Genomic DNA, 72,089 nt, shown 5'->3' with positions numbered 1-72,089 from the left:
AGAGTTCAAGGAATATTTTACAAATCTCTGTGACGAAAACTGGGTCATGAGCTTTATATTTCTACCGTTAACAATAAGCAGTAAATATCTGAATAACACAAACACACATGAAAGATAGGCAACAAACAAAAAAACGCTCTTACTCTATGTTAAAAATTAAAGACTTAAGATGCACAGAGAATGTGAATAAAAAGGAATGAAAAATTCAACAAATATTGTGGTTCTGTTAACAGCTTATCTTACTTAGATTCATTCACAAAGAATGATCAGATCAGTTTAAAATAAGTATTGGCATCAGTACTTAAAGTAAAATCTGGCACTGATCATTGAAATTAAGTTTCTTTCTCATCATATTAAATATCAACAGAGAGAAAATGAAAAACTGTGGAGTAGTTCTTAATAATTGGATCTGGTAAACGAAGCAAAGAAAGCAGTTTCAGGACCCTAGCTTCTTGTTGGTTTGCTGTTTTAACTTCTCAAACAACTGAACTGCAAATGTCAATGTTTTCTCATTACACACTCAAGCAAACATCCCAGTCAATCTCTTAAAGTGAACAGTTACCTGCACAAACATTGCATTTCAAAGTATTCTTCTTCTAACTTAACAAACTGGGCCTTATTAATAGTCTTCCATTCATTTTTCAAAGTGTTTGAGCAAGATGTTGTGTTACTGTGATTATTCTGGCACTAATATTCAATGTAACACAACAGCTGTCTGTCATGTTTATATTATTTATTTCAATATATTAGATTACTATACTGATTTAATCCACAGCCAGTTTAAAGGGAAAACTAAATTCAGAACTACAAATGCTAACCCTTAAATTCTGGACACATACAGATGATATGCATTCTGTATATTTCATGACTGTAGTGTTGTATTTTAATTAATACACTGACTAAAATGAACAGTTGCCATTTTGGTGTACTTCTATATTACTATTACGTAGAATTTGTAAAACAATGGCTTTAACAGAGAAAGCCAAATATATTTTTGCCTTGAACAAAATCTGTTGAGATACAGTAAATACCGACACAACAAATCTCTTTGTTACAAAATATAATCATGAACGAGATTATAGAAGAGCAGGTGCAGTTGCACAGTGCCTGAGGTGTCTTAATGCCTTAGCCTTAGCAATGCTATAGATGTGCTATTTGCTATTTAACCTTTTGCCGAGGCTGCTGTAGAAGTGCTTTCCCAGTGCCTTTGTGGTTATATTTACACTTTTTTCTTCCAATGCTGTTGCTTTCATGCTACTATTCCCATGGGCTTTCACCTGCCCAATAGCACTGGTACGATGAGTTCTCATGGGAAGCAGCCATGACTGCCATGACAATTGCTCCTCTTTACACTGCCATTCTCTTTTCTTGCTCTGCAGATTTTAGGTGTGGGATTCATATGAGTTTTCTTGAATATGGAAAAAAACAAACACTCAATAAAATAGGCAAAAGGGCTTTAAACGTTAGACCAACATCATTCAGTAATATATGCACACAAAAACTAAACAGAATATCAGTATAAAATAAAATAAAATAAAATAAAATAAAATAAAATATCAAATAAAATATCAATATGCAGTGCTCTCACCTGTGCCAGCTAGTGCTAACAGTATCACAATCAAGGGCAATTAAAAGGGAGTTCTAGACAGTCATGATTCCTATTGCTTGGAACCAAATGAAAGGCAAAGAAAACATCATCACTGTGGTTGGCACTCTCCCTCTCACCTCTTGTTTTTGGAGAAAGCCCCACTCAGAGGAGGATGCTTGTCTTGGAACAACGTCATAGCTTTTTCATGTCAGCCACCATGGAGAGTCTTTTGCCCTTTCCCTCTCCTTTCTCTCCTCCATTTTTTTTTTCCCCAAAGTGTAACTTTTATTATTAGTGTTCCGTACAATCAGTTGTGGATCCTACTAATAAATCTGTACGTGTCAGTAACACATTCTATTTTTCACGTTGTGCTTAAGAATGTTTAATAAAAAATGTTTGATAAAAGCATATGGCAAAATCCCATTTATGTACAGATTCAACTATAGAAAGCTGATTTGTGGAGAGGGTTAATAATTCTTGCTGCATTCTTCCTTCTTAAATTCTTTTTATCTTTGCACTCCTGCTCTTCAGCCTTTTCTTTGGAAATATTTGATGTTTCTCTGACAGCGTATTTCTGAATAACAATTCGCAAAGGAAGAAACTTCATTAATAAGGAAAAGATAGAAAAAAAAATCTGATCTTTGGCTACTAAAATATTAGGTAGTTGATTTTGAAATCCAACTTAAATAAGATTGTAGATGATATGAGGCTGGAAGAAGTTGTTGACACAACAGAAGGCTGTGCTGCCATTCAATAAGACCAGGACAGGTTGGAGAGTGGGGTGAAGAGGAACCTGATGAAATTCAGCAAGAGCAAGTGTAGAGTCCTGAATCTAGGGAGGAATAACCACATGCATCAGTACAGATTAGGATCTGACTTGCTGGAAAGGAGCTCTTCAGAGAAGGTCATGGGTGTTCTGGTGGAAAATAGGTTGGTCATGAGCCAGAGGTGTCATCTTGTGGACAAGAAAGCCAGTGCACCTGCGGTGCATTACACAGAATGTGGCCAGCAGGTTGAGGGAGGTGTCGCTCCCCCTCTACTCTGTCCTGGTGAGACCACATCTGAAGTACTGTTTCCAGTTCTGGACTCCTCAGATCAAGAGAGACAGGGAACTACTGGAGAGAGTCCAGTGGATGGCCAGAAAGATGATGAGAGTCCTGGAGCATCTCCCTTGTGAGGAAAGGCTGAGAGACCTGGGACTGTTCAGTCTGCAGAAGAGAAGGCTGAGAGGGGATCTCATCACTGTTTATAAATATCTAAAGAGCGAGAATCAAAGGGATAGTGCCAGGGTAAATAATCCTTTCTGTCTATTTAGCAGGATATGGTATATCATAGGAGGTCCTCCCAACTATTTCTAACAGAACAATGATATAGCCTCAGGATTGAAAAGAAAAGAATAAAAGCAGTGCCAGGACACTGAAAATTGTCCTCTTATTTGTTAATTAAATGAAAAAAAAGGTGCACTTCAGTGCTAATAAATAATTAATAAGCATATATAAATACATGAATGATGCAATAGATACATAATAGAGACATGAAGGATGAAAAAATGATCAGGAATAGTCAGCAAGGATTCACCAAGGGGAAGTCACACTTGAGCAACAAAAATAATGAAGGGACTAGAACATCTCTCCTGTGTAGAAAGAGTGAAAGACCTAGGACTGCTCAGCCCAGAGAAAAGGCTTGTGGTGGGAAAGGGTTGGGGAGCACTGACGCTTGTCAGTGTATGCAAACATCTCAAGGGAGAGTACAAAGAGGACAGTCAGGCTCTTTTCAGTGGTGCTTAGTGATAGGATGAGAGGCAATGGGCACAAACTGAAACACAGGAGGTTATCTCCAAACATAAAAAAAATATTTTTATTATGCAGGTGATGAAGCACTGGCAGTTGCCTAGAGAGGTTGTGATGTCTTCCTCCTTGAAGATCTTCACAAATTGTTTGTTCATAATACTGGGCAACCTGTTCTGTGTAGCCCTGCATGAACAATGAAGTTAGACCAGACGATTACCAGAGGTCCTTACCAGCCTCAGTCATTCTGTGATTCTGTGATAAAGCAGCAGAATCCCAAAGATTTCTGAATATAAGTGTGGAATTAATGAGAATCAGAGACTCCTTCAAATAGTTTGTATGCAGCCACAGTTTTCTTGAGGAAAAAAGAATTTAATAACATCGATGTGAACCATTTTAAGCCATATGGCCTCATTGTCCTACTGGCATTTTAGCTCCTTAGTACAGATGTACTCTTTAGTTTGTTTCCTCTTAGATTAGAAAAACTGTGCAGTAGAATAAAATACACAGGGAAAAAAAAGAAGCAAAAAAAAGTAAAAAGACAAACTTCTCTATGGCAGATTTTCATTTTATGAATTAATTTCTACATGGAAAGACAAAATTAGTGCTTACAACACTTGGCAGTTCTTGTCTGCTTCTATGGAAACAATCGCTGAAGATAATTTATATATATGTCAATTTCTGCAGTGAACATACACCATAGAGATTGCTACTCATTTTTTTACCCTTTTACCCTCAGACTGCTGAGTCTGTGAAGCACCTTCTGGCACCAGTACTGGACTTGCACATACAGCAAATGTGTATTGTAATGCAGTGTTGTGAGTGTTCAAGATTCCAGTAAGAAGGATACTCAGATTCTGTCAGATATTGATTAAAATACCATTGACTGGACTTAACAGGAGAAGGAAAAAGGGGATAGAAGAAGTAATTCAATCTTATGTCCTGTCAAATAGTGGGGACCCTGAATTTTACAGTCTTGGATAGCACTCTAGTCAGGGCATAGTATGCTGTGTAGATCCTGTGTGGTGAGGTTTGCCAGCATTGTAGTCCTTAGAGTTTTCATAGGATTTTCTTATTACTTAGCAGCTCAATTCATCATTTCTACTGTGAAACAGAGGAGCATTATATGTAAACATGCTGCTTAACTTCAAGACTCATGCAAGTGGCATAATGGCCAGGTGCAAGCGGAGCTGCATGGAGGTTTCTCTGTGTCCTGGTTTCATCTGAAAAGATATTAACAGCACACTGTTTTTGTTATTGAGGAGTAATGGGAGCACACCTGGGGCCAGGCCACTTGGCAGGGAAGAGGCACCGCCATGATGGCTTGGTGGCAGGTTGGGGAGAGAGCTCCGACAGCTGGCCTGAGTTAGGGCAGGAGTTATTCCAGAACATCTGACATAATGTAGAAGGCTGCAAAGCTGTGACGTGTAGACTGAGGGGCAGGCCACTGGTCAGGAACTGATTGGGTGTTGGTGGTGAGATGTGTTGCCAATCAGTGAGCAGTTGTATTGTTAACAGGGCATTGGTCAGCAAGTGGAGAGTGATTGTATTGTGGATATGTACATATAAATATATATATGCATATGTAGTTATCAACACATTTTTGTTTCCATTTTCCTTTTCTGTTTTCGTAAATAGTTTTAATCTCAACACATCTTGTTTCCAGGTCTCTCCCTCATCCCAGCTGGGGGAGTAGTGAGTAAGGGGCTGGGTGGTGCTGAGCTGCTGCCAGGTTAAAGCATAATACTCTGTTACAATTAGTCATCTAAGTTCATCAGTTAGTGTAATGGAGTAATCATTATGACTACCTAGTGTGGAGCACACCAAAAGAGCAGACAAAGGGGAAGGGTGGGGTCAAAGACTGATGTGACTCAGAGCAAAGTCTGGAAGTGGTGCTTTCCCAGAATTTCTGGTCATCCAAGACAATATGGCTTTCCAGCTGGCATATCTCTGCTTTCTCCTTGTGGAAAGGAAAGTGCAAGGGTATGAAGGAGAGAGACTTTCTGGACCAGATGTTTTGAAATTCACTTGTTCACTATTCAAGGCATATTTAAAGATTGTCTGTCACCTGGGAGAAAGGAAGTTTTGCATGACCAAATCCTATCAACCTTTTTGATCTTCCTACTACTAGAAATTTTAATGTAGGAAGGGAGTATGTATGATTAAGAATTTAAATACAGACAATGTTTAACAGTGCCACAGCACTGATCTGAACATTTATGAACTACCGTAGAGTGCACCTGGTGTGTAAGTGGCACTATTAAACAAGGGAGTGAGTGTAAATTATGCTTCCATATCAGCAAAGGAGGTAAGCACTGAGGTTAATAAGAGGGAAAAATGTATGAAATCTGTCTAAATTAAAGGGATTCTATAATTAGAACTTTTCTGCTGCAGTATTCATCTAACTAATAGGAAAGTAATGCATATTTCTCTTCCTAAAAATATTTTTATGCATTTCAATATCCATGTAATTGATATGACTTCTAAATCAGTTCATAATATGGTACTTATCATAGCAATCATGACATTTCTGCACCGCTAGACCCAAGGGCACCACCAGCCCTGACTACTCCTGCCCAGACCTGCCCTCTTGGGCTCTCCTCACCCTGCCCTCAGCCATGTCTGAATTAAATCCTTAGTTAGAGGAAAGTCTCTCAAATTCAGCTGCTCAGAGTCATGTCCCTTCTTTCTATTTACGTGAAGGACTTCTGTGCTGTTACAGTTGCACCCCAAACAGAATTCTTTAGTGCATCTTTTTAGCTTAACGAAGTCTCTGTTTTTCAGAATTACTCTGTCATCAGCTATATCATAGCATTACTGTGCAGCTGACAGATCACTGTAATGATGTTCTGCAGTGAATTTTACTTTAACATTTGCTCTTCCTTCTCAATTCTGCCATTTCTGCATTTTCGTCCTCTCATTTCAGTAATGCATGATCATGCACAGATGGTCTGCACCACATGAATTAGAGTGCAGAAGTCTACTACCTCTACAGAATGAAAATATGCAGAAGCAGCTGTCGCTTTGATTAACATCTTCTAGGACTACCTTGTCAGGCAAGCTTCAGAATGTGGGAGATTCCTGTTCCCATGTCTGCAAGGCCTCCTGTCTCTAGATCCAAGTCTGACTAAATAGCTGACCCCTCCACTATGAGCACTTAACATGAGCTAACTGAACCAGAAAAAAATATCAATGACATTGTATTTTACAGTTCCACCATCATCATACTTTTCCAAAATTTTCTGAAGTTGCTCAGTGAAGAAACATTATTTCTTTGGAAGCTGCACAAATTTAAATATGGTCCTTTGTGTATTAAATATATATAAATAAATAAAATAAAATGCTTTGGATTGGCAAATCCAATGATTTCTATTGATTTAAATAGGAACTGGAAAAAAAAAAACGTAGGTACAAAATCAGAATTATGGGAAGTTCTTAAAAAAAAGGAAAAAAAAAAAAAAGAAAGAAGTCTTGCAGACTTATGCCAGTACTGAATGAAATATTCCCTATGCTTATTTTCCAAGCATTATATAAATGGAAGTGAATGTTACTTATGCCACAAATGTGGAAACTTCCACTGTATCTCAGTTGCTGCTGATGTGTCCACAAATACTATGTAAATGGCAGTAAATGGCAGTGACTGCTGAAAACAAAAAAAAGTATTCCACAGATGTCTTAAGGAAAGTAACAAGGTTAATCTGAATACATTATGTGAGTATAAACAGTGTAGGTGAATATATATGTGTGTGTGTGTGAATATATCTATATCCAATATTTTTTTGTCTGTTCCAGAGCCTTAAGAGATTTTTGCAATCCACCCCATAGAAACCTTCATTTAATCATCCTCATTAGCTAGAATAATTACTGTATTCAGTACCTGACACTTCTGGACCTCCAAATATAATTACCTTGAAGTGTTATTTGTACTGTGATGTTAGTATTCAGAAGAAGCTGTGTAATTTCTGTCAGACTCCTGAGATTCAATAGCTGTAATGTCTTTTATCTGACTTCCATTTTCTTTCAATAACGAAACTGAAGGATTATTTCATTTGAGATGTATCTGTATGGATAAGATCTGACTGACAGAGCACTAGCACTAATAAAAATCACTGATTGTGTTAATGCCAGACATTAATCTGTCACGTGCATTATTTGAAGCAGAGGTATACCTCAGGGTTAATAACTATTTTTGTTTGTAAGCCTGGGCCATTACACTGCAATGTTATTGAAAGTATTGAATCTAAGTGAGATAACACAGATGCCTTCAATATTAACACTTATGGGAAACAAACAGGCACCTGCATTTCAAATGCTGTCTCTAAAACTATAGTTTAATCATATCTTTTTCACTAATGATAACTTTACTGTCCAGTTACTTCTAGACTGGAATATTAATATACTAAAACTGATGACTCTCCTGTGCTGTGGTTGTCTCCAGGAGGAGTACCATAATGGTAACTTGAGTTGCCATGTCTTAAAGGAATACCTGGAGAGTCAGGTCAGCCACCGCAACTGGAATGGTTAATGTCAAACTACTGGTAGGACAACTGTAGCAATCTTATCTCCTTAAAATATCAATTGCATTAGCTGGAATCAGTAGCATCGCATGCTTTGCAGACTTCCTGTATAGTGACTGAGATTCACACTATTAACATTTGCTTTTAGCTATGCATTCTCTCCATTTTACAGCTCAGTTCCTGTTTTAAGATGTAATTAAACATTCCTCCTCAGCTTTCTTGGAGGCATGTAAAGGTTAACTGTAACATCATTAATGATTGAATAAAGGATGACAAATTGCAAATATAATATTGTAGATGCTATGAGATCCTCTTTTCGGATGTTCAGAAAGTGACTTAGACATGGTTTTTGGTGACATGGCTTTTCCTTATTGGCTAATTTCCAAACTATAGTGCACTTCCATGATAGGTCACATGAGGATTGCAATAGGGGTTGACAGGCTAGGAGGGAATTCTGATCTTCTGTCAAGAAGAAATGCATATTTTCAAACCAGAGATTATGCTTGGATTTAGGCCATCCTTCTTAAATAATAGAGAAAGTTAAGCACATTTAAGAGAAGGTCATAGGTAATTTGCCAGTACTAGTTTGGTATGTTTACAAAAATTTGTATGTACCTTCAACTAGAGATTATATGTACAATTGCTTTCAAATTTGGTAATATTTTCATTGTTACCTTTTCATGGTCAGGTTAATCTGGAGAAGATGTGCCATAGATGAGTAGAAAGCAAACATCATATAAGTTATGGAAATGGAATATGGGCTTGTAGAACATTGAATTTGTATTTATTTATCTAGCTAGCTCTACAAATATCTAGAATCACTGTATTCCAAACTGTGCAAAAAAAAAATTCCTTGAGCAAAGTTTAAATATAAATTTTAAACAAATCACCATCTCATCCTTCATAGTGTTCACCTGACTTCTGCAAGTGAATTCATCGACTAAAATTTGGAACTCTCTAAATGTATAGTACTGCATATCTAAAAGTTGCACCATTTTTCTGCTTTACTTTTTTTTTTTTTAAAAAAAAAAAAGCTCCTAAAATGGGAGAGGGTGTGAAAGAGAAGAATAAATGATTTGTGTTGCCTTTTTTTATTATTATTCTTTGATTCTGTCAGGACCCCAAGCCTGTAACACAAGTACAGTTTGAGACAGTTCAGACAAAAGCTTCATTAACTACAATCATGGTGAGAGAATGCTTGGGCAGCAACCTCTGCCCTCATGTTCTCTCCTGATGAGAGATGAGACAAAGATGAGACTAATATGTTGTTTCAAATGAAAGAATTAAGAATAATTATTCTAATGTTAATAAAGCCAGATATTATTCCTTAGAAACAATGGCCTTAAATCATTATTGTTACTAGGACCAAGTACCCTTACCTGGTGATGAACTCTTAGATAACTTGCTTCAGAGAGTTTTGGGTCCCTAAAAGGGACTCTAACACATAGAGTCATAGAATCATCTAGGTTGGAAAAGATCTCCAAGATCATCAAGTCCAACCATCAACTTGATCTGCTGACTCCCATCACTACACCACGTTCATTTAATAACATGTCCACATGTGTTAAGTACCTCCAGGGACGGGGACTGCATCACTTCTCTGGGCATCATGTTCCAGAGCTTTACCACCCTCTCTATGAAGAATTTCTTCTGTCTGTCCAATCTAAACCTCTCCTGCACAATTTGAGACCAACATGTTCAGTACAAAATTTGCATTTATGCCTCTGGATCTCTTCTTAACAAGCTCATTGGAGTGGGAAAAGGTGAATGTTTGAAAGTGATGCATCTAAGCAATGTCTGAGGATCCTACTGTTTTTGGAAGACAAATCAAAAACAGAACAAAAACCTGAAAGCCTTTGTTTGGGTTTTTAAAAGCATTACTGGGCTCTTAGATCTCTTCAATTAAAAGGATGGAAATTGCATTTTTCATGTATCACATATTCAGACTATGCTGGTATGCATTATTGTTCTGCATGCATGAGAAAATAAAGCATAAATATAGCAAAAAATAAAAATTAATAGAAATAAATAGTAATGTATTATTATCAAATAATATCTGATAATAAATAAATAATTACTACTTCAGTGTAAGAAATATTTTTTCAGAAGCCTCTCAGTCTTACAAACAAACTGTTAATGTGTTTGGACTTAGCAAAGAACAAATTTACAGGTCATGACAAACTACATTAAATTGTTTGTTATGAGTTAAAAGAATGACAGTAAAAGCTTTAGAACCTAAAGCGCTTGAGCAGCTTTTCATGTAATTTCTTTCTCACTTTTCTCTTTGGCAGAATGACAGCCTAGCTCATTACCTTATTCCTCATCACCTTTGCATTGTGATGTGAGAGAACTATTTAATAAAGGTCAAACACATCAAGATCCGTGGACATTATGTGAGAGTGTGGATTTATTTGACATATTCACAAAATAACCCTACAGTTAGATTTCCATGAGAAAAACTGAGAAGCAAGAGAGAAAAAAAGTTTATAAAAGTGTTCATTTACCATCCCTTAGAAATCCTGTAATTTATGTCTTTCTTCAACAATTAGCATTGGAGTAGTTAGGTTTAGAAGAGTCCACATTACCAGCAGTTTATTTAAAATAGTGGAAATTGGACTAGGCAGACTGCACCTTTGGGTCTTGAATTCAGAAATGTACTTTAATTGTATCTTTCATGCATCTTCTTAAACAGATGTGTATGCTTCATATGAAATGTTGAAACAGTGATTTTTAATTAGCCTTTTTACATTCTTCTCTGAAGGTTCAGCCTTATGGAATTGTACACTTCTTGTATTGGAGGCTGTGTGTGTGTGTCACAGCTGGATGCTGACCCCAAAGGCTCTCCATTAAGGCCACTCAAGTTGATGATGAATGTAAGCACAAGCAAAGCTACCTAGGGCCAATGTTCTGCACCATGGTATTGCTGATTTCTTCATCTCTGCAAAGTCCTCTCTTGTTACTGCTGCAGGTGGTGCTGAGTAAAATGGTCTTTCCAGATACTTCATTCTCCATTGCTGCCTCCGCCATTCATTTGAAGTTCAAATGGGTCTCCGTGGTTCTATCATCCCCCTTCCAGCCACAGTGCTTATGCTAGATTCTGCTTTGTTTTGTGTGCAATTGGCAGCCTTTATTATAAGAAGACAACTGTGCTGCTCAGAAGCCTTGAGCTGGATCTTCATGGCTCCCTGCTAAGATGTTTGACTTTTCAGTTTCACAGTTGACTTAAGCCACATTAAAGATTCACTAATTGCCTCTGTGAAAGCAAATATCACGGGCAGTTTGCAGTTTCGACACCAAAAAACTTCCACCTGTCAGATACTTTCAGCATTCTTGCTATCAATTTTTCAGTTAAATTCAAATAATGATTAAGGAATGCACGTAGTAAAACATTGGCAGTACAGGACTGTGTTTAACTAACTGTTCATTACGCTCCCTGATTCCCTGCAAGCATTTTATATTTGCTATTCTTTTTCACTGACATGTGCAAGCCAATGTTTGTTTCATAGTAATGATTAGCTGTGCTGTACTCTCTGAATGAGTTCAAGACCTCAATAAACATCTAGCATATTCTTTAAGAATTTTGTATTTCTTAGTCATTTTAAGATAAATTTCCCTAAGTACTGATTCTTGTCCCAGCGACTGACTATTTATGTGATTATTGTCTTGAAAGATTTTCAGCTGCTTCAGAATATTCACACAGATAAAGAATCCTGGGTATTTGGAAACTTCATCTTATACAAAATCTTACACTGTATTATGTTCATTGATGAGAACTGGATTCATGTCTGTCATTTTCAGAATAAAAAGATATCTACTCTTGACCAGAGAAGTAGTTCTTTGTGGAAACATCTTTGCTTTGTAACTTCCTTGTTGGTGGTTTTTTTTTCCTTTCTTTTTTTTTGCTTTTTTTTCCTGGAAAGTTGTGATGTTAACGTACAGGGTCTTCCATAGCTTACTCTGATTATTGAATAGCATACTCTGATTATTGAATGGTATGGTGGCTGGGGCTTTAAGTTCATTAAATAAGTTGCAGTCACTGGTAACTGATGATTGCCATGTCAAATGAAAAACAAAACAAGCTGCTTATGTTTCTTGTCATCTTCATAAAAGTCTGTAAAGTCACGGAAGAGGTTTTGTCTGTTTTGACAGATGGTGACCTTTCCCATTAATTGTGAGCATACAAGTACAGTTGGATTTTTATTGGCAGGCCTGAAAATCTGTCTGGCTTGGAAGTCGAGAAATAAAATAAATAATGTCTAGATCATCTGTTCCTGCTTTACATAGAGATGAAACCCTTGACAATAGTACATTCTTTTCCAGAAGGATTCTCTTTAAGTATCTGTGTAACATTGTGTATACTTGTCATGAAGGAAAGCATTGAAAAAGGCCAATGTCCACAGACAGAAGAAGATAACAGAAAGCTACAGAGACTGGTGCTAAAAGGAATTGCATCAGCCTGAAGACAGAATCCACATTCAGCTGACTTGAGGGGCTGTACAGACTATTTTATCAGGGATATACCTTTGAAATTCAAGGAACTGCTCATGTTAAATATTGATATATCACTAAAAATATTATGGTTCAAAATAACAAGATCAATAGTTCTTACATTGTAAGAATATACCACCTTGAGAAATGAAGTCTTTGCTTCCTGCCAAGTAGTTCAGAGAATCATTTAGGAAGCGTATGTATAGCAGAAATTCAAAACTGACAAAAGGTTATGGGGATTTATAAAAGAGGAATTCAGAATATATTCAGAGTATTTTAAACAATACATCTATTATATATACTGTTTATGAGAGGTGAATGGAATCTAGGAAATGCAACGAGTGACACAGGAAATATGAGCTCAATGACAAAACTAAGAATATGAGCATTTTACAGTGCTTATAGTTATGAAATGTGATGCATAACGTATTGCATCATTGTGGGAAATCACATCATGAAGCTAAGTCCTAAACATGTTGCTTGCATCTTAGGGATCCTCTATCTAGGTATTGACACTTTCATATACATTGAAAGAAGATTTAGCAAAGAAACTTCTGGAAAACAAATGTGTTCAAAGAACAAGACAGAAAGAAGACATAAAAGCTTTTTTTTTTTCCTTGAGAAGTTTGAGGAAGTAGTCATTGAAGTAGAAGGATAAGGGACTCAATAACAAAATAAACTAAGTTAATGCAGAACTAAATTTCTCGAAAACATTAGGAAAACTCCAAGTTATTAATTATGCTTCTTTTCCAAACATGTAATAAAGTGTTTAATGTTTCATTAGAAGGAAATCCTTTTTTGGAGGTAGGGAAGGAGAAGTCATTTCAGATGTATTTAATATTTTCCATGAGAGACTAAAGTGACATATGACCCACAAAACTTTTAATTCCACAAAGTTAACAAATCCAAACAGATGGATGTTTGATTACAGATCATTTTCTGTGGCTCAAGAACTTTGAATCTCAGAAGCTTAACAACTTTGGAAGCTGATATCTTCATATGCCAGGAAAAAGGCAAAACTTGCCTGTAGGAAAAGGGGACCTGACAGTCCATAGTGTGTGTTGAATTTAATTTATTAAAATTACAGTGCCTCAGTACATACATAGCAATGTTTAGGAAATACCAAATGTGCAGTGTGCAGAGTCATGGACCAAGAACGACGAAATCAAAGTGGGAAAAATATCTTAGATGAACATTAACACTGCTGCAAATATGTTGCAAGCACCACAGAAAGATGCTGCCTCAAAATTTTAGGTAAGCATTTAATACAGAATCATCCAAAGCAAAACTGCTTTTTCATGGCCAGGATGTTAGACTGAAAAACAGATAATGGAACATAAATGGAAATAAAAAGACATAGGATAATATTTTTCATTACTGTGGGTATAGATTTATAGCGTACTGCTTAGAGAATTTATCTAAGAAAATAACTGATTCAATTTTATTCTTCATTTATGTTATATTATATAATCAGTGATACAGAGACCAGAATTAAAATATGTCTTCTTCCAGATGTGCATTCACAAAAACAAAATTCTTTGTGAAGCTTGGCTGTGGTTCCATGTCAACAGAATACATATATTCTGCATTTAGCTGTTCAATTTTGTCCTGCAGCAACCTGGGGAAATCTGTTCTTTGTATTTATTAATAGAGCTTAAGTATTCAACTGCTTAAAACTGTCAGGTCATGGGAGGTCCAAGCACAGCTACTGAATACTATGACACAGTTGCTAAGAGCCATTTGAGATGCCTGGGACATCTGAGACATCTTTATAAGCGTAACAGACAGCACAAGAACAATGAAGTGATGCTAGAAGATGATCAGAATAGCACACAATGCACACAATATCACTAGAAATCAAATTTTAGGAAACAGAATCACACTCTTAAGTGTCCAAATTGGAGATCACAGAGACTAGGGAAAATCCCTGCAAACAGGCAGAAGGCTTTCTCTATGCTTTACAGGGGTAAGAAGGACTGTTTGGAAAGCTACAAGCTAGTCAGCCTTGCTATAGCCCATGGAAAAACCTTATAGTCTGTCACAAGAAGGAGAAGAAGGTGAGCAGGAAAAACTAGCATGGTTAAGTTCTCCCTGACAACCTGATTGTCTTCCAGCATGAAATCACTGTGGGATCTTATCACTGTTTATAAATATGTAAAGTGTGTGAGTCAAGTTGATGAGAATAGACTCTTTTCAGTGGCATGCAGCAATAGAACAAGGGGCAATGGGCAGAAACAGGAATACAGGAAATTCCATACAATGGACACATATGAGTTAAAAACATCTTTTCCAATATATGGAAATACATGTATAAGCTAATAGTCATAGGATGGCAATAGGTAAGATGATCATTATGACTCAAATGAACAAGACATATCACTGCAATTACGCAGTACATGTTGCTGAAAGGTAATTAGTTCAGCAAGAAATTTTTATATGGCTTAGAAGTGGTGGAAGAACTGCCTTGAAAGTAGAGAATGAAAGTTAGATGCTAGCTGAGCAAATCCAATTAATCTTTTGAGGATCAGTGGATACGGACATCTAACTTTCAGAAGCTCCTCAAAGAAGCTCATCCTAAATATGAGTTGACTGTAGAAGTAAAGACAAATGAGGAACGTAGTTATTATATGACATCCAAGACAGATAAAAGGTTATTAATATCAGTAAGTATAAAGAAGAATTAAAGGATAGTATTCAGAAATGTTTAATCCAGAAAATAAATTAAAAAAAGAGAGAGTGAGATAGTGCTTGCTGGTGCTTAGAATAGCCTCCAAATGGAAGACTTTTTATTCTGTGTTTATTAAAATGTTAAAAATGAAATTCAAGTTTAAATATATATAAATCCAACCATAGCAATAAAATTATTTAAATGTCTTAGGTGCCATAGGTCACTTCTATCTGTAGCCTCTACAATGCTGTGACTCAATACAGTTTTAAGAATATCATTTCATTTACATTCATGTTGAAGCTACTCAGATTGAAAAATGGATGAAAAGAAAGATTTCTAACTGTGTAAATGTGATAATATTAGTTTGAGTCCACCATTACAATATTACTAATTGAAATCAGAAAAGTGTCCATATTCCAAGATGATATTTTCATTCAATATTTTTAAAAATATGTTTTATATTACATACTCTTATCCTCCATGATCCTGCTGTTTTTGAAGTTAGAACATATAATTTTCATCACATTCTGGTCTTTTACATGATTTAGGCTGTGGAATAATTTTCTGTCACGGTTTCTAAGCTTTGCTGCATTTTTAAACAGCACAATCTCATGAAGACCTATGAACTGCAGCTAGTTAGGAAAATGTAAAGAACTTGTTGTTTTAAGCATTTCAATAGTCAAGCTTGCAGTCCAGGAGCAGTGAAAATCAGACTCCTTAGCTGAGTTTGGGGACCACTGCTTCACTTGTTTTGACTGTCTCCTTTGGAAGCAGTATGATCTGTATGGAATACAGAGAAATAACCATCTTTGTAATCTTCTAAGTATATACTGCATGTTAGTATTTGTTCTTTTTCTTTAGGAATAGTTTCTGAAGTTTGTTGTTTTTGTATTTATTTATTTATTTATTTATTTTTCTGATCATCTGTATGGTACAGACTGATAGAAACATCTTACCTCTTTCTTGAACTAGAGCAATTCTTAAAAACATTTGAAGTTCAACCTTTGTAAGAAGATAGCAACCCAAAGATGAAAATTAGATATAGCTTTTGATAAATTGGAATCCACAAATCAAAAGCAATTTCTCTTGTAAATATTCCATGTAAACTAAACAATATTTGAACATTTATATCCATATCAAAACAACAGAAAAGAAAAAGGACTAAAAGTTTATCCCCTTGAAAACCATAGCATATAAATGGTTCACCTAGACAAAAAAAAAAAGTCAGCTCTGTTTTGTTTTCTGTTTTTCCTGAGGAAATAATGTTTCAGTGCTGTGGAACGGAGAGTTTTGTAACATAAGCTAGACAGCTTTGGTGCTGCTGTCAGCTCTGATGAAGGAGAATCAAGGATTTCACCTTCAAAGCCAGGAGGGAGATGAATAGGTGGTGATAGCAAGGATAAATGAGAAGCCAGTGCAGTCATACAAACACTTGTCCTAAGAGGCCTGACAGAAGCTATTAAGATTCACCCCACAGTTCTCATTTTCACACTAGCAGGGTGAGTGAGCACCGAAGGCTCATGTAACAAGCTATTGATGTAGCCTCTGGGCATGGGCTTCACCAGCAGCACATTGTGGGTTATGGATTACCATTGTGATGGTTCTGATGTGAATTCCAATAAAATGTATCATGGAAAATAACTCACTGTATAGGGTTCATCTGCTCCCTATATTAATCCCATATATTCCCAGACCTGCTGTCAAAGATATCTCACAGCAATAAATAATTGACAAATTAGGTCATTTGATATAGCCTCTCCTCAATTTTACATCACAATCCTCTATCAGTATTGCAAGAAAACACATGAGGATGTGCATTTTGGAGGTCAACACTCAGCAGTCAGCCGTGCTAAGTCAGCAGAATATTTTACCCTTAGGTCTTCATAAACATGCCAGAGTGCAAGCTTTCCATAGTCAAGAGGATCTTAAGTAAGAATTCTCTTATTTTGCATAATAGGAATTCAGAAAGGTGAAGCAAAGCTCCACTGAATAATCTATAGTAAACACAAGATCACAACACCAATACAATCTTACTTATGTCTTACTTCGGCTTTTCCTTTGTTGGTTTTTGTTTTTCCATTCCGTCAAGCTCACTTAATGAAAAAATCCATAAATAAAACCCATGTTTTTATTTTATTTTCTCACACACAGTGCTGCTCAAACTATTATTTCTTTGAACTTTCTTTTTACATTACCCTAAAATGGTAGCACCAGAAGAAAAGAAGCAGATTGAGATGACTGGAACAACAGGAACTATAGAACGACTCTAATGTCATTTTCTAGAATTAGGTTCTTATTGCTACACTGCATTTGTATTTTGTGTGGGTTCTTGGCTTTGATCGTACAGAAGCATGCATACAAAGGTAGCTCAAAATTTGTAAGCATCAAGGTTTTCCTCTTTGAGTTTTTTTTCTCTTCAAATACGTGAGCTGGCTTAGAAATGTTGATTGGAAAATGTGGGGTTTTTTGTTGTTGTTGTTTTCCTTTTGTTTCCTTATTTTTTTGTGGGGGGAGAGGGAACGTTTATTTATTTTTCTCTTGTAGTTTTTTAAATAAAAGCTGAGATTTTAAACTGCAGTAGTTAGCAAAATTTCAGCAGAAAAAACTACAGAAAAACTGCAGTCTTAGTGAGAACTATCAGTTTCATATCTAATTATTGAGAGTGGTAAAAAAAATGATTTAGATATCTAACATCTAATATATTTCCAATCTTTTTGGAAATAGACTTTTAATCAAAGCTCAAATGTATTGCTTTATTGCTGGAAAATGGAAGGCAGAAAATTAACAGAAATACATATATGTATATTCCCCCCAAAAGAGGTCAAGCTTTAAATATTGACTCATCCAGTAGGGACTGTGCTATGCACAGTAAGAAATAAAGTTCATCTCAGATTTCAGTTATTAATTCTTCAGGACAGTATTCCAGTATAAAGCAAGAATGGATAATTTCTGTAATCTTCAGCTTTTACTCACTCTGATCCCAGGCCAATGTTATATTTTCAGAAAACTACTCCAGACCTAAAAGACCTTATTACATCAAGCATAGATACTCATCTCTCCATAATGCATTCCCAACAATAGCTACACATTCATTGGCTTTTGTATCACTGGAATGTCCTACCTTCAATCTTAGAGGGAAATGTCCTACTGTACCCTAGAGTTGTCCACTCAGTGGACAAGGAGAGAAAATAACTGTGTCCATTCATGATTTTCCAGACAGTTCTCTTCAAGAAACATGCCTGACAGCATTTTTAGTCTAGAATATCAGAAGAGCAGGTAGCATCAATTTCTGTCCTCAGGAATATGCCATGGGAATAATACACTTTTACTCAACATTTAGCTTCATTGCTGCCTATAATTCCTTTCTCGTCAGCAGTTCTTTTTAAGTAGATGTCTAAGAGCACTACCACCCTTTCTTTTTTCACACAATGCTAGATACTTTCCTCTTAGTTACAAGTATTTATCACTCGCATTTTTTTCACCACTTAGAGAGCTAGTAAGAGATAATCTATTATATAAAGAATTCAAGTAATCCAATGTCTAGATCTTTTCTTTATGTAGTGAGTTCTCTAGTGAAGTGAGAAATTCAGATTTCCTCTAAGCACGGAGGATGACAAATGCAGGCTTCTACCTGTTTAAAAGTAATATTTGGAGTCAAATTTATGTGAAAAAAAATTCTTATTGTGTGTGAGAACAAATTATCCAATTTTTTATTCGCATGTTCATTCAGCCACTTTTATGCATCTACTGCATTACATATGCAGAGTACAGTCAAAAGGAAAAAAATCAGATTTTTGTTATTTATGTGGAGGGAGTATAGAACTTTGGATAAGGGAGGTTGAAGAACTAGTGTGCATGCACCGCGTGAATGGGTAAGACACTTGTACTCCCTCTAAGAAGTCTTAATGTCCTTAATGGTACTAAAGTGCATGGATTCTGATAAATAAATGTGAGACTATAAGCCTGTATAAATGTACTGGGTCTGGCAAGGATGGAGTTAGCATGCCCCACAGCAGCCTATCTAGAGCTGTTCTCTACACTTTTAGCTAGAACAGGATTGAAATGACACTAGTGTTTTGGCTATTGCTGAGCACAGCACCAAGGCTTCATCCAAAAACCTCCTCCACTCCCCTAAGAAAAGTAAGACAACAGTAAACTGGATGTGGTCAGGTGATGAGGAGAAGACATTACTCGGGCAACTGACCAAAAAGAAACAAAGAGATATTCCAAGCCATGTGATGCCACACTCAGCAGTAAGCTGGGAAAGAGGAAATAGAAGGCAGGGAGCTCTTGTTGTGAAAACATCTGTCTTCCTGAACAACCACTGTACATGTTGAGGCTCAGTTTCCCAAGATGTGCCCAAACACCACTTACAAATGGGAAAAAGAGAACAATTGTTGAGTGGGAATATAGTATAAACAAAAGTGAAGTTGAAATTCATTGAAATCTGTTAGTGAGTGGGCAAGAGACCATTGGGGAGTATTAGTTTCAGGATTAGCTAAGAACCAAAGGGGAGTATCATGCATGGTGAGCATCTGCTAGAGACAGACCAATCAAGAAAAGAAGTTGAATGAAATCTTTTTTAAGCAACTGAATAATCCCTGCACAGTTGTAGCCCTTTGACCTCACAGAGTATTTTAGTAGCTGTAGCATCTGCTGGGATGACAAAAAGGCATGGTATAAGCAGTCCAGGAGATTTCTGAAATCATATTTTCTTTTGATGCAGATTTTGGATGAACAGGCTAAAGGATGAGCTCTTTCTGACCTGGAACCCAAAAAGAACTGGTTGAGAATGTGATAGTCAATGGCAGCTGCAGCTGGGACCTGTGGTGGAATATTTGACGGACAGTGGGCATATTTATTAGAACATGCTCGAGTAATCCCTGGAGTGTCCTTGGTGGCCTGAGACGAGGAACAGCTGCTGTGTTCAAAGGTCAAACATCTATGCCTCCAGGTTGTGCTCAATGGTACTGCTAACCATTATCTAACTGCAAGAATGCCTATGTGATGATATCCGCTGTCCAATTAACAGTGTTGTAGCGCGTGATGCCTACCTGATGCTCTATAAATGTTGTAGTTGAATTGCAATAAATAAGCACTACGCGATAACCATATTGGTACAGCGGGTGACTTCGGCGTGATCGTTGCAACAGGGACCTAAATAGGTAATCAAGAGGATATTAAGATCCTATGAAAAGTGAGGAAAGCAACTAGCAGACCAAACCCCTCAGCTTTCAGAAGAGCCAAGTGTGTTGAAAATTAAGACCCGATACATCAAACTCCTGAATACACAAATAAACTTTGCAATCAACCTACCTACCCACCTTGGGGTCTGTCTATCCATGCTCAGGATTGCTCAGTGACAGCCTATATTTGCCATGGGATCACACAGCTCAGAAAGAGCTGGGGCAGAAAGAGTTGGGACTGTTTTGGATGCAAAGGTGAGCAAGAAGTTTTCCATAATTTCACTAGTAGAAAAAGGAATATCATTGATATTGTGAGTTGGAAACTGTAATAAAATACAGGAAAAAAAAAAGACTGTGGTGCTCTGAGCACCACAATCTGAGAAATTTGACTCAGTTGTTTCTGTCTTAAGATTGTATAATCTCTGTTCCTATCACTAATGTTTAGGGAAAATAATCCTCTATGATTGAGATTGAGTTAGGGCTACTTGGCTAAGTTTAAGGGAAAATCTGTGGCGATGAACAGGACACATCAGAATGGACATTCTTTTTGAGATCACCTTCTGCCTTATTTAAAAAGTTATGTCAGGCAGGGAAGTTTTTTTTTTACAAAAAATGAGTAAGTACTGAGATAATATTCAAGGAGAAGCAGGACCAGTATCAGGGCCCTTGGAGTCCCAGTCCAGCCTCCCCTGGGACTTCTGCACACTTGTGTGTGGATCCAGGAGCCCAGTTTCAGCTCAGACCTGGACCATTTGTCTCTGATAGACCTGCTCAGCATGGTGCCCTGCTGCTCTGACGTGGTCCCCAGCTCAACCTCAACTAACTCTTCAATATGCCTTGCTTCAAAACTACTTCCTGGTGGCAGGATCCTGTCCCTGTCACACCTTTTCACCACTGGGTGCCATGGATGGCTTCCTGTCAGTGATAGCACTGCCCTGCCACCACTGCAGGTACCCATATCATCATTCCTCAAGGACTGCCCCACTCTGGCTGTTCACTGACAGCTGAAATAACTGGCTGTGTGAGTGAGAGGAGAGCACTGGATTTATGTTTACTTTTATTTTAGCCAGGGTTTTGACATGATCTACATATAACATCATTTTTCAAAAGTTAGGGAGATGTTGACTGGTCGGAGAAAAAATAGCTAGATCATCAGACTGAGAAAGTGAGGAGAGGATCAATAATGCAAAGTCCAACCACCTACTTGCGAAGAGTTCCATCAGTGATATGTACAGGGACTGACATTGTTCAATTTCTTCATTAGTGATGATGGCAACACACCAGAATGCACTCTGCAAACTGCGGTAAAACCATATGGGAATTTGCTGGTGGACACTTAGAGATACTTTGACAGGCTTCAGAAATGGGTCTAAATTTTCATGAAGTTCAGCAAAGATGAATTCAGAGTTCTGCACCTAACAGATCTTAATTGTAGGTTTTCCTCTCCTTACTTCATAAGGAAGACAATGTCCAAAAAACCTCATAGACTAGTTCCAACTAGATGTTTTCAAATAAGAGATTTGTGCTTTTGGGTGAGTCCTATAAATGTCTGATAGCTTGAGACTAGCACTGTAGAAAGACAGACAATTTTTTACATTTGATTTTGCAGATATAATGATTGGTAGCAGAAGTCATTGGATTCATCTGACCAGAGGGATTCTAATGTTTGTCTGAGCATTAATAAGTAATAAAACTCATTAAGCAGTTTTCAGAATAGAAGAGATATGCCTGATTGCTTGCATGCAGACAACCAGCTATTTTGAGAAACTTATCAGCAGCTGTCTGAGTATAGATGAAATTTAAAACAGTACAGTACAGGCTTTTATGACCAAAGCTTCATCAAATAACCTCTTTACTTTAAAGAATATACTCCAAGTCTTCTCTGTATGCAATGAAAAAGTGTTTTTGAAAGATGTAAGTAACTATTAATTAATATATTTAATTTAGGCAAAAAATGAAGCAATTCAGCAGTAATCAGTGTTAAAGTGAGAAATATAGAATATAAATTAATATAAAAATAAATAAAGAAATATAAATTATTTGAAATTTTGTCTTTTTTATTGCTAGTTAGTTCTTGTTCTTTTTTTTTTCTACACAAAACAGGTAAATAGCTAAAAAGTGTCAACAGATATGGTTGGGAGTCAAATGAAATTTCACTCAATATATTAATTTATCATCATCCACTTATCATAGCCAAATTGTGATAGGCTATCCCAGAACTGATTCACACCCAAGTAGGCAGAAAATGCTTGATTAATAAGATTTAAAAACATTAAATAAACAACTGAAAAATAAAAATAAGCAAATAAAAACCCAAATCCAACATGGAAATGTCAAAACTTTTTATCAGTTTCATTATCTGTAGCAATAGCCAGATTGATAGATGAGAAATGACCCAAAGATAATGCAATGAAAATGACAGAGAGATCTAAAAGAAAATTTAGAATTGAGAATGGGTTTATGATTAAAAACTGGCAATAATCTTAATGATGTGAAAACCTAGAAAGGAATATGGCAAGGAATCAAACAATAAGTTGCATGAGTTAATGGTCACTGACCTAGGGAAAACTGACTTAAATATCTTAACATAGTAATTGCAATGATATGAAGGTAGCAAACATCCTGAATCAAAAGTTGTACAGCTGCACATTTAATATAGATTAAGGCATTACTCATCATTTTTTACCAAAAATTTTCATTATTTTACAAATACACTCAGCTAGGTCATATCTTATCGTCATTCGGAAATGGACATCACAATTAATTTTACTGATTCTAAAGGAAATCAGCAGGAAATAGGTTCATTTTGCTTTTTTGATTTTCTAGTGAAGGTCTGAATTACATATGCACATGTAGACAAGAATAGCTTTTAATAACACAAATAAATGCATATTTGTAGTTTTAAAACATTTTAAGTAGAAGATAAATATCCAAGAGACATGGGAGAATGTTTATAGTCATGGAATTGCAAACTAATAATGTTTAATCAAATACTTTGATAGATTTTTTTTTTACTATTGAAAATGGAAGGAGAAAAGAAGGATCCAAGAAGGAAAAATAAAAATTCAAATTGTATATTCTTAGCAATAATTACAATATTGCGTTCAAATTTTCTTAAGAATATGTAGTTTTTACAAGTTTAAAAACGTGTTTAAAAACAAGTTTAAATACATTGCAGAAAGCACATCCATATCTAGACTATTACAACATCTTTAAGAAATTGTTCAATTACTCCTGATTATATCCTTGTTCTACAGAATTCCTACAGTATCGTGAAGCTGCCACAGTGAAAATGCCAAAGAAAACTAAATAGCTCCAAGCATTCTGGATGACCCAATAACAGGGTTTCCTGTACAGAACATATTGAGTCTATCGAAACAAAGATGTGCTGGAAAGACAGTATGGTAGGAGGTGATTCATCTTATTTTTCACTCCTTACATGACTCTTCACAACCTGCATGGCTTCGGCTGGATACTTAGCCTGATATGCTCAAAATCTATATATATATCTATATAACCTAATCTGCGCAAAGCCAATAATTTACTATAATTGAAATCTCAGGAGTCTAGTCATAAAATGATTATTAGTCCAGATAAACAATTAAATATTAATAATAATAAAAGAACACTTCTAATGAGAAAAAAAACAATAATGATAATAATTTAGTAGTAAAAATTGCAAGGCTTTTGTGTATAGAGAAAAGAAATACTGAATGACAGTGTAGAGTGTGAATAGAACATGTAGCAGTTTTATTCTTGGGCTAATGCAATATGAAAGTCTTATCATACTGGTAACTTTCTATCACATCTTATTAGTTTTACACAATGTTGGACTAGCTGGCATTTTTAATATGATTTGAAAGTCAGTAATAGGATGAGACTTTTTCTTAACCATTAAAATGCAAATGAAACATAACATTGATGTAAATAATGTAAAATTTCTAATAGTAAGTTTTTTCTTAACTGAATACAGTTTTGGTATAAGTAAACTTTCCTTTTCCAAGATCATACTGATCATATCTCAACAGTAAGAAGATAAATTATTCTCAGGTAGGGAGAATTGTTTTTGCCCTTTGACTACTTTTAAAATCTTTTGTTGGTTGTTTATTTACTTGTTTGGTTGTTTTTGAGGAAGAATGTGAGGGAAGATATTGATCAAACTGACTTTCTTTTAAATTACTGATTATTAATTATTGCCAAAATAAATGCAATTTGAACATAGTAAGAAAAAAAAAGTGTTAACATCTCTTCTATAGATTATATTTATTAATGGAATTTTTGTCCATAAAAGAAACCTAAATCTTGAACTGAACATTTCTTTAACACTTGGTTTTGCTGACCTAGTGAATTGCAGTAAAAATTTTTGATGCAAAGACCAAGCAAAAACCCCAACACTTAACCACAAAGTCTCCATTTTTTATAGCAGAAATGTTACTAGAATTCTGTAGGAAAACACTTGGACACAGGGTTACCCCAACAGAATTCTAAAATTTCTAACCATTTTAACACCAATATTTTTTGTTAACATTATAATCCAACATCATAACTGGTTCTAATATACCAAATTAAAAAAAAAGAAGTGAAAAAAAGAAAAAAATAGCATTTTAGATCAAGCTTGATTAAAGCTTTTCCTTAAGTTTGAGCGTCTAATGTAGCATCACTCTTAGAGTTTGCATAAGACCTTTTTTATATGTATATTCCATAATTAGGGAGAAAATTCTTTTTCAGGGATTATCCTTTGAGGGGTTGTATATATAATCAATACTATAAATTCTCATGTAAAGAAGTGAATGCTTTTATTTTCCATATCTTTTGGTTGCAGAAATAATTTTTAACTTTTATAATACAGCACAAATATTAGATTTGTATAGAATTTTTTTTTTGAGAATTATCAGTCAGATATACAGATTAACATAACCCATAGGATTTTAAACTGAAGTTGAACATTCAGAATTTGTCTTTAATTTTCTTAAATTAAGAATAATTTCATGACTATGATCACTTGATTCTCAGTCAAGCAAGTCACAAATTCACATATATTGAGTCAATATCAAACAATACTGTCTTCTAAGCAGTCAGACAAGAATAAAAATAAGTGATTTTAATTTCAACCTAGCAAAGAAAAAAGAAAAGTTGATAGAACAACAACAACAAAAAAAAGACAAAAATACTACAGCAAAACTACTTAAATAATCCATAAAAGACATTGTGATATTGTGATGTAGTTTGAATACTTATCAGAGAATCATAGAATATCCTGGGTTGGAAGAGACCCACATAAATCTTTGAATGTAACTCCTGACTCCACACAGGATCATTCAAAATTCAAACCCTATTTCTAAAAACGTTGTTCAAATACATCTTCTCGCCCCACAGATTGGGGCTGTGACCAATACCCTGGGGAGCCTGTTCCAGTTCCTGATCATCCTCTGGTGAAGAATCTTTTCCTAATATCTAACATGACCCTCCCCTGATGCAGCTTTATGCCATTCCCTCAAATCTTATCTCTTGTCACCAGAAATATTACTATTTGTACCACCAGATATAAAGCACTTGTATTATTTTTACCCTTTATTTGTACCTGTGATTTTATGTACAGCAGCAGACTTTACCTGAACGAAATATAAACCATAAAAGGAAAACATAACTAAAAATTTGAATAAACTAACCAAAGTTCAGAACAGTTTAGGAACACTACCCTTGCCTGACACCAAATACTTCAGGAGAAAGTATTGAGAAACTGAGAAACTTCAGGAGGCTAAAGAATAAACACTGTTCTGAGCTAGATGGGGTTTATGGGGTAAGTGACTTTCCTAAGGTATAGACTAACAGAAGCAACACCACTGCTATGGCCCTCAAGCCTATTTGGACTATGGAATAGCACTGGAAAATCAATTTATTAAACTGCTTTTGCTGAAGGGCAGGGCATTAGAATGGCCCGTTGGAAGCAATGTCAGGAATGAGAAGCAGAGAGAGGAGCAAAAAGACTGTGTCTTGAAGTGGATGCAAGAGAAGGGATGGTCAAGCAAGGAAAACAGGAGGAATGCAGGGCAAAGAAAGTAAAGACAAAAGTAGTATCCACTTTAAAATCCTGAAAAAACTGAGTGCTTTCAAATTGCTTTTGGACAGCAGTACCTAAAATAACAGCTAGATATCTAGTCTCTCAAACACAAAGTCCCTCTGTAATTCTAACCATAAGTGGTTTTCAAAATCCCTCTAGGACCCTACCTTCATCTTTATCTGCCTACATACCTTTAGCACAGCACTCTAAGACTCCTTTAATTGCTCCTCTGAGTTTCCTACCTCACAGCCATGCTGAATGGATAAATGCATAGAGGATTTGAAGCAGTCTGATACCTCGGTAATGAGGGAAAAAGCATAGAAATAACACAAATGGACAGAGTAAAAAAAAGCATTCTTAACTGCTTAAATGAAGCTTCCTGCTTTAGACCACCAGCAGCTTTAATCTCTCTGTACTATTAGAAAGACCAATAGCCCCTTTGAACTTCTAGTATGCTCTTGAGTGTAGTTACTATCTTATTGATACTGATGAGGAATAGTATAATTTGGAACAGAAGGTTTTGTGTGAAAGATAAAGCCCTAAGGAATTAGTTGTTCCTACAAAAATCCTGTTTTGATATTAGTTATATATTTATTAAAAGAATAGAAAATGGAAAGGAGCTTTCAACAAATTCTGACAAGCTTTAATAATACTAACAAATGCTGTGGAACAGGAATAGAAAGCCAGTAGTTCACAAAAGGCTTAAAATATATGGTCTAACTCTAGTAAAGTTTTTAGATATCTTAAAAGCTAGATATAGTAACAGACAAATTTCATCGCCATGGGGTTTCATTCATCCTGATGTTAAGTGTTTAAATCTCAGCCAGTCCCTATTTGCTCCTTTTGCTTTCTATAGTAAGAAATGAACATTCTTAAATAATACTTTATCAAAACTATTGTGATGGCTTACATGAGGCTAAGACAAGCTATTCTGGAAGTTCTTTCTTACCATGACCTATTAGGAGGTTGAGGTGAACTGTCAAAAACTGGGGGAAACAAATCTGTCCACTATTCCCAGATTTGAGCTTCCATACTTGACCCCCACCAGAATCTTGGACATGGTGCGAACACTGAGGTGTCCTAGAATGTGTGCACACTGTGCCTAATTGGCTGAATCTGAAAAGAAAATCAGTGCAAGGATACCACTCTGAAAGACTGTCTTAAAGAAAAGCCAGAATAGAGAGAGCAAGGGTTGCTATGGAAGAATTCTTCTCCACTCTGAAATCTCTTGCAGGAAGATATGGCACTAACTTGTTGGGGAAACTTCCCTACTGCCCTTCCCAGATTAAATTAACTAAAGTCATGTCTTCACCCTGAGAAGATCAAAACACTGCTTTCCTGTCTTCTAAGAGGCTTTCCAGGACAACTCTCTAAAGAATAGTACGGGGGAGGATCCAGGAGAAGTGGGTCAGTCAGTCTGTGTCCTTTGGTCTGACCTGAGGGCACTGATAAAAAGAAGGTGATACTTCTAGACCCAGAAGGAGAACGAGCAGAAAGGAATAAGACTACATCCAGTTTTCTATTCCTCATCATGAATGTATTTTCTTTCTTGATTACTTCAGTGCATAAATAGTCCAAGGAGCAGAGACTGGCATTCAAGACTCCTGCCACTGGCTTTGTGTTTTAGTATACTGGCTATAAACACGTCATTTCTCCTCTTAGACATCTGCATATTTCTTTCAGTGTTAAATGGAAAAAGGCTTAATCAGTGGAACTCTTGAACTACTGTAGATACTAACCTATAGTTTGTGAGTGACAATGGCTTGTATGCCTGAGGATTCATGAAAACTTAAATCCATTATCCTTAGCACATACTCTGATGTCCACTTCAATTAAATTATCATTTAGAATTGCACCCCTCTTAGCTAAATTAAATAATCAGTTATTGGTACATTCTCTGGAACAGTATGAGTCAGCTACTCTTTGAGTGCACCCATCAAGAATGAAGCTTTTGGAGCTTTGTGTACTCCTTCATGTTAATTGGTAGTTCCCACTGAGGCTATAGAAAAATAAAGAGCATTGTGACCATTCTGGACTTTAACAGAATGATATGGAAAAGTGCATGACTGAGGTTTACATAATTGTGAAAATGGAAAGAAAATGAAAACATATAATAATATCATTCATGATATTATTCAATACTAAAAGCTGAGATACTCCTTGAAACTAAAACAAGATAGGTTTGGAACAGGTAATAGAAAGAGTCTTTTTACACAGGGACTGGATGGTCCTTCCTTGAGGTGCTGTGGATAAAGATAGTTCAGATTAGGCAGCATAAAAAGGGATTAGACAAAGTCACAAACAAAACTTCCAGGGATGTATTATTGAAAGAACACATAAGACCGCAGTATGTAGTGGTTTTGGCTTTTGGGGAGCTTGAGGAGGAGCTGGTCCTGTATGTTTTCTCTCTTGCGGCTGCTGCTGGAATCAGAGTGGGGCTAGACCGACCATTTCAATGATTACTTTTTTTTTGTGTATGTGTGTGTTTTTTGCTCTGAGAGTGACAGTCTTGCTTTTCCTTCCTCCAAATGTAGAATGCAGCCTTATGTAATCCTGTATATTAATGTAAATTTTATATAAGACATCATTGGTGGTGGAGAGCATAGATTACAAATAACTGGAAAAACTATATTTAAGAAATGAGTTAAATATTTCATTCAATTCTCAATAAATAATAATTTACTTTCATTTTTCTTTGTCCTTCCCACCTCATTTTTATTCTTTACCATTTTTTTCCTTCTCTATTCTTGGTACAGTTTTTTTCCTCAGTAATTCCACTACACAGTATAATGCAGAAGTTTAAATCCAGTTACAAAAGTAATACACATTTATAGTAAGATATATATTTGTTTGAAATAGAACATTTTTTTTCTTTTTTCCAGAAAAGATGTCATTTTAAAAGAAATTTTACCTGCAACATACATGTTTTTACTAAAAAAACACATGCTTTCATCTGCACAATAAAAGGCTTCTATAATATTCAGAGATCGTAAATTAAACAAAGATGTCATATTGTACTCTAAAATTAGCACTAAGATATAAGATCTTGTTACAATGTTGACTAGAAGATCCCATTACTTTTCTTCTACTGTCATTTCAATAACATATCATCAAGCAATTACAGTAGAAATTCAGGGGAAACAGGAAACATAGTATTATTCATAGTTTGTTATATTGATTGATGCCATTAACATATAATTTGCAATTTCCTTTATAATAGTAGGAATTTTATAAGTGATGGAATATGCTTTGGGGCAGAAAATGAAGAAATGCCTTTGTGATTCCTCCTACCCCTGCAACAGATCTGGATGGTCTTGGGTAATAATATAGTTTCTGTGATTATTAAATACAAACTTCTAAAAATCCTTTTAAATCATCTTTCCACTGACATGTATTTCAGGAGTATATATGGCAAAGTATTTTAACTGTTTTGGTGGACATATTCAAGAAAATTAATTCTCAGAGGAGGAGTACTCTTCCAAGAACAAAATAATTAGGAAATATGTTTATATTATTTAATATCTTCCATATGAATTTGCAATAATTTCCTGTATTTTTGTCTTCTTCTGCTCACTCTATTTTGCAAAAGCCTACCTCTGATAGAAGACTAATCGTATGGAATTGACCATGACCACCACCTGAAGGACTTATCAACATAATATCAACAAATAAATCAACAACTACTTGGAAAGTGATGATAATTCTTTGCAAGCTAAGTATTTTGCAGCATATTTTAGTGTTTTTTTTTTTTTTAAATGAAAAATTTCATCAAGTTAAACTGAAGAAAACTAAATTGACTTATTCAAACTAGTAAGTAAAACACTGGTTCTATGTGTTTGAATACTTGTATATAAATATATATATAAACCGCAATAATATTTCACAGATATATGAAGTTCATTTACTATTTATTTTCAGAGCAGCTTGTAAATATGAATTTATGCAAATATATACATGTTATAAAAGACATACCTCTGTATCTTACACAGTGATCAGCTATATTTAACAATGCTGAGATTTAATTACCTGTAGATGAGATTTCTAAGGAAAGTAGGAAAATTCATCACTGACATGAACAAAAGGACAGAGGAAAGGAAGAAAAGAAAGCAGACTACAAAGGAAGAGAGCAGGCATTCCATGTGCAACTGATTAAGAATTTTTCCATACTTTTAAGTTGAAAAGTGAGAAGCTCTTAAATACGAAGATCTCTGTGAGCACATATTACTTTTAGTGTAATATGCATTTGACAAAGCTCCAAGAGGAGAGAGCAAATATGTGATGATCCTAAGTAGGTACTTCTAGTCTGTCTTATGTAGACGCCTATACACTGTGGCACTTTTTTTCCCCGTGGATTTTTTTTCTTTAAAAATTCAGAAGTTTGTTGTTTCTTCTTGATGTACTAGGAAATATAGGTTTTTTTTTTTTAAAAAAAAAAAAAAAACTTTGAATTTTTCACTTACTAGAATGGGTTACAATCACCTCAAATTACACTTACACTTTTCTATCTTTAACGTTTGTTCAATACTTTTATTCATCTTTTTGATGATTAATATGGATTCAGTAGATCTCATGAAATATATTTTTCAGAGACTGCTAGAGCCTTCCAGTGCATGTGGAATGCATTCAGTGCCTACAAAAATAAAATACAACTCCCATCCTTTGTGTCTTTTTATGATTCTTGCATCTCAAACCAGAAAAATATTTTCTGCAATACAGAATATTCAATATGAGTAAATCTCAGGAAAAAGTTTTGTGAAGAGGTGAAAAGAATCTTTACTTAATTCAACACCACAACTCGGACTTTAAATGAACAGTGCTAAAAATACCTTCAAAAAATAGTGTTATGTGCTGAAAGCCCTGTGATTGTGCAATTATGTTGTCATGGAGAAAATAATTTTTAATTACTGAATGATAAGTTCATATCTGAGGCTGCTGTTAAATATTTTGTCCCATCAAGAAGGAATAATAATGTTCAGCAGTGCTTCAGTAAGGTTAGACCTGCTGTGCTTTTTTCCACATGTGCTCAATTTAAGTGTTGCTAGGAGTTTTGCTTTGCTCTGTGAAAGTGATGGAAAATTTGCATGAAGGTAGTGTGAAAACTGAGAATTAAGTCAAAGTAAATGAAAACTGAAGAATGTTTAATTACTGATTAACTTAGTTTATTCTTTATGAAATGCATAAACATGAAAATAGAAAAAAAAATTGAGTTTTCTCTTTTTTCAAGTTGCTGTGATTCTCTTCATTTCAGAATATCAAGGAATGCTCAAAAATCCCCTAGCACAAAGCTGATATCTCAGTTTTTCAGAAAATGTTTCACAACGTAACTGAATCACAGAGTTATAGGGATGGGAAGGGGCCTTTGGAGATCATCTAGTACAACCTCCTTCTAAAGCAGGTTCCCTGGAGTAGACTGCCTCAGCCACTACTCTACTATCTATTCTAATTTCTACACCTAGTATTTAAGAGAAGGGAGAAATATCTTAGTAAGGATTCTCTGCACTCATAAAACAGTATTTCCTTAACTTTTGAAAGCAGAGTTTAACTTTGAAATATTGAGGAGTTTCAGAGGCAAGGAAAATGAAGTTGCAAAAGCTTTCCCTCAACAAATTCTTATCTGCTCATGCAAATAAAGCATGTGACTTGGAGTAATAGGCCTACATCCTCATTATGCAGACTGAATGTAAAGAATTCAAGAGTTCATTATTCTAGAACTAAAGATTACCTCTCCTTTGATAATGAACTTTTCCTTTGCAGCTCCTGAACCTTCAGAAAAGAAGCACAGCCCTGAATATTATGATGTTCAGAATACATTAAATTACATAACATTTCAAGGAAAACTCTGGAAAAGTTTTTTTCCACACAATCATTGAATGGTCAAAGTTGAAAGGGATCTCTGAAGATCACAGTATGAAAGAATCATTGAATCAGTTGGGTTGGAAAAGTCTTAAAAAATCAGCGAGCTCCAACCCCCGTCATGGGAACGGCTGCCACCCACCAAATCAGGCTGCTAAAGGCCCCATCCAACCTGGCCTCGAATGCCTCCAGGTATGGGGCATCCATAGCTTCCCTGGGCTGCCTGTGCCAGTGACTCACTGCCTTCTGAGTCAAGAATTACCTCCTAGTATGCCACAGTGAGGTCTCCCCTGAGCCTCTTCCAGGCTGGACAAGCTCAACTCCCTCAGCCCTTCCTCATAGGATAGGTGCTCCAGCCCTGTGAAAGTCTCTATGGACCTCCTCTAGACTCACTCCAACAGCTCCATGTCTTTCTTGTATGGGGGCACCCCAGGCCTGGACACAATATTCCAGATGGGGCCTCACAAAGGCAGAGCAGAGGGAGACAGTCATTTCCCTCTCCCTGCTGGCCATCTCTATTTTGAGGTAGCCCAGGATATAGTCTAGTTGGCCTTCCAAGCTGCAAATACACTTTTGGTTCACGTCAAACTTTTCATCTGGTTCAACGCCATGTCAAACTTTTCATCTAGTTCAACCCATGTGCTCAGAACTGGACTCTCCAGGTGTGGTCTTACTTGTGCTGAATAAAGGGGAAGGATCACCTGCCTCGACACATTTACAAGACTTTGCTTAATGCAATTCTGTGTGGCAAGAGCACATTACTAGCTCTTGTTTGATTTGATGTCCACCAGAACCCCCAACTCCTTCTCTTCAGCGCTCAGTGGATCCCAGCATTGGTGCCTGAAGCTGCTCCTCCTCTGGTGTGAGACTTTGCATTTCTCATAGTTGATCTTCCTGAAGCTCTTGTGTCAACGGTTTAGAGGCGTTCGGCCCGGTTCTGTGACGAATGGGGCGAGGGACCCATGGACCCACGCCCTGGGAAAGGGAAAAGGGAAGAAGGGTAGGGAGACAGGCCTGAGAGCAAAAACAGCAGCAACAATCTGAGGATAAACAAACTAATTTACTAAATAAGATATCAGAATGCAAAACAGCACACTATAATACAATATAATTACAATTTAAGCCAATAAATCCAATACAATGAGAAAGAATGTCCAAAAGTCAAAGTAGGCCTTACTCTAATACTGACGATAAGACGGCTGGGGAGCAAGATGCTGCCAGGACGAGAGACGGGTGGAAAGAGAGGGAGGTCTTGTGATCTGCAAGTTTTTATCTTTCCCTCTGACCGGAAACGTTAACAGAGGAGCAAAGTCCCCTGGGGAATGTAGTAGTCCTTCTCTTCTGAGAACCAGGTACATACACTACATGATGTTATGATGTGGAATACCAATAACCAAAAATCATAAAACCATGACACTCCTGTCAGCCAATTTTCCAGCCTGTCCCAGTTCCTCTGGATAGCAGCACAATCCTCTGATGTATTAGAAGCAGAATCAAAGAACCAAGAACTGTAGGGGTTGGAACAGAACTCTGGAGATTGTCAAGCCCAATCTCCCTACTGAAACAGGTTCCCTACAGTAGATTGCTCATGAAAGACACTTCTTCAAGTTTTCTGTCATCTGCAGCTTTGCTCAGGGTACATCCTGCCCCATAATCCAGATCATTAATGAAGATGCTAAACTGGACTGGACCCAGTGTTGACCCCAGGGGTAAACTGTAAGCTATCAGCCTCCAATGAATCTTTGCAACATTGATCACAGCCCTCTGTGCCTAGTAGTTCATCTAGCTTTCATATAACCATAGAGTCACAGAATCATCTAGGTCTTCAAGATCACCAAGCCCAACCATCAACCTGATCTACTGAATCTCTGGGGATGCTGAACCATGTCCCTTTGTGCAACATCCACACATCTATTAAATATATCCACAGATGGGAACTTCACCACTTCCCTGGGCAGCCCATTTCAGTGCTTGGCTACCCTCTCAATGAAGAAATTCTTCCTAACATCCAATCTAAATCTCTCCTGGCACAACTTGAGACCATTTCCTCACTTTCTATCATACGTCATGTGAGAAAAGAGAACAACACTCTCCTCACAGTGAACTCTTTACAGACAGTTGTTTAGTCATACAGTCATAGAATCATAGAATGGCTTGGGTTGGAAGGGACCCCAAGGATCATTGACTCCCAGCCTCCCTGCCACAGGCAGGGCCACCATCCTCCAGATCTGGTACAAGACCAGGTTGCTCTTTAGGACCAGTTCACACATATTTGGCATAAGGACCTGGCATCCATTTGGGTTCATCCTGGCAGGAAGGAATTTATATTTTTTTATATTATTTTTTCATATTATGCTGTATTTCATATAGATATATATATGAAATGCTGTATTTATATATTTATAATAAATATATATGTATATATATTTTGTATATGTATATACATATACGAAATATATACATATTTCACATTTATGTATATATATATGTATATATATTTCATACATACATATAATATGAAATACATCATAATATGAAAAAATACATTAGCATATAATATACATAATTATATAATTGTTTTAATAATATTTATCATTAAATTACTTACTTGTAATAATTATATATACCATTAATTATATATTTCATGTATATAGTTGCATATAACTGATATAAACTGATTGCTAAATATTATACAGGAGCAAAACTGAGCTATGGTGAAGGTCAACAATATCTGACTTAAAATAGACCGTTCATGGTAAAAAAAAAAAAAAAAAAAAAGTTTTTTTTCCAAAGGATGAGATAAATGGAGTTTTCAGGAATATACAACACATACTTTTAGATTCCAGATGTCCAACAGTAATGAGAAAGAATTCTGTTGAAATATATGACCAGCATCCTCACATATTCCTGTGCAGATACCAATCATTATTAGAGATGGTGTGAGAAAGAATAAGTTTTTCTAGCAGAAATAAGACATTGTCAATATGTTTAAACACTTTGTTTCAGAGATTATCTTTTTAAGCAATTCAAAGGTTTTCAAAGTTTATATAAGTCTAACTACAGAGGATTAATGAAACTGACAACATTTGCATTCACATAGTGATATCTTTCTTATAGACGTATCATTTATGTCTTGTAATAAGGTATTATAAAATCACTACTGTGTTTGTTCGTTTTTCCCTAAAATGCTTTCCCCCCAAAAATCCTAAATGGTAGATAAAGCACTACTGGGGATTATCAGTGGGATGGATACACCTGGCAGGAGTGTTATTCTTCGTTCAGCTTAATTAAATGGGCCGATACCAGGAGAGACAACGTGTTGTATACTTTTATTGCCTTTCGCTGTTTCCTCTAATAAATCAATTAGAATGTATTTTAACTTCGGTTGTAGCACTGGCTCTAACTTCATTTCATGACTGCTACAATTTGTTCAGTAGCTTTAAAGATGTCAGGTATGAAAAGAGCTCTTGAGCTGCAGAAGAGTACTGGGGCAGGTTCTATATTGTGACAAAAATACTCTCAGTGGTGTGGCTCATACATTAATTTTTCAAGAGTCTTTATTTTTCCTATTGATTTATTATTGTATTCATAGTTAATATGCCACAATGCACTGTCAAGTAATGTGGTTCCATAAAAACAGATCTTTTACATTTTCTGCTAAATATCTCATAACATTGTATTGAAGAACTTTTTCTTGCACTATGTGACAGAAGAGAAAAAGTAGTTCCCTCTTCCTTCAGATTGCTATGGCAATCTGCTATGGCAATCTGACGGTATCTCTATTACACTCTGACTAATATCAATAGAACATTAACAGAATTTAGTTCATGACTCAGTCATTCAAAACACTCCTCAGTATATGTTCTTCTACTAATCATGCCCTGCAAATTTGTTATAAAAGCATTTTTCTTCCATAGTAAACTAATTTAGTAACTAAAAGTATTTTTTTAACTAAAAATTTTGCAACAGCATTTTTATTAGATCTTATTTAAATTAAGAGTATACTTTTTTCTTTGACATATTCTTATCATTTAACATTTGGAAACAATGGGAAAAATCCAGCATTTCAATAAAGCAGTACAAATTATTCACAATATTTTACATTGTTTAATCTGCCAGATAATAGATGTCTGCCTTGTCAAATTCTTAGGTTTTAGTAGGTTTTTTTGCTATTATTTTAAACATTTATCTATCATATTTGATAGTGAGGTGACTGAGTTCAATAAGGTTATCAAAATTCAGTCATTTTTCGCAAAAAATGACTGTGCCTTCACAGGGGCTTCATGCTACAGGTACCATTTTGTGCTATCAAAGATTTTTTTTTACTGTAAACTCCCATTTTCTCCCTTATCACATATTGCAACATCTGCAATTTACTATTTTCACATGTAGGTCTTAAACTTTACATACTATTAACTTTAGATTTCCCTTTCATGTTTGTTATATATTCTTGTTGAGCCACTTTGCAATTATAGCGAGATATCTTCACCTGCGCAGAACCCTGCAATTGTTGTGAAAAGAGAAATATAACCTTCTGTCATGGAAATTTTGATGACATATTAATCAAATTACATTATATATTAAATAGACTCACAGAGAAATCATATTTTTATGCACCAAAAAACATACATAGCTATATTATTAATTATCTTATATTATACCATGTGGACTGTATACACATGTACATTCACCACATTCAAAATAAGAGAATCACAGAACCACAGAGTGTCAGGGATTGGAAAGGACCTTGAAATATCATCTAGTTCAATCTCCCTACCAGAGCAGGAAAATGACGTCAAAAACATATTAACAAGTACTAGTAGATGCTGTAGGGTGCTTATTGACTTTAGTTTTGTTCCCAGGGTTTGTGTGGAAGAGGGAAGTCCCTTTGCCAAAGAAATCTCTCTCAGCTAAATATTCTCAGCATCACTTTACCTGCAAACATAAGGAGCCAGAAGGCCAGGTGGTCTGTAATATTCATTATTTTCTGTAGAGGTGAATGAATTTTATCATTGAAATGAAACTATCCTCTTTATATCACAATACAATTGCTCTTAGGAATAACTAGGATAATCAGAAACAGTGTAGAAAAACACCACTGAAACATTTTAGTTGAAAGCAATGCTGATGAATGTCTAGTAAAGGATGCAGGGCTACCTCTTTCAGTATTTGAGTTTACTCCAACATTTAACTAGTTAACAACAGCTTTGAAGTTACAGGGATGGAACATCTCTCCTGTGAGGACTGGTTGAAGGAGCTGAGGCTGCTCAGTCTGGAGAAGAGAAAGCTCTGAGGTGACCTGCTAGGAGTCTTCCCTTCAGTGTCTAAAGGGGAGCTTCAGGAAAGAAGGGGACGGATTCTTTAGCAGGGTCTGTTGTGATAGGACTAGGGGAAATGGTTTCAAGCTTAAAGAGGGGAGATTTAGGTTAGATATTAGGAAAAAGTCTTTTACAATGAGAGTGATGAAGCACTGGAATGGGTTGCCCAGAGATGTGGTGGATGCCCTGTCCCTGGAGACTTACAAGGCAAGGCTGAATCAGGCCTTGGGCAACCTGATCTAGCTGTGGATGTCCCTGTTCATTGCAGGTGAGTTGGACTAGATGGCCTTTAAAGGTCCATTCCAACTCTAAGGATTCTATGATTCCTTGTGTATCTTTTTCAGGTGATGAAGTACATTCAGTCAAGTATCACCTTTATATTAGCCATCTATATATTGTTCTATCTGATAAATATCTGATAAGGATACCGAATTTCATACAATTCTGAGGCAGTTTCCTTGGTCTTTGACAGCCTACTGCCATTTGAAATGTAGTTCAGAAAAATAAACAAGATTAACTGTAGAGAATGGAGAGCTTGACCTAAACAGCAAGTCAGTGCAAAGAAGTAGAACACTTTCAGTAGACATCATGGGACATCAGAATTTTTCTAATGATGTTCAGCTTTTTGAGCTGTTGTCACATATTCTTCACTGTAATCTCTATGTATCTGACATTTTCTCAAGGATCGTACATTCTGGTATCACAAATTAATTCAAACACAACTCTCATTTGGATGGTAGTAGAGGTAATATGAAATTTCAGAAGATAACCAAATAAATAGTTGCACGCTAGGCAGAGTTTTATGATATATCTATTAGAAAACAGCATTTCAGAAGAAGTAAGAGGTGAGAAGGAGAGAGAGAGAGAGAGAGAGAGAAAGAGAGAGAGAAAGAGAGAGAGAGAAAGAGAGAGAGAAAGAGAGAGAGAAAGAGAGAGAGAAAGAGGAAGAGGAAGAGGAAGAGAAAAAGAGGAAGAGAAAGAGGAAGAGGAAGAGAAAAAGAGGAAGAGAAAGAGGAAGAGGAAGAGGAAGAGGAAGGGAAAAAGAGGAAGGGAAAGAGAAAGAGGAAGAGGAAGAGAAAGAAAGAGGAAGAGGAAGAGAAAGAAAGAGAAAGAGAAAGAAAGAGAAAGAGAAAGAGAAAGAGAAAGAGAAAGAGAAAGAGAAAGAGAAAGAGAAAGAAAGAGAAAGAGAAAGAGAAGGAGAAGGAGAAGGAGAAGGAGAAGGAGAAGGAGAAGGAGAAGGAGAAGGAGAAGGAGAAGGAGAAGGAGAAGGAGAAGGAGAAGGAAAGNAGGAGAAGGAGAAGGAGAAGGAGAAGGAGAAGGAGAAGGAGAAGGAGAAGGAGAAGGAGAAGGAGAAGGAGAAGGAGAAGGAGAAGGAGAAGGAGAGAGAGGAAACTCTAAAAGTGTTATCCGAATCTAGTATCTAAAAAAACATTCAAGTGCCATGTAATGCAGAAGTTAATGAAACAACTTATAATTCCAATTTTAAAAAATGACCTTGTATTGCAGTAGAATAGCATATCAAATTTGTGTAAAAATTTATTGAATAATGATCTCTCACTTGATTAATTTAACTTTTTGTTACCACTTGGCAAAAAACTACGTGATTGATAAAAATAATAATTGGTTGTTAAATTTCTTAAGTAAGAAAGAGCAAATCAAAGAGCTGAGCTAAAAGACTTAGTGTTTTCAGTCAATGAAAAATTGGTGCCTGTAACAATACAAGTCTTATTCAGAGTATGAATTCCTGATACTTGCATGGATTTATTAAATTTGCACTGAAGTGTATGATCAGTCAGCTCTGTAAGCCCATTACTTTGATGAGACTTGAGTGGCCAATTCACCAGGCTTCTCAAGTAAGCAGGCAAAAGTCAAAAGATAATTTTCAGCATATGCCAATCAAGAAATTGCTCATGTTTAAGCAGAATGACTGGCTACATAATAACTTTCAAAAGTAATAGTTTTGCCTAATAAGGATAATACTTTTTATAACATTTGCTGTTTCAAAATAGTCTCCCCCTTTTTGTATATTTCCATAATAAAAGACATAAACAACATATGTAATGAAATGGAATAATAAAATATATTTTTCCTACCGTATACAGTAATACAATTTGCATATAATTTAAGCAACAGATATCCCTCTCTGCTCTGCCCTTCCCTCACTACTCTGCCTTCGTAAAGCCGCATCTGGAGTACTGCATCCGGGTCTGGAGCCCCCAGTACAGGAAAGATGTGGAGCTGTTGGAGAGAGTCCAGAGGAGGGCCATGGAGATGACAAGACGGCTGGAGCACCTCCACTACAAAGACAGGCTGAGGGAGCTGTGCTTGTTCAGCTTGGAGAAGAGAAGGCTGCAGGGAGACCTCACTGCAGTCTTCCAGTATTTAAAAAGGGATTATAAAAAGGAGGGGAATCAACTTTTTACAAGGGTAGACAGTGATAGGACAAGGGGGAATGGTTTTAAGCTCAAGGAAGGAAGTTTTAGATAGGATGTCAGGGGGAAGTTCTTTACAGAGAGAGTGATGAGGTGCTGGAACAGGCTGCCAAGAGGGGCTGTGGATGCTCCTTCCCCAGAGGTGCTCAAGACCAGGTTGGATGGGGCTCTAGCCAGCCTGGTCTTGTACCAGATCTGGAGGTTGGTGACCCTGCCTGTGGCAGGGAGGCTGGGAGTCAATGATCCTTGGGGTCCCTTCCAACCCAAGCCATTCTATGATTCTATGATTCTATGATTCAATGTAAAAAAAATACTATTCTTGTTATTATATTTTAAATATTTTTGTTATTAAAATTTGTATTTATATTTCAGTACTGATGAAGAGTTCTAGTCATAGGTCTGAATTGTTGAGAAGCAGGTTGCTCGGCAGCACGTAGCTACTGATTTACTAATGATTTATAATGTAATGATGTAATCCCTAGATACGTGGAATGTGGTGTTTCCAGTGTGTTCTAGTATATTCCAGCATATCCATAGTATTCTGTATCCATAGTGTTGTAGTTAACAACATATCCCATATATGGAGATAACTCAGGCAACGATTTGTTAGCGTGCGCGTTGCATAGAGCTTGTATCCCTGGACCCTGTATCCCTGGAAGCATATATGCTATATAAGATGGTGTGTTGCTACAATAAAATTGGATGCATCTCATATTGACTTGATCGTGCGTTCCCCACGCGAGTACCGGTAGGGCAACCCTTTGGGGATACCGGGGCGTTCCCCAACACTGAATCTAGAGATATAACCAGAATTTTTGGTAACTACTCCAGGACTCTGTAAATGTAAAACTAAAATAGAAATAGAGGAAAAGCAGCTTGATATATAATATTTTCTGTAGTTGCAATGCGTTTTCTAATATTTTATAATTATGATAAGGGATTAAAGATGTTGGATGAAAAATCTGCTGAATATGTGAATGGACATGGGATTCTGAGCTGATGGGAAAATTAATCTCTGTGATACATGAAAGACGGTAGACTGGGAACAGGCTGTGAAACTGAGAACAGGTAAGTAGTGGTTGACCTGAGAGACAAAGAGACATGAAATAAAATGGTAAGCCAAGAAGATCTGCAAAGCAATACTATGAATGGAAATGAGGGAGAAAATGATGTATTTTTCAAAATGGGGAAAACAAAGTTGCATTTATAAGGATGAGGAGAGGTTCCAATTCTAGTTAACTTTCTGGGGATCTAATCCTTTAAATAAGCCTTAGACGTTCTGCTTTGAATGGAGTTTTAAATTTCAGAAAGTATCCATGCCATATAATATCAAGCATTCTTTTGAATCTTTCATGAATTCTTTTGGGAAGAATTTAAATCTGTAAATAGGTGTTCACATGTTCCTTACAGAGTTTGGATCTGCTGCCATAGGTTATTCAGAACTTTTAGAGTAAAGCTAATTTTTGCCCCAAGATTTGTAGCAGTTTTCAGGAAATGAGCTCCTCTCTGTTCCTTTTTCAGAGAGCTGAAGTTTCTGACTTGAAAAAGATGGCTGACAATAACTGGATTGATTGGATTCCATCCGTATGTTTACTGAGGCGTGTTAAAAACATGACACATAAGAATTAAAAAATAAAAGTCAGTTGAAAGAACAAGGAAGCATTTTTTGGGAGATTATACAAATATTTTCTTGCTACTGGAACTCAGATCAATGAATTCACTAACTGAAAAAATGCTCCTCTTGAATTCTCAGAAATGGGTAGTGCTAATTTAGAGTCATGAGCCTATCAAAGAGGGCGTGGTATGATTTGCTTTAACATAGATCTTTAAGAAAGCTGATAGCTGTAAAGTTAAACTTAGTACATCTGAGATTTTGGGGAAAATTCAATTACTTTTCCCACAGCTTCTTTGTTTTATTGTGTTAGTGCAACTTACAAAAGAACAAAAAGTTCTAAATTGCATTTCTTTTGTACTTTGGCAAGAGAATGGTGCTCCTGTGCAAATGCACTGGTCTTTCTGCTAACGTACATGGTTCTGGCACTGGGAATTAGCTAGACACATCAATCACATTAATTGCTGAGCTGCTAATGGCTTCATAATGCAGTGTTCTATTAATGCTGATAAATTGTCATGTGCTCATTAACAGTAATTTTTCACCAGAGAGTAGAACCTAATACGGTATCAGGAGGCTGTAAAAAGTTCTGATATTCCTTAATATATTATTATTGGGAAAAAAATCAAATTGTGGCAAACTACATTAAAACTGTTCATAGTTTGAGTTTATTTTTGCATTTTCCTAAGACTATATAATTTAAATCTAGTATTTGCTGAATAGAACAACAGAATCTTTAGCACTAAAGAACAGCAACTGAACTGAATAAAATAAAATAAATAAAATAAAATAAAATAAAATTAGCATTGTGAAAAGAAATCTTCAAGTGGAGATGTTTGACTGAAAAGTCATCCATTTTATGTCCAGTAAAGCAATTTCCTTTAAAAAAAACCACCTGTCCTATATCAGCTAAGATTACAAAAAATGAAATCATAAAATTTAAGTTTTTTGTTAAATATTATAGCAGTGGTGTTTGCTCATGATATGACATTTAGTGATAATTTAGCAGCCATTATTGCTATAGTTAACTTCCCATGCAGTAGTCTTCAATTCCCATAGCTTTTCATTATTTCATATAGTATCAGTAAGGCTGTATTCAATCAGAAATCTTGCTATATTTGAAAGAAAATAGCAATATTTTTGAATGGCAACTTAATCAGGTAAAGGAAAATTATATTTTATCTGAACATATGTGTTAAATATGAAATTCCATGCAACATCTAAAAGAAAAATAATCTCGATCTCTTTGTGAATTTCCAATTGCTATGAAACAGACAGCTTTGTTAACCCTGGAGGCTGCCATTTGCTACTATAAAGAAGAAATACAGTTTCATGGGCTTATTGCCAAACAGGAAGCTATGATTTGTTTAATGATCAAAAGAGTGTTTAATGCTACACAAACACATTAATTTTAAAAGATGAGGTACTACTCCAGACTTGAAGAACTGATGGTTTATATCACCTAAGAGAAAAAAAAAAATCAACAAAACAATCCTTGAGGATATCCAGAACTAGAAGAAGATGAAAAGGTATAAATAATACTGCAAAATTATGTTTAAATATAATCAGATGATGTTTACTTGTGCATGAGATCTTAATGGTTCTGTTGAATATGTGGATGAATGAAAATAGGCATGGAAGTCAACCCTTAGGTTGTGGTTATCCTCAGAAGACATACAACAGGACTCTCAGTTCAAATATTTCTCAGTTTATATGTTCCTTAAACATAAACAGACATGGAATTCAATATATTTTTAAAGTATTCAAGATAAACAACCACTAATGTTAACATTTCTAATCTGGAAACACGCACAAAGAATATTTATCTTCTCTTCCTCCCTTTTCATCATCCTATTTGCAGCGTGGCTACCTTTAAAGTTATTATTTCTTCTTATATGTATTCTTGTAAATGAGTATTTTTTTTTTCTGTGTTAATAGATTGGAAGTAGCTTAAAGGTATGAATAAAATGGCTCACGGTAATTAGATTACTTCATTTTGTAGAGGAAAACATATCCTGCATACAAATACGTTCAATCCTTTTTGTAGAGATCCCAGTTTTATGAAACTAAAAATGTTCTGAAATAGCCATGAGCTCTAGAAGAACTGACTACACATTCACTATAAGCAAAACTATCATTCAGTGTACTGTTAGATTTTCCACTATGGCTGTAGAAAATCTCTGGTTGTTTTTACAACCTATCATGTACCACAAACTAGCTATTTCATTTATCCTTGGCAGACATGGTTAAACTGTTTCGCAGGGTGGAAAAAAATGGAGAGAGAATGCATATGTAGTCAGGTGGTGTAGTCCATGAGTATTAGTTTACTATTAAGACTCTACAGATTTAAATTTCAAAGATTCAGTTGCTCTTAAAGAAGAAAGCCTCCCACTGTTCAGTTAGCTAGGAATTTATCTACTTGGTTTGATTGTACAATGGGAAGTCTAGCTGTCAGCAGTTTATGGGCTGGTTTGGCCCGGTTCCATGACTAATGGGGTGGGCGGACCCACATGCCCACTCCCCAGGAAAGAGGACAAGGGAAAAGGGGAAAGGGTAGGGAGATGGGCCTAAAAACAAAATAGCAGCAACGATCTGAGAAGGAAAGCTAATTTACTAAAAAACATATCAGAATGCAAGATAACACAATATAATACAATATAATACAATATAATACAATATAATTGGAATTGAAGCTCATAAAGCAAATAAAATGAGAGTGTCCAAAAACCAAAGGCCTTAATCTAATGCTGAACATGAGACGCTGCCGAGACGAGCAGAAGGGAAAAGAGAGAGTGTCTCGTGATCTGCAAACAGTTCTATCTTTCTCTCTGAACAGAAAATGGAAACAGAACAATGCAAAGTCCTCAGGGAGATGTAGCTCTTCTTCTCTTCTATCGATGATCCACAGAACTGGAGCATTAACTCTTTAATTCCCCATGCACTGCATGATGTTATGATGTGGAATACTGATAACAAAAATCATAAAACCATGACATTAGCTGCTAGACCTTCAAGGATCCTTCACGAAGAGATGATTTCAGCTGCCATTAGCTAAACAGTTCTTTCTCTCAGTAGTGGAAAACCTGATCTTTTTTTTCATAGAACTGCTCATTCCTGGCATCCTAAATCATTTTTTTTAAGGAGAGGGTATACATACATTTCAATGATTAACTGGCAGTGCTTAGCTTTTCAACACACTAAATGCAGGACAAGAGGGCCTGTAAGTTGTTCCATACTAGCTATATTTTCACAGAAATGTCCTGCAGAACATGAAAAATCTTAAATTTCAAAGGTCATATCTATGTTGATAGTGTCTTTGCCTTTTTTTTGGAATTAATAGCATTTTTTTTTTACAAAATCAGCCAGTCACAAGTGAAAGCCAACCCACTGCTAAATAACGGGCATTTCTATTACAAGCTGTTCTATATGTTTTCAGGTATTCAGAAGTTAAATTTCTCATATTGGTTGTATTTCAGTTAATGATTTGGAGAAAAATAATTGCATGCCTACTTTTTTAATCAGTTCCTTATTGTTCCAAACTGTTGTTTTCTGTGGAAATATAGGAATGACATGTACCAGATACATTTGTATTTTATTACCACTTCAGGAGAACACAAGTGTTTGTCTAGAGTGTACACTTCATACTATATTTGAAAGATTTCATTGGTCACAAAAGCCAAGAAATATTCCTTTGAGAGGCTACAGTGGAAAAAATCTAATATAAAACATTTACTACTGTCATCCTTGTACTCACAGATCCAGAATTTCAGCTGGTATCATCTGGCATAGCTCCACTGATGCCAGAGAAGCTCTGCCAACTCTGTGCATTCCACTGTTCTCATTCATTTCAACAACTCTGCATGCTGAGTAAGAATCAGACAGAATATTTTGCTTTTATGTGTAGAGATAATCTAAAACTGACTTAAAATACTACTGACTCACTGGTGTGAGTTAATAGACCAAAAGTATCGCCAAAACTTAAGTTTAAATTGATAATAGATGAAGCAGAACATGGAAGTAATTATATCTTTCAGTTACAGTGAATGAGATCAGAATTTTGTTAAGACTGGTAAATGCTGTATACCTGATGTGTAAAATAAGATTCAACAACAATGAAAATGTAAATCATAATCTCTCTCTAAAAAAAAGTATATCAATTTAGCTATAAGTAAATAAATATATAAATAATTAAATCAATGTTAAAATCTGTTGATAGATAAAATGATAGAAAGAAAATTAGAAATTAAAATTAATGATTAATCTGCTAAACGATATAGCTGAATTTTATCTGTTTATGGCTGAACTATATTTATACTTGCTGAAAAACTTCTTTGCAGAGGAGGAATACAGTTCCTGGTAATGTTTGCTGAAAATGCATTGAAACCATTCCAGGTTTGCTGAAGTTAATGAATGAGTCCCCAGATAGGTTAATGATTTACAAATCTTTGACAAAAAAAAATGTCCTAAATTACAGACTTGTCAAGTATGTTTTATGGCGGAGCTTGTGGTAGTATAACAGATTGTCTTGTTTATTCCTATATTTATGCATTATTCATTATGTTTGTTTCTATTAAGATGTATTTATCACTATCTATCACTCTGTATGTAAGACTCTAGTGCCTGTATCAAAGCTCCTACTCTGAAAATTATCAGACAACAGGTGATTTGTGTGCCTTATAATATGAACCTATCAAACAAGCATGTAGACAATGGTCTCTTTGTTGGAAATGGAGGTAAGGTTTTGCTTGTACAAACTACGAGCTGTGTAAATTTTTAATGCAACACAAAAGATGGAGTGTATTGTCTAGTATTAATAATATAATAAAAAATCCTTTCAGTCTTCCACAAATTGGCTGCACGTAGTAACATGGAACTAGCTTCATGTCTGTGTGGACAAGCATTTCTAATTCTAGCTTCTTGGGAGATCTCTTCTCTGTAGTTAGCAGACTTTTCCTGAATGTTACATTTGACTTTTTTTTTATTTATAGGCAATTGTCCTGTTCTGAGTTACATCAGCATGGACTACCAGTATGAGTACAAAGGCAGAAGGCATTTTACTAGAGGGCACAAGGGCATGAGGTATGTGTTCCCAGAGACACGGGCATTTCAGAACACTTGAATTAGACAGTGTGCTGGTCAGTCTTGTAGAATGATTCAAAAAATTGCTTCCAGCAGGTCCAGATTTCTCACAATTGCTGACAGCTCAGTGTAAGGTGCCTCACACCATTTTCAGGCTTCAACATAGAAGCTGCTGCTCTCTCTTGTGTATGAAAACCCCATAACCAAAACCCCCATTGCTTTTGCCATTTGGAGAATCATCGTCTATTCCATACTGGGGAATGGCTTAATACTGTTCGGACAAGACATTCATGCTCACAAGTCTTGGATATCTTATGTGTTTAAGTGTTCCTCTACACACAAAAAGTTAGAGAAGATTATTTTTATGATGTGATCATTTACTGGACATTTTGGCTCACACTGGAGACGAGATAAATTAATTCAGATATGTTTGACCCACAGGCTGCATGCAGTCTGGCCCAACCCATCCTGTGGCCACCCCCTGCCCAGCACCATCATAGCAGAGGCTCTGCCCCTACCAAATGGCCCAGCCCAGCCCCGGATGTGCAACAGTCACACACTGATGTGTGATCGGCACTGTCTCAGCTGAAATCAGGACACGGAGAGGGCACAGTGCAGTGCTAAGTTGAGTAATGGAAAATAATGGTATGCATTTTGATATATTGGCTAAGCACTGCTCTGTGAACAGCAAAAAATAGGCAGCTTTCCATTTTGATAAAGAAATTTGAGAACAGCTTTCAAGATTGCCAAAAAAAAACAATCATTATTTTGTGTATATTTGTGACTCCATTTTCAGTTGATATAAATATATTACCTGCGAATTTTCAAATGGAATGTATAGAGTTGCAATCAGGCATTCAACTCAAAAATATGATCATGTCTCTTTACTAGACTTTTATGAGATCCATCTTATCAGAGAAAAATATCTCTCACTTCACAATCATGCCTCATTAATGTCATCACTTTTTGGCAGTATGTACATTTATGACCAACTGTTTTCAAGGATGAAGCACAGGAACAGTAAAATTTCCTCAAATTCTCTAATGAACACATTGAGAACTCATTGAGAATTGCAATCACTTCCATCAAATCAGACACTGATGCATTCATATTAAAAAAATTCAAATATCCCACTAATTTTATGGCTTTTTTTGCTCTGCTTTTTTATGTTTTAATAAAGATATATAAAAAATAAAATAAGTTTTATTGCTTATCTGTATTAATTATACTATATATTTTATATGTGTCCCAAAACAATTCCTCTTCACTTAGTGTAACCCAAGTAAGCCAAAAAGTTAGAGACCTATGAATTAATTCTCCTGTGAGACAGATCACTCCATATCTTTCCCAAGACATATAGCTTCTTTAACTCTTAATTAATGATGCATATTTTTTGTGTGTCTGTTTTCTTTTCTTTATAGACTTGTTGAGCTTTTCTCTTGCTCTTCGTAGTAGTCTTCAAAGAGAAGCTGAGCTTGGAACAGCTTCCACAATATGTGATTTTCCTTCTTCGTGGTGAACTTTCAGTTCTATTTGGTTATCACCTTTTTGCCATTTCCAGTGGCACATTTTCCATTTTTGAGGATAGTGCTATTTTTTGAAGTCAAAAGCTCACAAAAAGAGTTCAAATGTTCTGTCATGAGGCTGAGAACAGGATGGAAGTTGAAGAAAATAACAAAAGTAAGTTGTTACAGAAACTATTTCCTTACTTGTACCGAGACCCTTTCTAGCAGACTGATCTAGGACTAGTAACTCTGTCCATGTCTGAGAGGTTGGAATGAGATGATTTTTAAGATCCCTTGCAAACTAAGCCATTCCATGATTCTATGACTGTTGTAATACTAATTGAGGCATATTGGCTTCAGCTGCCTGGAGCTGATTCCTGCTCAGATCTAACACATATGCTATGTTTTTTCTGTAGCCACTGAAGAACAAGCAATAAACAATAACCAGATATATAAGGATGTCTAAAGCTTTGTTCTTGCAGGCATCTCAATAGACAAGAGAGCAGGCAGGAGATGCAAGTCGCGTGTCTGCACATGTCACATGAAGGTCCTCACACCTACAGAGGTGATGAGCAGTATGCGTAAAAATCTGTTTCTTCAGTGGTTTTATTTTCTTCTCAGGGAACAGTTGAGATACAGAGAAAACAGATGAGAGCTCCTTCAGGTCTGTCAGTCTGAAAGCTTTTCAGGCTGTGAAGCTGCTCCTGAACCTTGCAAAGGAGAGCTACTCTTTTCCTCTCTTGTGAGCTCAGTCTCATTCACCCAAAACATCTGGAGGAGACTTCTGGATGTCCTTGTCTCAGCTATTAGCTTGTTCTCTCAAGCAGAACTTCACTTAAAAACTTTATTTTTGTGTGCATGACTTCATATGTGAAGTCTACAGGGTCTGAAAATGAGAGTACTTCCCTGTGTTATCCTCAGGATCCATCTGACCTAGAGCAAAAAGACCATAAATAGTTACTATTTTAGATTCCAATCCATTATTATGTAGGTTGCTCTGACAGTAATGTCTCTTATCTATTTCCATTGAAACAGATACAAAGAGCACAATAACACTGATAGAGAAAATTCTCAGATACAAAACACTATTTTTCAGCATAGTCATCCTCATTAGCTATGCATTTTCACCAAACATAAACTAGAGCCTGCATTCTGTACTTGTACAAATCTACACCAGTGGAGGTGACCCACTGTTGCCACTGCTGAAACATACCACCCACCACCTCACTGTGCTCGCATTCATTGTTTGGTCTCCAGAAATATTCAGAAAGTGACAATGGATGTCAGTGGGTGCCATTTTTTCCACATGGAGGAAATCAATGACACTCCTTTGCTTCATCCACACTTCCATGTCATATGTCAATTTGTCAGACTGACCCTCTACTGCCAACTGTCACAACACAATAAAATGTAACGGGATATTCGTGAGAAGGATCAACCTCTACTGCATACAGTTAAAAAAAAAAACAATCAACCAGTTAACTTCTCTAATCCAGCTCAGCTGATGAACAGGAAATTCTGTTTGTCTTCCTTCTCCTTCCATGCCTCTCTTCCTTAAGTTATTTAACATATACAGAGAAAACCACGTACACAGAGGATTTCTTAGCTTAGAGACAGAACTGAAAAATACATTTTCATGATTTATTCTTTAATGAAGAATAAAACCATTAGTATTTTTAATTTTAGTATTTTTTTATTTTAGTGCCTTAGAAAGCTTCTTTCTTTGTTCTACTATCCTTGAAACTGAGAATTTTACTATGTGAAGGAAAATAAAATGCACCGAGATTAATTCTGAGTTATCGTGTCTTGGTATTTCATATTGCTGTACATTGTTTACTCAAAGACTACTATCTGCTACAGTATAAAATATCGTTCAATTCCTGAAATGACTTCATCTTTTGAAATGAAGCCTGAAATGATAATTAATAATCAACATAAGTGTACCTGCATGTAGGAAGCACAATGCTTGAAAGTGTTATATAACAGCTTAGTGTTTGATCATTTTTGGTGTATATTACACAGAATGTTAAAATAGTGCAGATCTCAAGGCTTCTTTTAATTTGGTATTTGACATTATCCCTTACTAATTTTATTGCGTTGTGTTAAGATTAAACAGTGTAAGACTGAGTAAACTCATCTGGGAATAGATATCTCATGCTGAGCATCCCCTGCCCACAATTAATGTGGCTCTGTTTTTTCTCTTGCCAGCTTATTCTCATTGCTAGAATGAATGAGTTTTTGTAACTGTATTTCAAAATCCCCTCTAAAATTACTAGCCCAAGTACATTTAAGTGTTTTGCTTTTTTTTTTTTTTTCTTTTCTTTTTTTAAATTGCTGTGAAGCACCTATACTTACAAAGCAGTTGGGTCAAAAACTCATTGGAATTAAGAGATGAAAGTCAAGGGCATTCATAACATTTCAAGTGCATCTAGAAAAAGATCAGAAGGGAAAAATATGGACAGTACATAAAGGTTAATTTAAATGAAAAATACTTTGACAAACTTTTTCTGGAAGAAAAGAGCTGTTGGTACAAAGAAAAGAGAGACTGGAGACTGCACGAAGAAATGTTATTCAAGTGATAGTAGCTTTTAATACTTAATATAATTCATATAATCACCCCCACCTGCTTCAAAATGAGCAGATGCCTCTCTGTAGAAAAGTAATTATCTCCGAACTCATGCTATGTTTGTGGTGAGCTGACTGTGCAATTCACATGAGCCCAAGGTTTTGTATCTTGCACAGATTTATTTAATCACATTCTGTGTTCACATTCAGTGCTAAATTAAGGCTCCAGAAAAGGCCTTTCTTTCCTCTCTGATAGTATGCTCTTTTTACTAGCACCAGGGGGAAGAAACGAACATAAGCATAGTCCTGACACCAAGAAATCTGTCTCTCTAATCCACCCAATCTCTTTTGTATCTCCATGCTTTTATCCTCATAGTGTCCAAAGAATATTTCAACAAGTAACAAAAGATTCTTTAACTGTATAAATAAAGAGAAAAAGAAGTGAAAATAGAATAAGGATAAAAGCTAAAGGTTGCTCCCAAACTGAATGAATGCTTTGCCACATTTTCTGATAAAAACGATACTGAATGTGGGAGAAAGGCAGGAAGTCTCATGATAACAGAGGCAAGGAAACAGAAATAACAACAGAGGTGGAAACGAAGCTTGCATTGCTTAGTACTCTCAGAGCAGAGTCTCCAGATAAGCTTTGCACCAAGGCTGGCAAATGAAAGCTCAGGTCTGATAGCAGCTATCTTTAATGAATCTATCAACTGTAGGGGTGGTATACTTTGCAACTGGAAGTGGTGAATGCAGCATTTCTTTTGAATAGAGAAGGAGGGAAAGAGAAAAACTGAGATAAAACACAGTAGTATGATCTCAAGGGGAAGCAAATGTGGACTAGGAGGATGGAAAGATAATAAAGAATAGCAAAAGACATTTATGTAAACAGAAAAGGAGTTTAAGTGAAGTACAAATTTATATAGATTACCCTGAAAAAAAATCTATATCTTCCACTAATAAAGCCATTGATCTTCTAGAAAAAGGCAATATTATACTCTTCATCTGACTGAAGTTCACTAAAATATTTTATTAAAGTATTTGATATTATGCTATTAGAGAAGGTTGCTGTATTTCATTCAGGTGGAAAGGTTTTGGTAGCAGGTAGTCGGGTGGGGGTGCTGCAGGGCTGTGAGAAGAGGCCAGCAGCTGCCCCCATGTTGGACTCCATGAAGGTTCCAAAAGAGACCCATCACTGAAAAAATGTGAGCCCATCAGCCACACTGGTGGTGCCTCTCTGTTAACAGAATTAAGAAAGGGTAAAAAGACTGTGTGGTGGTCATGAGAGATGGAGTTAAGGAAATGTGAGAGAAATGGCCCTGCAGGCAATGAGGTCAGTGCAGCAGGAATTGCTCCAGGCATGGACCAGAAGTTCCCTGAAGCCCAGGAGAGGCCCATGGAGAAGCAGGCCAACCCCCTGAAGCCCACAAGCACTGCACGGAGCAGATCTCCAAACAGTAATCTGAAGAGAAGCCCATGCAGCAAAGGATCCATTCTGGAGCACTCTGTTCTTGAAGGACAGCTCTCCACAGTACAAACCCATATTGCAGCAGTTATTGAAGAACTGCAGCCCATTAGAAGGATCTGTATTAGGGCAAGTTGTGAAGAGCTGCAGGTTTGGATGAACTCCACAATGGAGAAGGAGAAGAGAGTGAGGTGGGAGTGACAGAGATGGACTAATCACAGCCCCCATTCTCCATCCTCCTCTGACATGTGATGGGAAGGATGCTGAAGAGTTGAAATTGAAGTTGAGCAGGATTAGAAGGTATGGATGGGAATGAAGTTGCTTTTTATTTATTTCTCACTATCTTATTCTGTTATTAATTGGCAAAAAGTACACTAATCCCTCTTATGCTGAATTTGTTTTGTGTATGATTGGAATTGGTGAATGAGCTCATTGTCCTTATCTCAACATATTGATTTTTTTTATTGCATTTCTTCAGGTGTCCTTCTGAGGTGTGGGAGTGAGAGAGCAGCAGGCACCTGACAGACAGCCAAGGTTAAAACACAGTGCTTTCTTAGAATGCTAAAAAACGGAATAAGTAGAAAATATTAAAATTGTTCAGGGAGGAGTAGTAAGTAACAATGAAAGGACAGGCTATTAAATTTTATATAATTATATTTCGAAATTGACCACAATTCTACAAGTATGCGTATTAATAAAATGTACTGATGATAACACCAAGAAGGATTATCAGCTCTGAAAAATCAGAAAGAACAGAGAGACTGTGAGAATTAGGACTCTAAAACTGGTAATAAAGGTAGCCATTAAAAGTACAAGACGGTAAATCTCATAGAATTTTTTATCATGTGTGAGTTCATCTGCTGAAAATGACAGAAGAGAAAAAAAACAACAAACAACTGGACAATTCTATCACCAAAAAAAACCCACCAAACACCAAAAACAAACAAACAAAAAAACCCATGAGATATCAATGTACTGTAGCTTCAAATACCCCAGTTGTGATCTCAATGTAAAGGGTTTCTGAAAGAGATTGAAAAGTACTAACTGGTGTCAAAGGCACTGTTTTGATTGCATCTAGATTGTCTATAATCAAGGAAAATGAACTCAAAATGTGAAGAAAAACACTGGTAAGCTGAGTAAGGAATGATATGCTTGCATGATCACATTCTAGGTCTGCATATATTCAGAATTCAAAGAATATTCACTGGCTTCAGTGAGAAAAGTACACCTGTACTTATTTTGATTCTGTGTCTGAAAGTCAGACTGGGACTGTGTTACACTCACTGCGTCAGTGCTCTTGAAGCTAGCATGCAATTGTCAAATTCTGTTTTTGTAGATGTGCTTTAAAAGTTTTTGTCATCAAAAGAAGAAACTCATGTACACAACCTCCTCTCAACTCACAAATCACAAAATAGAGCTTGGGGAAAGAAAACCAGAAAGAGCAAACAGGAAAAAGTGACAGAAGAGTACTGCTCATTTGACAGGAGCAGGAAAGGGAGGAGGACGATGTTTTGATGTTATTTGCAGTACATATTCTTTCTTGCAGTCTCTACTGAAGAAGAATATTTTGGTTCATCCATCTACTCACTGTTTCTACACAGAAGAATAAAGCATATCACTCTATGTGGTCCACAGAAACACTGGGAGAAATAAAATGAAAATAATCAACACCTGCAGTTATGATAACGAAGCTTTCTGAGAGCAGAGAAAGATTCGTTCTAAGAGCTAAAAAGCAGTCTTAGCTTTGTTCTAAAAGCTAAAAAGGCAGAATTTTGCCCTTAATTTTGCCTCAATTTTGCCTTAATTTTGCCCGCATTCTCCACCAAAAAATGTCAACGGTTTACGGGCATTCGGCTCGGTTCTGTGACAAAGGGGACGGGGGACCCACGGGCCCACACCCCGGGAAAAGGGAAAAGGGGAAAAGGGTAAGGAGATGGCCCTGAGAGCAAAGAACAGCGGCAACAATCTGAGGAGAAACAAACAAATTTACTAAATAAGATATCGGAATGCAAAACAACACACTATAATACAATATAATTACAATTTAAGCTGATAAATCCAATACAGAGAGAGAGAATGTCCCAAAATCAAGGTAGGCCTTACTCTACTACCGACGATAAGACGGCTGGAGAGCGAGGTGCTGTCAGGACGAGAGATGGGCGGAAAAAGGGACGAGGTCTCGTGATCTGCAAGTTTTTATCTTTTCCCTCCAGCTGGAAAATGGTAACAGAGGAGCAAAGTACCACGGGGACTGTAGTAGTCCTTCTCTTCTGAGAACCAGATACATTCACTACATGATGTTATGTTGTGGAATACCAATAACCAAAAATCATAAAATCATGACAAATAACTAGGGGTATGTGTTGTCATTTCAGGAGTCTAATGTATCTCTTACTGTCATGAGCAGAGAGTTCAGAGAAAGGTTAAGGGTGTAAATAAACTGCATGCATTCAGTTTAAAAAATTGGCTTTGCTGACAGTCCATTTTCAGGAAAGAACAGACTATCTGCATGTTTTTTCTTGTGTTACAACTAGCTTTTCTTCCTCCCTATCATAACATTTACCGGTGTTATCTGGATGCATTTTAATTCAAAACTGACATTTCTTCTTCCTAAGTAGTAATGAAATATTTATGGGATTATACCTGTATGTTTCAGATGTGATACAGGGATTTAAGAACTGGTTGGCAGGTGGATGTCCTACGTTGTCAATGAAAGGTCACAGTCAAGAGAAATCCATCTCATTTATGCCATCTGTTTCCCTCTAAATATAAGAAAACACAAGAATTGCATATTCACTTGATAAAGCAATTGAAGTGTTGCAAAAACACTGTTTGCCAGTGTAATTTCCTTGGAAGATTATATCACTCAAGGAATATACTTCTTTGTTATTTAAATTTGGTCTCTTACCATCACTGCTTTCCTTTCCACAGGATACAATTTGACTTCACAGCCTGAAAACAAAAAAATGTCATTTATTTCTATCTGTTGCCATGCAATCTCATTTGGAATTTAAAATCTCTTCAAGACTTAACCTTTACTTTTCCAGTTCCTTTCAATCCCTCACTTCAATACTACACCATGGTCTTGAGATTTGCAGAGATGGGGGAATTAGTGTAGTACTGGATTCCCTCGACCTGCTGAAAAGTAACCTGAAACAGTGGTTGTATGAAATGTGCACAGTCATGTTCTTATTTTTTTTTAATTGATGATCATTTCAATAAAATAACAAAAATAATTCTTAAAAAAAAATAACAGCTCTTTGCCTAATATACATCTCTAAATTTGTGGAGGCTAACAGTGGACTTCATCATTCTTCTTTTTCTTTTTCCTGTGGATCTGAGGAACATTTTCATTATTTGTGAAAAAAAAGGATGAACTACTAATGGTTTATTCACCCATGCCAAAAGCAACTGAAATAGGAAAGAAAATAATTGATGCCATAGGACTAATCTGTTTCTAGATAATGATAGATTTAGGCAAACAAAGAGAAAAATATTCCATCCTCTAAAGGTATGCAATGACTAATCAACTTTCTTCTAAGAATCAAATAAAATAACATAATTTTTTCTCCTTTCTACTCCAGTAGAGGGGAAGTAAAAATAATAATAATAATGAAAAGAAGATACTAACTGTAAAGCTTCCTGATTTAGCTCCTGGTAAAGAGACAAATCCAAGCTGAAAGAACTCTCAGGTTCTGAAGGGTAAAAAAAAAATTTGGAGATTACTACCTGAGTATGCAGAATATGATGCCGAGTAAAACAAAAGGACTACAAAGAAAGCTATTCTTTATGGATTCTGGCAGACAGATTGCTATCAGACCCTAAGAAAATCTTGAAAATATAAAGGGTGAGAAGAAAATAGAACCTAGCAAAGAGGAAAGGGTGAGTAAAAGGCAGGAAGTATCTATATCTGGAAACTAGTACAAAGACTGCCAGCTTTGCTTATAATGCAAGAGATATTTTTTTCAGCTTTTAAAGCAAGCACTTTTAATACTTCTTATAAAAGCCAAAAGTGAAAGATGATTTCTGGTTGGGAATAGTTGGGGGCTTTAAATAAGGAAAAGTTTATGTAAAATAATAGTTTAAGAGGGATATAATTTTAAATATCCCCACACATTTAAAGTCTGTTCTAATTTTGTCAGTTGTTTTGTTTAAGTAAAAAGTCAAGGTTAAAAACTCCTGCAACTAATAGTTCCTCCACTTGCAAGTAATTGGATAAGTACTCTGAGGTTTTCAAAAAACCCATTCATTACATGCTCTGAAAACTGATTGTTTGACAGAAGATATGTTTTATACTGTAGACCACTGAAATCTTCTAAATGCCCTTATTGATTTCCATCCTCATTAAGCTACTCAATGTGTGCTCTCAGTTTGACAGCAGCTTTGCAGCAACTTTAAAGTAAGTTGAGTTCAGACAAAATATTGCAGTTCCAAAGAGGAGAAAAGAAAAAAAAAGATTCCAGTAAGTCACAGTTGTTCAAAATCATGGCATGGACTTCATCATTTGTTTCAATTATCATTTCAACTTGGTTGGAAAGTTTTTGTGTTTTTTTAGAATACATTGTATTGGATATAAGTTTGTCATTCACTTCCTGGGAGGGCAACAACTTGCTGGGAAGCAACATGCAGAACTGATTTAAAATGGTGTAAATAGAATACATAATTAAAAGAGGTTGAATTCCAGCACTGTAAACACAGTTATTTATTTTCAGTGCTTAAAACCAGTCAGCATAATTGGAATTAAAAGGAGGATATCTAGGGATGACTATGTATATGAACCTAGCTACATAGCTGTTAATATATCTACAGTCTACAATTATGTCCTGAAAGCAGTTGGCATGCTGTGCACCAGGCAGATTTTTGTTGCACTGGAATGCAACAAAATTAGGGACTCTATGCTTTTTACCAGGAAAATAAAATTTTTGCATTTGTTATAATACTGCAGTTGTTTCCTTCTCTACTGTAAGAAGCATCTACTCTGGCTGACAAAAAAGAAACTCAACAATGTGTACACTATATCCTTACAAACTTTAAGGTCTATAACAAAATAAAAGTCCTCTGACACTTTTAAAACCCTGTTTGATGTTACCTCTGTAGCGTTTATTAACTGAGAGCTCACAACAGCAAACTATTTTTTAACAGTGTTGAAGCTATGGCTCTTCTGATTTCTACCTTCAACAGGGTCATTTTATATCATCAATATGGGCTTTAAAAGGATGTTAAAATGTTGCTAATCACAGAGAATGAGGAAAAAAAGGTAAAAAGGAGAAAGAATAGCAAGAAAGCAAAATGAGTGACAGGAAAGAGAGAAATTATGTGATACAGAATTACAAGGCACTAACTCACAAACTTTTCAAAAAAATGCCCTTTTTTTTTTTTTTTTTTTTTGTAAGCACAGAGTACTTAAAAATCAGAAAAAAAAGTGGAAAATTCAGATATTTTTTCCAAATGCTACCCTGTAGATCTTACTTCACAAGTTTACTCCTAAATTTCAATGGTATTAATGTTCACCATCTGACAGTCTTGGGGGTGGGTTTCCATAAAGCAGAGATTCACTGATATTTTCTGTCTTAAGAGTGAATCTTAAACTTGTAATCTCCTTTCTCGTGCATTCTGTGTCCAGATCCACATTATGAGAGGTTCTGAAAAAAGATTCTAGTTAGGACTCATTGGGAACTGGAAAACTACTGCCATCATCACCCAATGTAGTTTTGATATCATCCTTTCCCTTCATGTCTCCTGGCTAGTATCTAGATTGTGACACTTCAGTTCACCTTGGTCCTTCATTTTTCTCTTATATCCTGACCCTGTGGCAACATTTGACAAATGGAAAACTTGGTGGAAGTAATTCTGGACTATGACGTTCATTTTTTATGCATGTAGTGCATTATTTCAGTGGAAAATAAATTTATGTTTCGTTGAACACAGGTTCTTTCTCCAAAATATTCGCTGCTACTACACATTTTACATACACTTGTCTAGCTTACTTTTTTCTTTTTTCTTTTTCTTTTCTCTTTTTCTTCTTCACTTTTTCTTCTTCTCTTTTTCCTTTTCTTCTTTTTTCTTGTGTAGTTAGGATTATGACAATGAACACGGAGATAAATTTTCCATTATTGACTTGCAGTTAGAATATTCTCCTGGAAAGTGTGCGCTATATGTTCTAACTCCTTTCATAAGTGAGAGATGAAAAACATATTTAATCATACATAGGGATTTATCCTCTTCAGGTATTTCCCTCCTACCTCTAAATTGCAGCTTGTTAAGCATGTTTAGCTGCATCAATACAAAAGGGAAGAGACAGTGATGCCATCTATCTGGACTTGAGTAAGGTCTTTAAGGTCTTTAAGATGGTCCCCTGCAAAATCTTTTTCTCTAAATTGGAAAGATATGGATTTGATGGGTGGACTCTTCAGTGGATGAGGAACTGGTTGCGAGAGTGTAATGGTCAATGACTCAATGTTCAGATGGAGATCAGTGATGAGTGGTGTCTCCCAAGGTTACATATTGGGACCAATGCTCTTTAACATATTCATCAATGACATAGTCAGTAGGATTGAGTGCACCCTCAGCAAGTTTGCAGATGACACCAAGCTGCATGGTGCGATCCACATGCCTGAGGGACAGGATGTCATCCAGAGAGACGTAGACAGGCTTGAGAACTGGACCCAAGTGAATCTCATGAGATTCAACAAATTCAAGTGCAAGGTCTTGTACCTGGGGCACAGCAACCCCCTCTATCAGTACTAGCTGAGGGATAATATGATTGAGCATAACAGTGGTGAAAAAAGACTTGGGGGTAGTGATGGATGGCAAGCTGGACGTAAGTCAGCAATGTGCTGTATCTTGGGCTACATCAAGAAAAGTATGGACAGAAGGTCAAGGGAGGTGATCCTTCCCCTCTACTCTGCACTGGTGAGAACTCACCTGGAGTACTGCACCCAGATGTGGAGTCCTCAGTGCAGAAGAGACATGGACCTGTTAGAGTACGTCCAGAGGAGGGCCACAAAAATGATCCAAAGGATGGAACACTTCCCCTACGAGGAAAGACTGAAAGAGTTGGACTGTTCAGCCTAGAAAAGAGAAGACTCTGGGGAGATCTGATAGCAGCCTTTCAGTATCTAAAGGGCGACTATAAGAAGGAGGGAGATGGACTGTTGCATCATTTAGTTCAAACTAAAACAGAAGAGATTTAGATTGGATATAAGGAAAAAGACTGTTACGATAAGGATGGTGAAGCACTCATACAGGTTGCCCAGAAAGGTGGTGGATTCCTGGTCCCTGGAGACAGTCAAGGTCAGGCTGAATGGGGTTCCAAGCACTGTAATCTAGCTGTAGGTATTCCTGTTCATTGCAGGGAAGTTCAAATAGATACCTTTAAATGTCCCTTCCAACTCAAACGATTATGTGATTCCATGAAATACTTCTCATTTTCAGACTGAGGAAAACCTGCATCTCATGTGATAACATTCAGACTTGTAAAAAACTTTTGAGTCTAGCTGGGCCTCAACTTCTGACGATCATACAATTGAATTGGAAGTAGGGCTAAATATGGTTCAAATTTCACCTTACATTGATCTGGGCATTGTCACTATGTTTCTTGTATTGTAAAAATTTGCTATGACAAATGGAAAAATAATATAAGAAGTTTCTATCTAATAAAAGGAACTGGAAAAGAAAATCGCAAAATCAGACACTGGAAATGATTTTAGACACAATAAATATTCCAGAAGAAACTGAGGAGTTGAGAGAATTATTTATATTCTGATTTTTCAGACATTGTGTTATGCCAAAGATGATTCCATTCAGTTGAACATCTTCCAAAAACAGCCTTATAACAAACAGAACAGAGTGTTAATTTATTTTTAACTGGCATTTTTTAAAATTCCTCTTTCCTCTGAAAGAAAGCATATATTTAGAATTAAAAGATCTATCAATTCATTTGCTATTTCAATATTTGATTGGGAGCTTGATATTGATGAACAAGAAATATAAGAAAAGCAAAAAAAAAAACATTCTAAGTTTGAAAGCACTGAAAAAGCACATAGATATTTAATTCGCACTATATATAATCTGGAAAACAATTTTTACTGGATATTCCATGTAGTCATATTGACAAGGCATGCTTTGTCTTCCTCCTGTTTTCCCTTCTGCATAAATGGCCACAGCCAGGACAATAAATTCAATTATGATTTATATTTGAAGTCTCATTACAGAAAATAGATCTCTTTGCTTACCAACATTAGTTTAGAGCAAAGTAGCTTTTTCATAGCATTCAAATGTCAAATGTGTTTGAAACACAGTTTGTCCCTTCTCTCACTTAATCTTTTATACTTTCCTTGAGAAGCTAAATTCAGTTAGAGAAGATCAACTATACTCTCTGGAGAATATTATCTGTATCCAACAGCAAGAATTCCATACTAGTGAACAAAATGTCCCCGAAATTAAAGTGCCAAGACTGTAATGTCTTGCCATAATTTTTCATTGTTATAATTAATGAATCAAATTAAGGACTTTGTTTTTGAGATATTAATTATACACATTTTACTAGGACATTCAGAAGTTTGACCTATATTCTGAACTTCTTGACAGAATTTCAATACTTATTTATAAACTTCTAAAAATACTGCCTTTAAAATAAAAAAAAAAACCCATCACACATTTTTTAGTAATACTAGCTAAAAATAAGGACATATTCCCTGAAAATTCAAACAATTGTAAGAATGAGCAGATACACTTATTTTCTTTCACACAGGCATAATTGATTATTTTTGTACAACTAATATACAGCCTGTAGGCAATGGGACATAAAGAAATTATGGAATATTATAACATCTGGTCACCATGCATAAATGTATAATTACAAATGGATATGATCACAAGTCACAGGAAAGAGTCCTCGACAAAAGTTTAGAGCTTGGGCTGCTACTCGATCACACTGTGTCATCTTTAGTTCTGTACCTATTGTGCAAACCTTAAACCACTAATCTATGTATCTATTATACCATACTGATTCCTCTGATTTCAGAGGAATTTTAGTTTTCTTTCTTTTTTTCTCCCCTCTCTGCTCCTCCCACATTTCAGAGTAAGATATCCATCATTTTGTACTAGAGATGAAAGAAGCCATTCCACGGGAAACTAGGTTTCACTAATTCCACTGTACATCAGTCTTTTTAAGATACAGTGTTAAGAATTCCTAGGGATTTGTATGTTTAAGGAAAATACAGCATTTTTCTGTTTTTCTGGAAAGGAATAGGATAATAGCTAACAAAATCAGATTCAGAAGGAAGGGAGGTAGCTTTCTAAGCAGACAAAAATTGCACAAATGTTTCTTGTTTTGTCAAAATAAATTCATTTTGAAATGGGAATTAAATTTATTCCTGATGCCTATTTCTCTCCAAGAACTTTTGTCACATACGTTCAAAATATAAAAATCACATTGATACCTATTAACAATAACAATATTTAAATTATGGGTCTATATAATGCCATCTCTGGTTTTGTGGGGCTTTGTGCTTGATTGTTTAAAGCAAATTTTACTGATCTCTAACATTCCTAGTACATGTCATGGGAGTAACATATAGGGTTATATGACAGTTAATCAGTGTCAAGCTGGACATAAGACAGCAGTGTCCGGCATCCTGGGCTGCAGGTCGAGGGAGGTGATCCTTCCCCTCTGCCTTGCACTGGTGAGACTTCACCTGGAGTACAGCTTCCAGATGTGGAGTCCTCAGTGCAGAAGAGACATGGACATGTGCATCCAGAGGAGGGTCACAAAATGATTCAAGGGACAGAACACCTCTCTTACTAGGACAGACTGAAAGAACTGGGGCTGTTCAGCCTGGAGAAGAGAAGGCTCTGAGGTAACCTGATTGCGGCCTTTCAGTGTCTAAAGGGGGACTATAAGAAAGAAGGAGACAGATTCATTATCTGGGTCTGTGGTGTCATGACAAGGAGAAATGGTTTCAAACTTAAGGAAGGTAGATTTAGATTGGATATAAGGAAAAAGTATGTTACAGTGAGAGTGGTGAGGCACTGGAACAGGTTGCCCATAGATGTGGTGGAAGCCCTGTCCCTGGAGATATCCTAGACCAGGCTGGAGGGGGTTCTGAGCAACTTGACTGAGCTCTGGATGTCCCTCTTCATTGCAGGGAAGTTGGACTAGATGACCTTTAAAGTTCCTTTCTGATTCTGAGGATTCTATGATTCTATAATTCTATGATTCTATGTAGGCCTTGAAATGCAGTGTTGCAAAAATGTATAAGACAGTGATGGAAATGTATTTGTATTCTCATAGAGTAATAAATGATCTGTCATCATTAATAACTGTAGGAAAAGGCAGGCAACTCAAGCAGAATAAGTAAGAGAAGAGCATGACAGTCTGTCATTGCCTAATGAAGCTGAGACATTAAAGGTGCTCAATCACAGTATTTTACCAGTACACCTGGATTCTTTTTATTAAAAAGGCATTTATTTAATGATGCATTGCAAGGTAGTTTAAGTAATTGAAGATGGTTTTCCTGGAGAATAGTTGTTTGCAAAGGAGCAGAGGAGAATAACGCTGTATTGAACAATGTTGCAAGGCCCAGACTGTGAGTGCTCATTCTGGACATTTTATGCACACTCTCAAACTTTGTGTATCAGTGCTTCAGTTTAATTTTTCATATTCATCTAGATAAAATTACTGATGGTCTTATAAAAATTGAGATTTAATTTGGTAGTGTGTGATCATTTAATACAGATTTGAATATCTTGGTGACATATTTCTTAGGTACAATTGCTCCGACTGAAAATTTGTTTTCTCCAATGAAAATAATTTCATATACTTCAGAGTGATTCTGTTCTACACAGAAGTAAATCCAAAGAAATGGGGAATGGCTCATGGATGTTCCATAAATAAAGAAGGAGGCAAATTAATCCTATGAATAATTCACTGCAAAATACACACTCAGCTCAACTGCTCTCAAGGAAATTGGTAGTCAAAATAATTGATTATAATTCCATTAATTTTTTTTTGCTTATTCAATGTGAGGAAAATATATACCCTAAGAATACTGCTGTTCAGAGTTTCTTTATTTGGATGCAGCAGGAAATTCTGCTATTGCATGCTCTCAAGGGAATAATAGAGAAACCTGACAAGTAGCAATAACTAAATTCTTCTGATGCTTGCACATATATTGTCCTCAAAGACGTGAGAAAATTCGTCTTAATTTTAAGAATGAGTATGTTGTCAGAGGAAAGGATAACTTTGGAAAGCTTTATACAGAAACATCTTTTTCATTTATTTTAAGGGGAATTTAATACATAGATGGAAAAGAACATTTTTGATAATTACTGTAAATTTGTGTTTATCTCTTTTTTTTTGTTTGTTTGTTTTTGAGTTCTATATCAGAAAACAGAGTGCAATTGTGTTTAAATTTGAAAGTTACTGCACAGGAAAAGTGCCCAAAACTGTCATGAACTTATATGGGTTTTGTTTACATAGACATGCTGAATGAAATATTAAGAATTATTCAAAATGCTCTGTAAATGACTTGTTTGCAGATTCAGGGTCAAAAGAAACATTATCTTCTTTTTGTCCCCCTTCATTAAGACATCCTAGTGCTCAGGTAAGATATGAAGGAAGAACTGACTTGTGTGGTTTGGAACTTCTGTGTCTCTGGGCTTGTCTTGGAATTTTATCAGCAAGAAACAGACAGTTACCAACCACAAAAACTTGCTTATCCTAATGGAAAAATGCTGATGAAAAGAAAGGAACACTTTCAGCTTGATTTATACAAATTCACTCCCCTTTCCCAAAACAAAATTATTTGAAAATAGCCAACATGATAAAATATTATAAAATTATTACTTAAAAGTGAATTTTGATAATAAAGACTTTTAAAACAAGTAGAATGGAATTTGAGGAAGTAGAAAAGTAAAGTAAGCTCCAAAGTATTCAGTCTTTATCGAACACTACTGATGGACAATATAAGATTAAGTTTTATTTATTTATTTATTTATTTATTGGTTCTTAACACCTTCAGTCTATGCATGTATTAAATCTTTAATAAAGGTGATGTTTTTCTCAAGCCTTTTTTTTTTTCCTTTTTTTCCCCCCTTGGTACAGTATGCATAAGCTGCTTGCAATTTTCTGCCAAATTTTATCATTTAGTAGCAGTTTTTGAAGGAAGGTCCAGCTGTTGCTTTTAGCTCTGCTTAGACCTTAATTATAATGTAATACATTTAAAAACTTACCTTGGTGAAGAAAACACTAGATGTGAGAAAATGTACAAGACTGATGTATAATTTAGGCTACTGGAAACTGATTTCACTGAGAATGCTTGTGAGATGAGACAAATACGTCATCACATCCTAAATACCCTGCAGCTTTAGTTCACTTTGCAAGTGATAGCTTATTACATCTGTCTGATACCAAATATACTTACATGAAACACCACTCTTTTAACTGAAACCTTCTGAACAGTACTTTCAGCATAATTCAGCAGGTAATATTTACTTAAAAATCTTTATTCATGTTGGATTTTCAGTTCCTGATATAATAAAGTGTTAGGTGCTTCCACATTCAGACTCTAATTTTGGATTTTACAACTCAAGAAATGTATTTGAAAATGGGATGAGTCAATTGAAAAAAAAACCAAGATATTAGGGTTTTGTAGCTCCTAACTTACAAGGAGAAACAGAGAGCTACACCTTTTTGTCCTCAAAAGCAGATAGAGAAGGCAAGACCTTATTTCTTACTAGAAAGCGTAGGGGAGATGGAGGCAAATTCCATCTGGATATACAGGTGCAATGACAAGAGGCGATGGACGTGTGTTGGAACACAGAACATTCCACGAAAAAAAATGAACAATGATTATAACAAAATACTGGAAACTGTGTCCCAGGGATTCTGTGGAATCTGCATTTACAATCATATGGAAAACATAACTGCATAAGACTCTAATCAATCTGGTCTAGACTGGCCCTGTTTTGTGTTGTGCCACGTGGCATTTGAAGTCCTCTCCAGAATAGGTTATAACATGATTCTATATTATAAGTACTTGAAAAGGAAAATTGTTTTTTATTATTTTTTTCTTATCTTTACACTTTAGAAAAATATCTAACAAAGGAGACAAAAATGTTCATCCACACAGTAGAAAGAACAAATTCCTACTGGTGTTTTTTCAGTTTTTCATCTATTCTATTCTGCTCAAAATTCAATGAGAGATAGGATGGATTAGCCTTTCCAACATTTTTCTACAATGTTCCTAATCCTTTGTCCACCTCAGCACTGAATATATCATGGCTATACTCAAACAAGATCTCAGAAGCATCAAAGACAGTCTTTTCATTTACCTACTCTGCTCTTGCTTCAAGGTGCCCTTTAGCATGGTATTTAGTCTATCATTACTTCCCGTGTCAGTGCAATTTATCCTCTCTTTCTTTCCAGCTGGTTTTACCTTCCTCACATTTTCTATTATATTTCAAGCTGTACCCCTTTTCACCCTATCTAAGGGCCATTTCTGTTCTTAATTTTATCATTCTTTGATTTTAATTTAGTTCTGTAGTGTCATGATTTCATATTCTTGCAGTGGCTTTGGCTTAGTTTCTTACTAGCTACATTTTATTATCTTCTTTTATGGTTAGTATGATCTCATTCATTTATAACTACTAAAGAGATTTAGTGTGTATAATCTCTGTCAAGTTGCAGAACCTTCATGTTTGATGCCTTTCCATCCTACTTTCACACAGACATTTTAATATTCCAGCAGAAGGGAAATACCTTTAAAAATCCATTAAAAAGCTGAAGGGGCATTTGCAGTGGGGTTGTCTTGCAAGGAGCCTCACAAAACATCCTCAATCACCCATGCAAATTGTGTGACACAAAGCTCTTTCTCCTTTGAATATATGAACCTGGATCATGGCATAGGCAGCTCTTTCTGTCATGACTAACCAGTCAAAATAACAGTGTTAACACACTGATATCATCAAGGTGTCTGTTACAGTCCAGCCTTCTAGGCAACGTGCACTGCAGAGAAGTCATTACCTCTCCCTCCTCACCATGCTTCCCTTTGATTCATGCCTAATGTCCTGTCACACAGCAGGTTCACTGTGATATATGCGTTTCATTTTATTTCTTGCATGTTATCTCTGTTAGTATGGACTGCATACTAACAGATAAAAATCTATACTAAGGTGAAGAATAAGCATGTATAACTTTTTGGTCCACCTAAGAGGACTGTTAAAGAATTAGAAAACTTCATAACTTTGATAATTTAACCTTGGGTTTCTTTTTGCTACTTACATGTTATTAGTGTTAGCTTGCAGCCCATACTAACACAAATAATATGCCATCTGAAACCATGACTATATCAAATAGTTTTCTCATATTATCATTGATAAAAAATTTAACTATTTTTAGATTTGTTTGCATTCACTTTTAGGCAGTTCATCAAAGGATATTAGCAGAATCACTCAAAAAATATACTATTGGAAATTTACATATATTTGTTTATTTGGGAACATGATAACATCTGTCATTTTTAAATATAGAGTATCATACAGGAAACATGTTCTTGTTCTTCAATCTTTACATCTTTGTCGGGATCCCAAAGGAATTTCATGCAGGAGGGCAGCCTGGAAGATACAGCTCAGATGGAGCCAGGACTGTTATGGGAAGAAGGCATGAAGCACACACTCTACAAACTCTGATTTGTTTTGAATAATACAAATAAATGCCAGCACTTTAATAGAAAAAAAAAAGCTACAACAAATAACAGTTACTGGGTGAAATATTTATTCAAATATACTCCACAAGTCTGTATAGATGAATTTCTTTCTGCTGTGTTATCTTTTGTACAGTTTTGGTCAGAAGTGTACTATAATTAAACTAACCATAACTGAGAATGAAGCAAATGTCAGTGTTTCTGTTTTCCCTGGAGCAAACTGGTAAGCCACGTTGAAACTCAAGACAATGATGAAATCAATTCTGGCAAAGACAGGTGAGGATATTTTTATTATACCATTAAACCCCCATCCCTGACCCCTGCCACTGTTAAAACAAATGGTTCTTCACATTTGCTATTTGCTCTGGAAAAACATACTGCTATACAGTTACTTCACCTGAGTATTTGATGAGCGGGGATGTTGGTTCTTCGTGTAAGTCACCATTCAATAATTTGCATGTCATAAGCTCACATTTCAACATGGAAATAAAGCCCATTTTTCACTGTCATTCTTTCCACTCTGTGCCCTAACCCTCTGAAAGTATCTTCCCTTGTTGCAACTCACACCATCCAATCACATTGTAATTATTTGAGCAGTCAAAAGCCTGGTGATTTATTGGCTTTATTCTAGTTGGGGTAAAATTTAAATCTGGATAATAGCTGTCATTTTCAGGTTCAGAGCTGGGAATGTGAGATAGAGATTGATTTTTAACTGTCCATTTCCTTAGCTCAGAACATTATGCAGTGTCTCATTTTGGCTTGTGCTGAATTTCTGTCACTGCAGACAAAACATCCAATCAAATCAGAGTGCCACCTCATTTGGAATTCAATGTTTTCAAGACTAGACAACATCTAATAGTGTGTGTTTTTTGTTCGTTTGTTTGTTTGGTCTTGATTTATGTTTTTTTTCTTTTTCTTTTTTTTTTTTTCCCACAGTCATTGAAAATTTCTAAAGCGTAACTGGTAGATCATAAGTCTATGAAGTTATTGTACACAAAAATTAGAAAGCTGAGGAACATTAACACAGCTGGTTATAGAACATTTTTTTCTTTTCATGTCAGTATTTGTTTTATGTTCATGCTCCTTTGCACATTAATCTTTTGAGTTCATTGTGTAAACCTCTTTTCTATTTTACACATATTAAACAGTTTTCATAATGCCATACAGGTACTGCCAGTACTGAATAGAAAGGGTTCTGGATCGACATAATTTCTTTGAAATAATGTATTATTCAAATTGCATTTCACATAAATGGTAAGCAACATGAAAGAAAGAAGCTGGTAATGCCCTGTACTTCACTGATCCTTTCTGTATGAGACATGTTAGCTAATGAGCTCTCAGTTTGTTTCTCTGACACAAAATTTGCCAGAGTAGTAATAAAATGATCATATATTAGCAATAAAGCAAATATTGCTTAAATGGCATAGATAATGCACAGTGCGCATAGTTTCTGATGAGTCCACATTTTACTTGGAGTGAAGATTCTTGTAATAGGAGTTCCCATATATTACAGGACTACTGTTTTTCAGGCTATTTTATTTTGTTAAAACATGTAAAATTATGAGAAACTCACTCTGCAACACTATTTATCAATGAGAAATAACCCATGACAAATTCATCTATAAATATTTTAAAACTGTGGTTTGCTGAAAAAAAAATAAATAGTACCGAAACTATGCTTGTTTGGTTCAAAGAAACAGAATAAAAGCAATTAATTATAACTTAGACAGAGATTGAAAAATATGAGAAATCGACCACATCTCAAAATACACATGCATTTTGGTGAGAATTATTAATGGAGAAAAATGGATTTTGAAGATGCGCTTTAGTGAATGAAGTCATTAAAAAACGTACTGCATATAACAGATTACTTCTTTAATTCTTTCCCATATGTCTTAAATAAAGTGTATTCTTTACAGAATAATGAAATATCTGGTCTTGTTTTATATAAAAACAAAATGCAACATTTGTTTAAAATACCCCACAAGGGCTGCCCTGAAAGAAGTGATTCCTACTTTATTATGTTGCCCCACAAAGTCAGAGGTGAACGCTGGTGCTACGGCAGCAGAGACTGAGCCTTCCCATGGCTATTCTATTACATTTTGTTTCTGTGTGATAGATGGCAGTCGAGGGGCAGTCTGGCAAAATGGTGTCTCACACAGAACTGCAGATGAAGCAAAGGGGTATCACTGAATTCCTCCACGTGGAAAAAATAGCACCCACTGACATTCACTGCTGCATGCTGAACATTGTTGGAGACCATACAGCATATGTGAGAACAGTAAGGAGGTGGATGGTGTGTTTCAGCAGTGGTAACATTCATGTGAAGGACAAATCATGGTCTGGACACCCATGCACAGCTGTCACACCACAAAATGAAGAGCATCTCAATCAGCTCATCTCCTCTAACTGGTGGATTACACTGTTATTGTGCTTTTTGTATCTGCTGTTGTTTCCATGGATATAAATAGGAGGCATTACTTCTGTAGTAATCTACATCCCACTGAATGGTAATAAATGATAATAATAAAAACAAATGTAGCAAATCAGACTATATTACCTATTTAGTAGGATATTTATGTAATTGACAAGAACTCATTTTTCATAATTAAAGCTTCCCAGTCTCTCAGTGAGATATGTTACATGCATATAACCTGCCCAAATCTGTTATATTCTTCTTCCTTTAAAATTATCTATCCTACTCCTACCCATCTCTAGTTTGTGTTATACAGCAAAAATAATGCCTTCTGACAAGAAGTCTGTATAGTCAATAGCCTTCTAGTCACTACCAGTTCTTTGATGAAAATGTACATGTTTAAAGTACAAATAATGCATTTTTAGGCTTGAAAATAGTAGGAATATATTTATATAGAAACGAATCACCTCTATTTTTAAAGTAAGAATTCATTTAGCTTATATTCAAAATAGTTATAAAATTGGATAAATGTTTTCTTATACTTTTATTTCTAGAAATAAAGCCCATTTGTGTTTTGAATGTGATCTGGCAAAAAACACAGTTATATCACAGTAGAAGTATTAATTATTTGATTCCTCACTGAGTAGTAGAAACAATTTAATTACTATTTACAAGGGGAATCATTATTGTTTAAATTTGATATCACGATTACACTGGGAATCATGAAGCCAATATTAATAGAAGTTAGATCAGTATAATTTCTTTCCCATTTTACAGTGTGTGCCTTGATATATCATGGTGACAGTTTACCATTGTTCCTATGGACTTTCAGTAGCTTATAGATGCTTCTGAATTTGGTAATTTCTTTTTAAGGTGAATGGGTGCTAGGTCTTGCTGTAGTTATTTATATATTCCATTGAATCCTCAAGACTAAGAATATTCATGTTGGTTGACAATCCATGCTGTTCTCTGTTCACCATCTGCAGAAAATTTGAGGAAAAAAATATTTGCTGCCAAGTAATTTTTGTTTGGGCTGCTTGCTTGTGCTTAGAAGCTTATTCTGTGCAATGGAATGAAAAATAATTTCCTGTTCTGATAGGAGGAGATGATTGTTTTATCCTTTGCAACTTAATGAAAGTTTTATGATCAGTGGCCTCAATTCAGAATATTGTCTCTATTTCTCTGAAAAAAAAAAGTTTTACAGATTGATTACATTTCTACATAACTGTTCTTAAGGGTGATCTTTGATCTTATTGAATGAACAGTGAAACTCCAATATTCTTAATGTCCTTGTAGAAGCTGAGAATGTTATGTATGATTTTAGTGGAGATACTAAGGAATCTTTACACACATATATATGAGCCATAAGACATCAAGTGAAATAGATTTTGGAAACTGACATTATCACGGCTGCATCTGACCACATGTATGTTTTTGTCATTGAGCAGGTTCATTTATTTTCTATTTTTTTTAGCTATCTAGATATCTTCAAAAATTGTTTTTCAAATGCAGCTTGAGTTTTTCAATTGAAAATATGGATAAACAGATGGGATAGAAAGATGGTGGATATAGTTTCCTGAGCATATTTTTTTTGTGAGAATTGGAAGGATGTCAGTTTCTTCCATTTTAGGTGTATTTCCTGATTTCAATTATATTTAACAAACTTCAGTTATACCCTGTCATACTTTTGAAGTGCTTCCTCTTCATAGACATGGAGTTAAAATAATTTTTTCCTAAGGAGAACATTTCTATGCATAAATTGGTAGAACAAGCTTCAAGCCTTTTAAGAAGACAAGAAAGGAATCAGTACTGCCTAAAGTGTCACTCCTTACGTTTAAATACCTTGGTTAATCTTGGTTTCAGTTCTTTAAGGTATGTGCACTAGTAACTAAGCCACTGAGTGACATAGAAAAGCAGGATTATGTCTCTAACCATCTTTCTTTCCCTTTGCCTTTCTTTCCACCTATCCCCTCCATCTTCTTTCTATTTCTCTCTCTTCAACTTCCTTCTCTATTTCTCTCCCTCTCCCAATTCTCTATTTCCTTCCTTCTTTCTCTCTTTCTCTCTCCTCCTTCCTTCCTTCCTTCCTTCCTTCCTTCCTTCCTTCCTTCCTTCCTGCCCTCCACTCTTTCCTCTGTCTGGAAAATCTTGGGAGCACATGCATGTACGCTGTAAAGTTCTTGTGCTGTGAGTTCACTGCATAGACAGCCAGCACAGGATCACTTTAGCAATACTTTCTTAATAAGCTGAACCCAAAGCATGTGCTGAACTAATTCAATAAATAGATTCTAAATATCCTTGCTAAATTTGGAGTGCAAGAGCTGCTGTAAGTCTCTTCAGAATGACTCTCAGATTTCATAAATATTCCCCCCACATAGATGTATTTCAAATGTAGAATTTTTACCAAATGTCTTTAGTTGTTATCTTCAGTGTTGGAGAATACACCTTTACACCATGTACAGGAAAGATTCTTACCATACTGCTGATGTACTCTACTTTCATTTTCAATACTAAGAGTTGTTATAAAATTCAAAATTTAGGATACTTATGGATAGATTCATTATCCTTTCTTTTTCTTTTTGCTTTTATGAATCTTGCTGAGCATGTGATCTATTATCTTTTTAACTTCTCAATAATGTTGATGTCTGTGACTTATGGGTCACTGTTATAGAGAAGTTATCAGTCCTTGTACATATGTACCTGCTGATGTAGTTAACATTGTCCATGTACTTGCTGTTTATTTTATATGTAAAAATAATAGATCTCCATGTACAAGATTTTTGTTAGAAATCTGAGTGGGAATTTCAAATTTACAAGAATAATCTTAGCAAAGAATCTTTTCAAAGA

General features: G+C 35.8%; 1 long non-coding RNA gene across 7 annotated transcripts; it reads left to right on the top strand.

Moving 5' to 3' along the window:
• LOC110405646 lies at positions 40,366-49,889 on the top strand. 7 transcript variants are annotated; one of them, XR_002443030.1, is made up of 4 exons: positions 40,366-40,966; positions 45,267-45,377; positions 46,499-46,589; positions 48,011-49,889. It is a non-coding gene; the product is annotated as an uncharacterized LOC110405646 (long non-coding RNA). The 7 variants fall into 7 exon arrangements; XR_002443028.1 differs by having other exon boundaries at positions 40,366-40,646; positions 40,836-46,589; XR_002443033.1 differs by having other exon boundaries at positions 40,366-40,716; positions 40,836-46,589.

This window comes from Numida meleagris, chromosome 1 (genome assembly GCF_002078875.1).
Source record: "Numida meleagris isolate 19003 breed g44 Domestic line chromosome 1, NumMel1.0, whole genome shotgun sequence".
Lineage (NCBI taxonomy): Eukaryota > Metazoa > Chordata > Aves > Galliformes > Numididae > Numida > Numida meleagris.
Note: the sequence above shows the minus strand (reverse complement) of the source record. Positions and strands in the feature narration are given on the sequence as shown.